Source organism: Beta vulgaris, chromosome 6, assembly GCF_026745355.1.
Source record: "Beta vulgaris subsp. vulgaris cultivar EL10 chromosome 6, EL10.2, whole genome shotgun sequence".
NCBI lineage: Eukaryota > Viridiplantae > Streptophyta > Magnoliopsida > Caryophyllales > Amaranthaceae > Beta > Beta vulgaris.
Window position 1 is genome coordinate 46,850,192 of NC_079207.1, and position 72,089 is coordinate 46,922,280.

Below are 72,089 nucleotides of genomic sequence, written 5' to 3' on the forward strand. Positions count from 1 at the left end.
TCATCCTAAAAAAAATGATTACAGAATAAGAACAATGTTATATGATCGATGAACTATTATAAGTTATAACTGACGCTTATGATCGATGTATTGATCATCATGAATGGAATAAGGAACAATAACAATATATGATCGATCATCCTTAAACAAAATGATAATGGAATAAGGAACAACAACAATATATGATCGATAAACTATTATAAGTTACCGCTATGATCAATGTAGTGATCATCATGAATTGAATAAGGAATAATAATATATGATCGATCATCCTTAAACAAAATGATCAAAAAATAAGTACAATGTTATATGATCAATGAACTATTATAACTGACACCTATGATCGATGTATTGATCATCATGAATGAATTAGGAACAACAACAATATATGATCGATAAACTATTATAAGTGACCGTTATGATCAATGTAGTGATCAACATGAATTGAATAAGGAATAATAATATATGATCGATCATCCTTAAACAAGATGATCAAAGAATAACAACGATTTTATATGATCAATAAGCTAATATAACGGGCGCCTATGATCGACGTATTAATCATCATGAATAGAATAAGGAATAATAATAAAATATGCTCGATAATCTATTATAAGTGATGTTGACTTTTAAAAAATGATATAATATATTATGATCATAAACATTTACATTTAAAATAATAATTTTTTACTCTATTGATAAAATTACCATAAACATAAAACATTTATATAATTTTTTAATAAAGATAACTAATACATAACAAACTACCTTTAAAAAAGGTGAAAAAAAAAAGATAAAAGAAAAAAAAGGAAGAAAACGGCACCTACAGTACAACTACAACTTTATGAGTAGTACAACAAACCTTATCCTCCCTATGTTGTACAATTGTATTCATCTTCCCAATTACCACTCCCAAAAAAATTTCATTAAGTCTTCTACAATTTTCTTCCAGACTTCCATTATCATCTTCAACTCTTCGTTTGCCTCTATAATTGTCCTAGCTTAAATTCCTTTCTCTCTCAACTATAAATATGAAGCTCATGTATCTCCCAATTCTCACACCACAACCAAATCTTTCTGAGTTTCTTCAGCTTCTAATATCTCCCAATTTCAATGGCTTCACCAAACTCCTCCATGCTCAACCTCCAAAGAAATTCAGCCCCAAAACGACCTAGTCCATCACAGCTTACCTCATATGATGATAAACCACTCTGGAACCATGTTACTGTTGTTCAAAATCTCGGTAGTGGTGGAAATAGAAAATGGACTTGTAACTATTGTAATAAAATGGTTATTGGTTCATACTCCAAAGTGAAAGCCCACCTCCTAAAATTACCAGGGCATGGTGTGCAGCCATGTATGAAGGTGACTGATCAAATTAAAGATCAAATTCAGAAAGAATATGATATGGCAGAGGCTAAAAAGACTAGAGAGTCTTTTGAAGCAAAGAGTAAACTTGATTATGTGACACTCCCTCCCGAATCTGACTTGTTGCAACAAAAAAGAAACAAGGGTACAATAGAAGCATGTTTCAATGTTGTAGAAAGAGATGACTTAGATATGGAATGTGCTCGGATGTTTTATTCCGCTGCTTTTCCATTTTCACTTGTCAGAAATCTATGCTTTCGTGAGTTTATTCTTAAACTTGCAAATAGTAGGTGTCCTGGGTATGTTCCACCAACTTACAATAGGTTAAGGCTCACTTTATAGCAACAAGAGAAAACACATGTGAACACTTTACTCCAACCTTTTAGGAACTCTTGGAAGAAGAAAGGAGTGTCCTTATGCTCAGATGGGTGGACTGATCGGCAAAAGAGGCCCCTCATCAATGTCATGGCTGCATCAGGAGGAAGTTCTATCTTTCTCAAAGCTTTTGACACAAGTGGAAATTTGAAGGATGCTGACTATGTTGCAAGTCTGTTTCAAGAGGTTATCGATAAAGAAGGGGCTGATAACATTGTTCAGATTATCACGGATAATGCAGGGAATTTCAAAGCAGCAGGTTTGAGTATTGAAGCCAAATATTCCCACATTTTCTGGATACCTTGTGTTGTGCACACTTTGAATTTGGCGCTCAAAGCTATCTGTGAACCCCCCAACAACTTAAGCCAATATGATGAATGTAAGTGGATCTCTTCCTTAATATCTGAATGTGATGTTGTTGTCACTTTTGTTCTGAATCATGGGAAAGCCCTTACTATTTTTAAGAATTATTCCAAACACATGCTTATTAAGGTAGCAGAAACTCGCTTTGCCTCTCATGTTATTATGGCAGAACGCTTGTTCAAAGTAAAAAATGCTCTTGAAAAAATGGTATTAGATGTTCAGTGGAAAACCTTTAGGAAGACACATTTAGAGACCAAAGCTGATGGAGTAAAAGAATGTGTGATTTCTGATAGATGGTTGGACAAAGTAGAATATTTTCTGAATTTCACAACACCTATTTATAATATGATAAGGAAAGCTGATCTTGATACTCCTTGTTTGCATTTAATATATGATTGGTGGGACACTATGATTGAAGCACTAGTAGAATAAATGCTATTTGCTGCGCTGATATTGTTGCGGTTTTACATATACGCAGCAATATAACACGCAAAAAGAAAAAAAAATTGAAAATGACAATGTTGTTGCGGTTTCCCGCCAAAAACCGCAGCAATATTATTCAACGGACAAATTTTGAAAAACATGTGGGCCCATAGCAGCAAATATTGCTGGCAAGCAAAAAAAAAAAAGGAGGCGGGTTTAATTTGTCGAATTTCTCACTCTCTCACAATCTCTCAAACTCTCTCAGTCTCTCACACTCTCGACCCTCTCATACACTCTCTCTCTCTCCTCTGGCGAAACATTCGTTCTTCTGGCGACGTCCGCAACAACTTTCCGGCGTTCCCCCCTTCGTTTTCCGGCGATTCCCTCCTTCGTTTTTCGGCGAGTTCGAATTCCTCCGCTTCTCTCCTTCGTTGCTCCAACGAATCGACCTCCGCTTCTATTTCACCGGCGCCACTTCAAATTTTCCGGTGCTTCTCCTCCGGCGCCTCTCCTCAGAATTTCCGGTGCATTCAAGCTATTTCCTCGCCATTTTGTCATCTTAGGTTAGTTTTTTTGTAAATTTTTCTTAATTAGTGTTTTAATAATTTTTGGCCTAAATTGTAGTTTAAAATGATTAGTATAAAGTATATATATGCTTAGTTATAAGATTTGAGTATTAAAAACTGATTTTGTGATAATTTTGCTTTAGTTTTTGTATGCCCTAATATGTTATACGAGATTGTTTATGCTTAAGTTATTGTGATGATTTTGTAATTCTTTGTTTAAAGTGATATGCATGCAATGCCTTTATATTGATAGACTTACCAATGGAAGGGGAAGGGAAATCTAAGGAATGGTTTGGTACTTGTTGTTTGATGATAACTTGAAATCGCTTGAATGCGATTGTTTTTATGTACATCATATTGCCTAGATACTCATTCAAGACTTACTCATTAGGAGTAAGTCTTGAATAGTCCCCGTTTTGGGACTGTTATTAAACGTCACATCTCACTTAGGTGGTGAATGTGTGTTGATTCTTTGATTCTAAGTGAAATACGGTTAGTCATTTCCCTAATTTGTTCTCCGGGTACATATAAGATAAACAATTATCTTTATCGTGTACTTGGAGAACTGAAAGGAAATGCTGTCGAATTTTACTTAGAATCAAATATGATACATGCATTCACTAGTGGGATTGGACGTTTAAGGATGGGTTAGGTTGGAGTGATAAGGACCCAATGGAAGCATGCATTGAATATTAGTTTGTTGTATGTGTTGGAGTTATGTGAATTTTAAATTGATAATAATTTGTATGTATGTGTTGGGTTTTTAGAAATGGATCGAAGTTGGATGTATGGAAAGCGGAATATGTTGGAGTTCGTAGAAGGTGTGAATGAGTTTTGTAAACGTGCTGTAGAACATCAATAACTTACTTGCGAGGCTGAGATTTATTGTCCATGTGTTGATTGCTACAACGTGAATATGATTTCTGATATTAGGACCATAAGGGATTATCTTATCCGTCGTGGATTTAGGGCTGAGTATTATATTTGGTTATGGCATGGTGAGTAGGGAAAATATACTCAGGATAGGGTTAATGTTGATGTTGGCACTAGTAATTCATTAGAGATTGATATGTCGAATGTCGGGTTGAGAATGAAGTTGTGATAGAAGATCATGTTAGGATTGAAGGTGATGATGTAGTAGGTGATGAAAATGACAACGGAGATAATAGTGACACTGAGGATGAAGAGTTTGGTGATCGAATAGGTGAGATGTTGGAAGGGGCTCGTGACCATTTTAATGAGCGGCCACGAGTGTTTGACAGTTTGTCTAAAGCTGCTGGGAAACCCCTTTATCCAGGGTGTACAAAGTACACTCAATTGAGTGGGGTTTTAACTCTTTTCAACATAAAAGCGAAACATAATTTGACTAATGTAGGCTTCACAGAACTCTTAGAAGCTTTACATGATATGTTGCCTGAGGGTAATTTGTTACCAAAATCTACCTACTATGCCAAAAAATTAATGTGTCCTTTGGGTTTGGAATATGAGCGCATCGATGCATGTCCGAATGATTGCATGTTGTATCGAAATGAGTATGCGGACCTTTATGAATGCCCGAGGTGTGGTAAGTCCCGCTACAATTTGCCGGATGGGGTTGTGCTCGGACCGGGCAATAATGGGCCTTCTGCGAAAGTGTTGTGGTATCTTCCTGTAATAGCCCTGTTTTTAAGAACCTTTATTTAAAAGCTAAAAGTGGATAAGACTATCATTCTTAATGGTTAAGAAATCTTGTGGATAAGCATCATCATTCTTAAAGGTTAAGAAAGCTTGTGGATAAGCATTATCATTCTTAATGGTTAAGAAAGCTTGTGGATAAGCATCATCATTCTTAATGGTTAAGAAAGCTTGTGGATAAGCATCATCATTCTTAATGGTTAAGAAAGCTTGTGGATAAACATCATCATTCTTATGGTTAAGAAAGCTTGTGGATAAGCATTATCATTCTTATGGTTAAGAAAGTTGTGGATAAGACTAACATTCTTAGTGGTTAAGAAAGTTGTGATAAGCATACATTCTTAGTGGTTAAGAAAGCTTGTGGATAAGACACTATCTTTCTTAATGGTTAAGAAAGGTCAAAGAGGATAAGAACCATCATTATTATTGGCTAAGAAGACTTTGGAAACCAATAGATAAGTTGAAAAGTCCTTGAGAGCCTTAAACATTAAGATTTGAAAATCGTTTGGAGATTGTTTTATCGGGAACGATGAACTTCCAGTTAAAGAGCCTTTCGGGATTGAATCCGAGCTCAGAACCTAACCAAACTTGATATATGACATGCTTGGATGTCTTAAGGTTAAAATGGTCAATTTAGCCCAAGAATTACGTGGCTTAATAAGGTAAATTGCTTACATAGTAAAACCTGGCCAGCTGAAATTACAGCTCAGACCTATCCTCAAAGAAAGCTGCTTAGCAGCTACTTAAGTGTCGATCTCTCAAGCCTTTTATGCATGAAAGCCAACACCTAGGCTAACACCTCAAGCAAGAATCACCCAAAAACTCCAAGAAACCGACCTTGCCCAGAAATTTCCCTCCTCCTGGGTACCGCCAGAACAGCTATAAAAGCTGTTCTGGTTTTCTGTCCTTTTCTCATATTTTCTCCTCTTTGACACCCACTTTTCTTTACATAGAACTCCTATAGACATCCATACAAAGTATTTAAAGCTTTGGTTCCAATCTTTAGACCTTAAACTCATATAGAAAACCTTGCTGAAAGATCACATAAGTTGCTGTAAGTTCAACAGTTTACACCTCTTGTATTTAAGCTTAGTTTTTCATATCTATAAGCTTGTTGAAACTAATCTTTAGCATTTTATACATTCAGGGGAAGCTGTAGGAGTAGTTAACCAAGTGGATTAAGGAATTTCGTGGCTTTAAGCATCCTTAGTTAAGGTACACACTTAGTTTGGTTTTACCCTAGAGATTTCCATACCTATAGTTAGGTGATTGTTTCTTTCTAGTGTAAAGCATGTCTATGAAATGAATTTACTTATGATGTGTATTTTATTATGTGTATATTGAGTATATTACATGAGTATAACATGCTAAGGTTCATTAGAGATGTTTCATTTGACCTAAACAACACTTATACACTAAGTCATTACGATTATGATTCTTAATGGAAGTGTTTAGTACATGGACTTGTGGAGTAATTATGATGATTAAGGTGGAGTTGTTATGTTATTGTTGTTGTGAGTTGTTGTGGTGGTTGTGGTGAAGTTGTTGTGGAGTTGCTATTGTTGTTGTTGCTCTGTTGTAGTAGTGTTGTTGGGTTATTGTTGTTCTGTCATTGTGGTTGTGGTGGAGTTGCTGTGAAGCTGTTGCCTATTGTTGTTGTTGTATCGTTTTTATTGGATAGTCGTTGTTGATGATGCGAGGGAAGTCCTAATCTTAGAATTGGGAAACTGTTATAATTATTGTAGTTGGAGTTGATATGTATGAAGTCGAGTTATGAGTTATGGGAATGACTTCATTAATTTCTATTTGCGGGATTCAGTTTTATTAGCATAATGGTTGCGTTAGAAGAAGATAATTAGAATAGTTAAGATTGGTTGTTGATTATTGTTATTGTTATGAGGTGATTATTGGAGGATGATTTTGGAATGGAGTATCATTCGGAATTATGAAGGAGATTATAATGTTGGAATTGATATATTGGTTAAGGATTTGAGTGCAACATAGAAATCAGTTTATTGAGGTTTATTTACGAGTCGAGCTAGCTTTATATTCTCAATATAATTGTTGTAGCACAATTAGGTGCTTGATTTAGGTACAGTTGTGAGTTATGTTTAGTTTGTTTAGTTATATAATTTGGAATTATGATTATGAATTGGGATGCAAGTCGATGTAGCTAATATCATCGAAGTTATAGATATTAATTAAGGATTAAGGAAATTAGAATGTTAAAGGTTGATAATTTGTGAATTGGGAATTAGTTTAAGTTTGGTTATTGATTATTGATGTTATCGTGAGTGGTTTGGGAGATGGCTATGTAGACGTATAAATTCAAGATGATATGGGAAATCAAGTTATGATGTTGGAGGTTTCGTATAATTGTTATAGAGTTGAGGTAACCTTTGGTTCAGCAAAATATATTAAATGCTCCCGTGGGCGTTATATTGAATTTTGAATATATATCGTTTGTTATGGACCATGATTATGATACATCTCTGTGAGTTAGTTGTGAATTGCTATTGGATTGTTATAAAAGTATCTTTTTGTTCATCGAAATCGTTCGAAAATACTATATTTCTCAAAATATGATTTGGTATGATAATGAGGAAATGATTCAAATATGAGTTAAGACCAGATAAGGTCGAATATGGTGTTATGTTATGAGTATTGAGGATTCAAGTATGAATCATTAATTATTCTTATTTTATAAATATGAAAGTGAGGCATGAATAGGCACCCCGAGTTAGGGCGGGTAGAGTCCCTAGCTGTTGCCTTCCAGGAGGGCGAATTCCTGGCGTTATAGGACATGTCCGGGTAAGTCTTGCAAGCATAACAATAAAAGGCTGGGTGACGACCCTCACTAGTTTGGAGACAGCTGGTACTGCGTGGTACCCCTCTCCACTCGCGTTCATGCCAAACGATTTGATTTTGTGAAACTATAACAACTGATGAATGTGATTATCTGTTATATAACTATGTGTTAGTTTTCAAAATACACCTAAACTTGTATTTTCTATTACACAGTGTGTACTCAGCTTTGCTGATGTGTTGTCATTTTGTGGCCTGTCACTTGGTGGGTGGCAGAGTAAATATTGTTGCAGGTTTGTGTTGTGAGCTCAGGATTCTGAAGTGAAGCAAGATAAAGATGTCGTCGTAGCTTATGGATTGAGTTTGTATTTTAGATAGTCAATTAAGGAATAGTTTCTAATATATTTTGTTGTATACAATATTTGGGAATATTAGTCGAGATATCAGTGTAATTGAAGTCTTATATAAAGGATTTGTTTTGTGGGCCAATAACACACAGGTCCAGGATCGTTTTCTAGGTTATGTTTCCGTTGCGAGTAAATGTTTAATTCGAGGCTTATTAAGCTTTAATTGTGATTAGTGAATCTTAAGTGTGTTTACCTAGCAGCTCGGGAAAACGGGCTGTTACACTTCCAGTTGTGCCAAGGTTTAGGAGGCTCTTTTCTATCAAAGAAGATGCACAAAACCTAAGATGGGATGCTGATCGCAGAAAGAAAGATGGGATGCTTAGGCATCCAGCAGATTCTCCTCAATGGAAAGCTATCGCTTCCAGATATAGAGACTTTGGTCAGGAAGCTAGGAACTTGAGACTTGCATTGTGTACGGACGGAATGAATCCTTACGGTACTTTGAGTAGTCAACATAGCACTTGGCCTGTTCTTTTAGTGATATACAATCTTCCTCCATGGTTGTGCATGAAGCGAAAGTATATTATGTTGTCTCTTTTAATTTCTGGGCCTAAGCAGCCGGGAAATGATATAGACATATATCTTGCACCTCTCATCGAAGATCTCAAAAAGATGTGGGACGAAGGTGTTATGGTGTTTGATGCGTATTCTAATGAAGATTTCAGGCTTCGTGCTATGCTATTCTGTACTATAAATGATTATCCTGTTTATGGGAATTTATCGGGGTATAAGGTCAAAGGGAAAAAGGCATGTCCCATTTGTGAGAATGGCATGGAGGCTACACATTTGCCACATTGTGGGAAACATGTCTATATCATTAATAGGCAATTCCTACATAGTTCTCATCCATATCGAAAGAAAAAAGCACCATTTAACGGGTTTGTTGAAAATGGTCCAGCTCCTAGACTGTTAACTGGAAAAGAAGTTTATAATCGTGTTAAGGGGATGGGAACAATATTTGGTAAGGGGGTTAATCCTTCGGAAGACGATGGTGTCATTTGGAAAAAAGAGTCTATATTCTGGAGACTTCCTTATTGGAAATACTTACCAGTTAGACATTGTCTAGACGTAATGCATATTGAAAAAAATGTTTGTGATGCAATTATCGGTACTCTGTTGAATATGCCAGGAAAGACTAAGGATGGTCTTAAGGTTCGTAGAGATATGGAGAAATTGAATATTCGGCCTAATTTATGGCCAAAGGTTAAGGAAAAGGCTAAGAAAGGAAAGGGAACAACAACGTATTTGCCTCCAGCTTGCTATACATTGTCTAGGAAAGAGAAACGATTGTTCTGTGAGTGTTTGTAGGGTATTAAGGTTCCCACTGGATACTCATCTAACATGAGAAGATTTGTTTCAATGACTGATCTGAAATTAATTGGGTTGAAATCTCATTACTGTCATGTGATGATGCAAGTGTTTTTGCCGATTGCAATACGCAGGATTCTTCCAAAACATGTCAGACTTGCTATCACGAGGTTGTGTTCATTTTTCAATACCATATGCAACAAGGTACTTGATCCTGATATCTTGGGCCATCTCCTGGGCCACCTCTTGGGCCACCTCCTGGGCCATCTCCTGGGCCATCTCCTGAGGTAGTTGCTTCACAGCCCACTCAGCTACGTACTCCATTATCTAGATCAGACACTCATTCTCCTCAGCTGAAGGTACATATAATTATTATATATACATGTGCTTTATACAAAAAATTATCTTATATACATGTCCTTTATACAAATAATTATCATATTTACATGTGTGTTTTATTCAAATAATATCAATATTACGTGTTGCTGTTAGGACGAGGTTCCATGTCGATTGTATTTGGTAGATCCAACTAGTGGAGAGACTTGTCTAGTGGCAGATGCATATTCTTATGCTTTTGATGAGACCACTACAGTTCATGGGTCTAGAATGATGAATGATCACCTGAAAGTGAAAATTCATCGAATTATAGAGAAATATGGTCATTTGCCACTACCTGTTCCCGTCCCTGCATATGAGATCCACACTACATCTACTGCTTTGGGTACTTGGGTGCAATGGCCAAAAAAATCTAGCACAAAAAATGTTAAGTGATGAGGTAATTGTTCAAATAGGCCTCCAATTTTGTAAAAATAATAGCTTTCAATTTAAAATTTTCATAATCTTATGCGCCTTTTGAAAAATAATTATTAGGTTACACCGACACCTAAAAAACAAAAAGGGATTTCAGGGGAGGCTGTTAGATCTTCTAGCCAGTTGCATTCATCAGCCGGTTCGGCTTCTCAGTTTAGTCCAGTTATCGACAATCGATCGTTCTTGGACTCCCTTACTGAGGACTGCAGGGAGTTAGCAGATACGCTTGCCCTTGCTGTCGCAGACGATGATGCTGTTGGTGTTACCTTGCCGAGATCCTTGTTCCATTATTTGAGAGATGATGGCACCGCTTTTCTGACCAAGGAGGATATTGGTCAGTTTTTGAGAGGAGAAATGATTAATATTTCTATTATCCAAGTGTACATGAGGTAACAATAATCAAAGTTATGATTTTTTTCTAACATTTAATTATATGGTAGTTCTATTTTTCACATATAGTTTACTTTTGCCAATTTTTAGGGCTACGCAGTCGGACTTGGATGGATTTGGGGATGCTATTGGACGTGTTTGTTGGATGTGTCTGCAAAGCACCGTTATGGAGTCGCATTCATCATCGGAGGAGGTAACAAAGTACATTGTGCATGCTATGGTTGGATGCGTCGATGTAGATGCTAGTATCATGTTTGCTCCAATCTTTCAAGAGTAATATTCTTTCTTAATATCTACAAATATTTATTGTTGCATGATATGTGATTTTTCAAGTAATTATTGTTGTTTAATCTTTCAATAGCCAACATTGGATGTTCCTTGTCATATGTCCCTTGCCCGGGATAGTTTATATCTTCGATTCTGCCAGCTATTACAAACAGCGGAAGTTAAAGCTTAAATTGCCTATGATAGCGTAAGTTGATATATGTTTGATATACTTTATATGAATTGAGATGGTAACATTCCACAATTAAGGACTAAATCAAACAATTGCCTAGGAGGTTTCGGATGAGCGGCCACAGAGTTCGTCGAGAGAAGCTTTTGTGGAAATATGTTGAGGTATGTATTGATCGAATTGCTTGATTCAATTTAAAACTTACTTTATTCTCATTATGCGGTAAATTTTCTCATTTTCTTATAACTTTTGATAAAGTGCCCGCAACAACAAGGAGGCACGGAGTGCGGTTATTTTGTGATGCGGTACATTTTTGACGTACTCGCTTCATATTTTGGTTCGTTGGATATGGACAAAGTAAGTTTATATAATTATTCATTTCATATTTAATATATTTTACGGTTATTTCACCAAATACCCCCGACAAATCAAAAAATTCACAATATACCCTCAATGTTTCAACAATTCACCATATACCCCTGACTTTTCATTTTTGTGCACCAAATACCCTTTTTTTAACTGCCGTTAACTCCCTGTTAACTTTATTTACCATTTTGCCACAATTAACTCCTAACCCTAAAAATCTAAACCTAAGCCCTAACCCTAATCTAATTACTAACCCTAAAATCTAAACCCTAACCCTTAATCCTAAGCCCAGCCCAGCCCAACCCAGCCCCCTCCCCCTCCACTATCCCTCCACCATCCCCCCACCCACCCTCCCTCTGCCGCAACCTCCCCCCTCCCCGCCGCAGCCCCCAACCCCTCCCCCTCCCTCCGTCGCAACTCCCACCCCCTCCCCCTCCTCCCGTCGCAATCTCCCACCCCCGTTGATTTGTCTCTCACTTTCGCTCCTGCTCACTGGCGTTGTACAATAAAACAGAGGGTTCAAAGGTTCGTCGCTCATGAAACAATTTCGATTTTTCGAAGGTCGCCGGCGTTCGAAGGGGAGGGGAATGGGTTTGGCGTTCGAGGGGGAGGGGTGGGGGGTTTGGCGTTTGAGGGGGAAGGGTTGGGGTTTGGTGTTCGAAGGGTTGTGAAGTCGGGGCTAGGAATTCGGCGGGGCTGGTAAGTCGGAGGCTGGGAAATCGGCGGCTGGGAAATCAGCGGCTGGGAAATCGGCGGCTGGTAAATCGGCGACTAGGAAATCGGCGGCTGCCAAAAGAGTTAGGGTTAGGGTTTAGGGGTAGGATTAGAGTAAGGGTTAGGATTGGATTAGGGTTAGGGTTAGGTTAGATTAGGGTTTAGGGTTAATGATGGCAAAATTGTAAATAAAGCTAACTGTGGGTTAACGGCAGTTAGGCAAAAGGGTATCTGGTGCACGTTTCCGAAAACTCAAGGATATACGGTGCATTTCTGAAACATTGAGGGTATATTGTGAATTTTTTGATTTGTCGGGGGTATTTGGTGAAAAAAACGTATATTTTAACTATTTGATGCTAACTTTGGTAAATTATTTTCAGGTTGCTCAAACCTTTACCAAAGATCCTTATACGGAGGATCAAATCAATGAGGTGAAGAATAAGTGGGCAAGATACTTTGTTGATGAGTGCATTGCATAGGTTAGTTAGTTTATGTTAATATTGTTTTTTTTGTTCTAACTTTAGACGAACATATACATTATTGCAACTTGTACCAACCAACTTTGTAGTGATGGATTATCATGATATATATATGTTGGATTGCGCTAAATATTTTTGTTGGATTATTATGGAATTGTATTTATGATGTTGGTTGGGTTGAATATGATGTTGGTTGTTGGCTTGAATATTGGATGATGTATGTTGGAGATCATGGTGGTTGTTTGATAGATTTTGGATTTTCTTGGATGGTGGATTCGGAGATGTTATTGGTTGTTGTACAGGTTAATTAAGTCCCTATTATGGGTTTATCCAATTTACAAACGGAGCTCTGCCGAAATTTATGCAGAAATTTTATTAGCATATTGCTGCATAGCTTCATCAAGGTTGCATATATAGCTTCCTCATCACTAATATATAACAAAAAAAATTAAAAAAAAAGGTAACATTGCTGCGGTTCTGGGCCAGAAACTGCAGCAATATTACTTTTTTGTACAAAAAAAGTAATATTGCTGCGGTTCCGGGCCCAGAAACCGCAGCAATATTACCTGTCAACAACCACATATTTCACCACAAATTTTAATATTGCTGCGGTTTGGCCTTTAAAACCGCAGCAATATTTGTTATATTGCTGCGGTTTAAAACCGCAGCAATAAGGCACTTTGTAACCGCAGCAAGTAGCATTTATTCTACTAGTGAAGAAGTTAGGGATAAAATTTTTGAGCATGAAAGTTTGGATGCAATTACTGGCCATTCATCTTTTTTTAATGTGATTCATGGTGTACTTGAAGCAAGGTGGAACAAAAGTAATACACCTCTTCACTGTATGGCACATTCACTTGTTCCGAAATACTATAGTGAGTCATGGTTACAAGGAGGGAATCCATTGGTTCCAAGGGTAGCACCTAACGAGGATGAAGAAGTGTCTCACAATAGAGATAAATGCTTCAAAAAAATGTTTACAACCTCTGATGATCTTCGAAATGTTTATGATGAGTATGGACAATTCTCGGGTACTTTGGGCTTTTTTAGTGAAGCTCATGTAATGGAAGCTAGGGCACATGAAGATCCCTTGAGTTGGTGGGCCAGTTATGGTTCATCCACACCAATATTACAAGCTCTTGCATTCAAGTTACTTTCCCAGCCTTCTTCTTCATGTTGTGGAAGAAACTGGAGTGATTTCTCCAACATTCAAAGTATCAAGAGAAATAGGCTAGCTTCTAGCAGGACAGAAGATCTAGTTTATGTTCACTCTAATTTGCGTGTGTTATCCAGAAAGAAGGAAGAGTATACTGCTGGTCCATCAAGCTTTTGGGATGTTGGTAAGTTTTTAGTTTTTGAACTTAATAAACAACAAGTTTCATGCATTTTTTATTCAATTTTCTGACTATTTGATTACTGACTTAGACTATTTTGATTACTAATTCTTTAAAGGTGGAGATTCAGTTTTTGTTGATGAAGATTACATTGAAGGTTTTGGAAATATCTTTCTTGAGGAGCAGGACATTGAAGGCATCAATGATGAAGTTGAAGATGATGCATGAAGGTTGAAGTTGTTTTGTTGTGTTAGTTTATTTTGGTTTTTTCTAATTCAGACTTAGAAGTTTTTGGAAGTTCATGTCAGCGATTTTATGTTAGCTAAAGCTGATATTATGTTTTTTTTTTACTCTTTTTTGTGTTATTTGGAACTTGGAAGCTTGTTGTGATGATTTAATATTAATATGAAGTACTTTGAATGAAAGTTCTATTATTAAGTTACTGTTTTCTATACATAATTTTTTTTACATATCAATTTTAATTTTAGATTTAAATTATATACCTCTGTCACGTGTCCCCGAGTCCATATCCAAATTTTGGACTCTTCAAAAACGAGTCCCCGAATCCTTAAAATTACATTTTGAAGGGTCCAACACTTGGACACGTATCCGAGTCCGATACTCGTACCCGAGTCCGAGCATCCTAGATTTAAAGTTAATAATCATGATTAGTATTAAAATAAAGCATAAAAGCATGATCTTTAATGGAAACTTGAGAAAGAAGAAAAGAAATTAACCACAAATCAAAGCACAAAGAACAAGGAAGGCGCCGGAAATTATAAGGACATGTTGCAGCAGTGGCGCGCTTGAGAAAGTTGTGATTACGGAGGTGTGGTGACGTTTCTTGTCGAAGAAGAAATGTTACTTGAAGAAGAAGAAAACTTGAGAGAATAAGAAAAACCGAAAAAACGTGAGGAGATAGAGAACAAGGAAGGCCGGCTGTTTGAGTGTGAGGAGAGAGAAAAATAAATCTTGTATGGTAAAGTAATTGGGTATTAAGGTATTTATAAAGATGCTTTTCCTTGGGCTTAGGAAAAGGAGATTGGGTTCAAATAGAGTTAGATGATGGATAGGATAAATGAATTAAAACTCCCAACATTAATATAAATTATTTTCCTAATATATTTAGAATTTTGAGTTCCTCAAGTCCATTTAGACTTATTTTCCAAATCAAATTAGTATTTCAAACCTTTTTCCAAAGCATGCCTAACTAAAATATTTTTAACTTCCTTAAATCCTTAAAATAATTTCTGTGACTTTCAAAATAGTCAACCTTCTTTAAATAAATAAATCCTTTCAAACTAAGTTATGTTTAAATATAAATATAGAAATACTAAAATATATTTATAAAATCCATAAAATTACGGGGGATTACAGTCTACCCCTCTTAAAAGAAGTTTCGTTCCGAAACTTGGCACGGAAAACTCACACATTTTCAAAAGTTTGAAACTCATCTTTCCTTTGAAAAAATATTGTGCCACTTATGTGCACACTCTTAGTAACTTAAAACACTTGTGTTACTTATGAACACGTTTTCTTATGCGGTGAATCTACTTCTTTTGCACCAATATGTGCAAATTGCCCACAATAGGCATATAATTCTCGTAAAAATAGACAACAAGTGCGAAATTTATCGTATTCTATCCCCCTTAAAGAAAACGAGTTACGCCCTTGTAACTCACCTCAAGGAACAAGTCTAGATACTTCTTTTTCATCTCATCTTCGGCTTCCCACGTTGCCTCTTCAGACTCGTGGTTAGACTAAAGTACTTTCACGATGTGGACGTTTTCATTGCGTGTACTACGCACTTTCCTGTCGAGAATCTTGATATCGATCTAACTCCGTTCAGGCTCTAGGACATGACGATCATCACGGATATAGAGTTTGAGTTGGGAGATATGGAACATATCATGCATCTTCTCAAACTCCATTGGCAATGCCAATCTATATGCTACTTTCCCAATTCGCTCCAGAACCTCATATGGGCCTACATACTTAGCACTTAATTTGCACTTTTTCCCAAATCTCATGTCACCCTTAGTGGGTGATACCTTCAAGAACACCTTACCACCTATGGCAAACTCATGCTCGTGTCGTTTCAAGTCAGCGTAACTCTTCTGCCTATCTTGCGCAACTTGAATTCTAGCTGAATCAGTCTGACATTCTTGACGGTTTCCTCAATAAACTCTATCCCCAAGACTATATTTTCACTAAAGTCATTCCAACAAATGAGACTTCTACACTTTCGTCCATATAATGCCTTAAAGGGTGCCATATTAATACTTGCATGATAGCTATTGTTATAAGAAAACTCAATCAGGTCTAATTGTGTAATCCCCCATAATTTTAAAGGATTTTATAAATACATTTTAGCATTTATATTTATATTTAAATATAATTTAGTTTTAAATGATTTGATTATTTAAAGAAGGTTTACTAATGAAATTATTTTAAGGATTTAAGATAGTTAAAAATATTTTAATTAAGCATGCTTTGATAAATGTTTTAAATACTAATTTATATTGGAAAAGAAGTCTAAGTGGACTTGACGAACCCAATGTTAAGTAGATTAGGAAAAAGGAGTTATATTAATGTTAGGAGTTCTAATTTATTTATCCAATTCATCATCAATTTTAATTAAACCTAATCTCCTTTTCCTATGCCCAAAAGGAAGCCTTTCTTATAAATATCTTAATACCTAATTATTTTACACCACACAAAGAATATTTTCTCTCTCCTCTTTCTCAAACCACACGACAGTTTTCTTTCTCTCTCTTCTCACTTTTTTATTTTGGTTTTCTTCTTCCAAGTTTTCTTCTTCTTCAAGTAACATTTCTTCTTCAACAAGAAACGTCACACAACCTTCAAATCCTCACGTGGGGCGTCGTTGCTGTTGTTGTGTGGCCTGTTTTCTGGCGCCTTCTTTCATTCTTTTCTTGGTTCTTTGTTTTGTTGGTTAATTTCTTTTCTTCTTCCTCAAGTTTCTATTAAAGACTATGTTTTTATACTTTATTTTAATGTTAATCATGATTATTGCATTTAAATTTACTGTTTTAATAAATAATCTTGAATCATATATATTATATATTATAAGAATAAAAATTCAAATTTATTTATTATTGTTAGATTGAAGTTTTAATCATTAAAGCATGTATTTTTAGGGTGTTAATTACTAGAAAATCATAGTAGCATGTTGTATACTATGAGATTGGTTTAGATTATGAATTTAAACATGTTTACATATGTTTAAAGAGGGTTTTATGATTTTATAAGTTGCTGGAATTTCAGAAAAGATTTTATTTATGGAGTTGTAAGAATTTTAATTACTAGTATGATAGTACTATGCTAAGAATTAAAAGTAATTGAATTTTTGATAGTCTAATCAACTTTTGAATATGATTAAAGGGGATTCTAAATATTTTAAAGTTGTTGTATTTTTATTTAAGAGTATTGATTTCAGTTTATATTGATTTCTAGACAGGGAATATTCTGCAGGAGACTTTTAAAGAGTTAAAAGCGGCCTGCTGACTAGTTTACACAAGGTATGTACATACTTGTGTGCTATGTGATTAGTATAATGATTCAAGGAGAAAAGGTTGTAGTATCATGTATAGGAACTTTATAAGTTCATATGTGATTTCTAGTATGATTGATTTCTACGTGTTTTATGTCTGTGTGCAAGCATGTTAATTATGAGATTTATTATCAGCTAAAGATTTGTCATGTTTGTATGGATTTATTGATGCAAGCATGAGGACGGGAACTTTATTTATTAATTCACATGGGGTAATTAATATATTATTAATATTGATTCATGTTATCCACGTGTTCTCTTACAAGTATTATTTTCACTACTTTATGAGGACTGTGGGCCTTATTCGGTAAGTTGACAAGTTATGCCTTTTTAAAGGTAAGTTTGATTGTTGGCTAGGTTCAACAAATAAGAAAGTTTGAGATTAAAAGAAAGTAAGTCTTGGATTGTAAGTTGTGATCACTTATTAAATCCTAAGATAAAAAAAGTTCAGTTGTGCATGTTTGCTTTGTATTTCTTGTTGCTTGTATGTGTGTCATAACAAGTAATAACTTGTAAAGAATGTAAAGTGTAACGAGTATAGTTATAGACTTTAGACTGGTGCACATCTAGAGTTGGGCATTAGGAGTTGCGGTAGTGAACGAGCCATGGCTTTTCACAGGAGATGGATTGATCACCATCCCTATTACAAGTTAGCAAAGGTTCTTCGATATCGCAAGTCATTTCTGGAATACTTGGTAGCTCCCTTATTTCATCTTCCTAGTGAAGACATTAGTAGATAAGACAACTCAGGTCCAATAGCTATTCCATTTGAGTAATAAAAAGATGTTTAGAGTTTAGTTCAGTTAAAGTTGTATGCATAATGTTATATGATTATATTATTATATATATCCCTGCATGTTATATATTTAGTATCACGCTAGGAATGCTTCTATTTTAGTATGTAGTACTCAGCTTTGCTGATTACGTGCTTTATTTGTGATTATGATCATGGCTTTGCCTTATTGATCCTGTGATGACCCATTTCGATGAGCAGATTCTTAAAAGCATTGACATTACAGGTTCTCAGATATGCAACATTAGGAATCTAGAATTGAGAGAATGTGTAAACTAGTATATTTTATTTTCTGCATTAATAGGAACGTAATTTATAAAGTTTGTTTGAGTAGATTCATTTAGATTGTTTGATTTCTAAATACTTATTTATTTATTTATAATACAGTTTAAAGGTTAGTTATTTGTTTTCCGCTGCAAAATTCTGAATAAGCCGATACGTTATCACACAGGCGATAATGCTTGGGTAATTCTCTAAGTTTTATATTATAAAGGTATTTCTGAAAAGAGAGAATTATTGGGGTGTTACAAATTGGTCCTCCCAACTACCTTGAAAGTTAATAGCACATGCTCTTAACATATCCTCCATAGTCGGATTAGTCCTCTCAGTCTGACCATCAGTCGCAGGGTGAAAGGTTGTACTCGTCTTCAATGTTGTTCCAAGGTTTAATTGGACCTTTTTCCAAAATTTCAAAAAAACCTAGAATCTCAGTCAGAAATGATATCCTTTGGAACTCCAAGTAGTCTCACCACATGCCTAATGTATGTCTTAGCAAGGTGCTTCTTTTTCCATGTCTCCTTAATGGGTATAAACACAACAGATTTGGTCAACCTATCCACAATAACCCAAATAGTGTCATTACCACTCCTCGTTTTAGGCAAAGCGGTCACAAAGTCCATAGAAATAGAATCCGATTTCCATCCAGGAACTTCTAAGGATTGAACCTTTCCCATGGGTCTCTTATGATCTATCTTCACCTTCTAACAGGTCAGCACTTAGGCACATACTCAGCTACCTCTCACTTCATATTTGGCCACCAATAAACACCCTTAAGTTCTTTATACAACTTATCACCCTCAGGGTGCACAGAATATGGAGTATTATGCCCCTCATCTATAAGACGTCTCTTAAGGTCATTACATTTCTATGGTACACACCACCTCCCTTTAAACCTTAAAATCTCATCATCATGAATCTTAAAGTCTGCTTTCTTACCTTGCTTCATTTTTTCCTTGATCTTCTCTAGGTGCTCATCCCCAACTTGACCCCCTTTGATCTCGTCGAAAACTTACAACCCTAAAGATAAGACGCTCAATCTTGCCTCACTTTCCCCATGATTTAATATTTCTAGGCTCAGCCTTTGCATATCTCGACACAACTCCTCAGGGATTATCAAGGCACTCAAGCTATTACTCGTTTTTATACTCAAGGCATCAACGACCACATTGGCTTTCCCCTCATGATACTAGATATCTAGGTCATAATCCTTAATCAACTACAACAATCTTGTTTGCCTCATATTCAGGTCTTTGTAGGTGAAAATGTACTTCAAGCTCTTGTGGTATGTGAATATCTTACAAGTCGCTCCATAGAGATAATGTCTCCAAATCTTCAATGCAAACACTATGGCAGCTAACTCTAGATCATGGTAGGGTAATTAGCCTCATAAGGTTTCAATTGACGCAATGGATATGCAATTACCTTGCCATTCTGCTGTAGCACACATCCTAAACCATTCTTCGAAGCATCACTATACACCTCAAACCCCTCATTCCCATCACGTAGGGTCAAAACAGGTGCAGAGGTGAAACGATCTTTCAAAATCTGAAAGGCTTCTTCACACTTTTCATTCCACTCAAATTTCGACTCCTTTTTCATCAAGTTGGTCATAGGCCTCGTTATTTTTTAAAAATCTCTCACAAATCTCCTATAATAACCAACTAGACCTAGGAAACTTCTGATATCTGCCACGTTCTTTGGAGTTGGCCACTCACTCACAGCTTGAATCTTAGCAGGATCTACTGAGACTCCGTCCTTAGACACTTAGTGACCCAAAAATGCTACCATCTCCAAACGGAACTCACACTTAGAGAACTTGACATACAATTGTTTTTCCTTAATGTCTCCAAAATGATCCTCAAGTGCTCATCATGCTCAGCCTCGTTCCTCGAATATATCAATATGTCATCAATGAAAACCACCACAAACTTATCTAGAAAATCATAGAAAATCCTACTCATTAAGTCCATAAATATAGCAGGAGAATTGGTTAACCCAAATGGCATTACAGTGAATTCATAGAGACCATAAGACGTTCGAAAGATAGTCTTAGGTACATCCTTATCAGCTACCCTCAATTGGTGATATCTTGAACGCAAGTCAATTTTCGAGAACACGCTCGCTCCATTCAACAGATCGAATAGGTCATCTATTCTAGGCAAATGGTACTTGTTCGTGATGGTTACGTTGTTCAGCTCCCTATAATCAATACACATCCTCATGATACCATCCTTTTTCTTCACAAACAACACAGGAGCTCCCCAAGGTGATGCACTAGGCCTAATATAACCTTTATCCAATAGTTCTTGCAATTGCATTTTCAGCTCGCTCATCTCAGGAGGTGCCATTCTATAGGGTGCCTTAGATATAGGTGCAGTTCCAGGAACTAAGTCTATGGTGAACTCAACGGCTCTCGCACGTGGCATACCTGAATTCGAAACACATCCATAAACTCGTTCACAATTGGGACATCCTCAAGCTTCACTTCAACTTCCTTACTCACATCTTGCACACTACAGAAGAATAACTCACACCCCTTTTTCATCAACTTCACACTTGAATAGCAGAGATAACTCCAAACTTCTTAGGTTTCCCAAAACGTCTATAGGAGGTCAATTTTACCAAACGGTTTCTCAACACTACCTTATGAATCTCACGGTCGATATTAGCCTTGTAAAGACTTAACCAGTTCATTCCAAGAATCACATCCAGGTCTCCCAAATTAAATTCTATTAAGTCAGATGGAAAGACATAGTCTCCTATCTTTAAAGGCAAATTTCTAAACAACTTGGTACACCTTATGATATCCCCAGTAGGAATATTGATAGAAAAGTCAATTTCTTCATAATCTACTAAATCCTAGACTCTGTAGGACAGATGACGATATAAAAGAATAAGTTGCCCCCGAATCAAATAATGTTTTAACAAGGAATGAGTTAATAGAAAAATTACCAGAAATTACGTCGACAGATTTCTCAGATTCCTTCCGACTCATCACGTACAATTTACCTGTAGGCTTATTCTGGTCGGGATTCTCACTTCCAGGCTTACTATAGTTCCCCTGGTTGTTATGTTATCCTACAGACTTAGGACCTTGGTTTCCTGACAGATTGAACCCTGATATAACCTGATTACCACTCCCGTGGCCATTCTGCTCCGTACCTTGCTTAGAGTAGCACTCGTACTCCCTATGACCCTTCTTTTGGCCGTAGTTACAAGTCACTAATTTTCCCTTATAGTTTTTTCCAGGATGGTTTTTGTCACAGCTTTTGCAGTGATGAACTCTTTCAGGTCTACCCTTATTGCGGTTATCCTGGTTGTTTCTCCCTTGAATATTCTCATTACCATTCCAGTTTTTCTTGAGATTCCCTTGGTTTCCCCCAGCATTAAAGTCTTTTCTCTTCTCACCTACTACAACATTATTCTTGTCCCTCCTTGACTATAATCCATAAATATGGACTGCTCTCCCATACACAACGTCTAGGGACGTAAAGGTCTCACCTCCTAATCCCAACTATATCTCATCAGTCAAGCCTTGCTCAAACCTTTGAGCCTTCAGTTCTTCAGTGGCTATAACTTCAGAAAATCTGGACAGTGCTATGAATTCGCCGTAGTAATCAGAGATGGTCATACTACCCATCTTAAGGTTAATGAATTCTTGGGTCTTTTGCTTCCTCATAAAGACGGGGTCAAATTTCCCTCTCAAGGCAATCACAAAGGCATTCCAATCGAATCCCTCCACAACACTCAATCTAGCTCCACCCTCCCTCCACCATATAAATCGGCCTCATCCTCTAGGTACAACACAACCTGACCCACTTTCATATGCTCAGGGTAGTTCATAGTCTCAAAATGTTTCTCAAACTCCCTAATCTAGTTTTCTAGGAAGGTTGGGTTAGCTTACTCCTTATAATATGGTGGCTTAACCTTATCTAGCCTTTCAAACATTTCCCCAGCAATCTCAGAACGCTCAGCTCTCTCCTGAGTCAGTTTTTCTGCCAAGAGGCGAATAGCAGCAACTAGGTCGTTGTTGTTAGCCATCCTACTTCGTGACCTGAAAGTAATATAACTCTACTTTATGTTCTAGTATAACTTATATGCCCATCTAAGAAGGAAACATTTTATTTGATCATTCAAGATCGCATCAACAAACAATTTTCTAAACAGTTCCAAGTTTAACATAGAATGTTCTCTAGTAACCACATAATCATCCATGAGAAATATTCACATCAAAACACACAAGTAGACTCAAGCAAGAATTCAATCACATGATAATAATTTAAATAATAAAAAGATTCCCATCATGTGCAAAGAATTAATTCTTGCTCACTCATATAAGTAAATAATAACTTTTATTCCTCCAAATAGGGTATTAAGAAAATAATTTTTACTATAACGTTATATTTTCCTAAAATAATGGTACTATGAAACTTTTCTATCCCTGTTGGCCAACTATCCAATATTATTATATTAATATACTATATTGTTTCTCTAATTATAGATATATAAATAATAATCTAAGGTACCACATTATCAACTTTGTCCTTAGATTCCTGATATTGATCAGGCATGAAGATCTCATCTTTAGTCTCATCCACATCCTTCTCATAGTAATCGACATATCTCTTTTGTCATTTTGATCTCCTTGTGGGTTGAGGCTCTTCATCTTCGGACTCAGTCTTAGTCTCATATCTGAAAAGTGCACGGTAAATATCCTGCCTGGTTTGGCCCCTAGCATGGTCGAACTCCACAATGAGCTCATCGTCGCTGGTCAAACCTGATCTCAATACTCTACGCATGGTCCATTCTAAACTGGTATATTCTTTATCATTAATATGTACAACATCCTCATCAACTTCATCATCACTTATAACAATGGGGTTGTATTAACTTCCTACTCTGGCAGACATGTTTAAGGATCTACAACAATAGATATATTCCATAATATTTTAGTACTCTCCCTGTACACATTCCCAACAATAATAATAAAAGTTGCCAATAACATCATAGACACAAGAATGTAACACTTAGCAGGGAAGAAAGATATAAACAGTTAGCAAGGAAGAAAAATCACTAGTGGAAAAATGAAGAAGGGATGCGCTGAAAAAGGTTTGTAGGGCTGCGCTTTTTGACAGCAGCCCTTTCAGTAGCAGCCCTTTCAGTAGCAGCCCTTCACTTTTTAAGTAGGGCTGCGCTAGTTAGGAAAAAGCGCAGCCCTTCTAGCTTAGAAGGGCTGCTGTAGTTAGGAAAAAGCGCAGCCCTTCTGAGCTAGAAGGGCTGCGCTTTTTCCTAACTAGCGCAGCCCTTCCTACCAAAAAAAAATTAAAAAAAAAATTTTTTTTTTGACATTTTTTTCCTCATAATCTCACATTTTCTGAAATTAAACAGAAGAGAAGAGAAACGAAAATGAAAATACTAAACCCAAAACAAAAAAAAAAGAATGAAACGAAAATGAAAAAAAGGAACATTAATCAAAACAAAGATGAAAATACAAGAACATTAATCAAAACAAAGAGAAGTATACAAGAACATTAATCAAAACAAAGAGAAGTATACAAGAACATTAATCAAAATAAACAAAGAGAAGTATGCAAGAACATTAATCAAAATAAAGAGAAGTATACAAGAACATTAGTCAAAATATATAAACAAAGAGAAGTATACAAGACCATTATAGATCTGAAAATACAAGAACTACCTCCAAACATTAACCTAATAATGTTTAAATACATAAAACAAAACCCTAATACATAATTTAAGGGAAAAAAAATTCGGAAAAACTTAAAATGGCTATTTGGAGGCTTAAACGAACTCAGATGGCTTAAAAAGCCTAAACGTCACGGCGTAGCGGTGTGTTTGACTCGTTGGCCCGTTCCGCTTCCGAAAAGGTATCACAATAGGCAATCGGACTTCGTCGGCATGTTTAGTACAAATCATTTCAGGGTTTTTGTCGCAAACGTTTATGGGAGTTTTTGAGAGAGAAGAGAGGATGAGAGAGAAGAGAGGATGAGAGAGAAGGAGGAAAGGAATAATGAGGGACGTGAGAGAGGAGAAAGAATGAGGGATAATATATCTGAATCCCCGCTCAATATTTCAAAGCCCGCGGTATCGAAATTTCAAAATTTTTCAGGAAGGGCTGCGCTAGTTTTAAAAAAGCGCAGCCCTACCTTGAGAAGGGCTGCGCTTTTATCAAAAGCGCAGCCCTTCTTGCGCAGCCCTTCTGTTTTTTTCCCCTAGTGAATAATCATGAATAGTTAGCAGGGAAGAAAAATAATAACATGCTGAACTAACTATTTAATGAATGCATATAATATTTCTAACTTATATGTCGTTCATATACTACCCATTCTAACAATGCAACAAGTAAAACTTTAAAGACAATAAAAATAATGCAGACACTCCTTGCAAAATAATAATAATTAAGTTTCGAACTAAAAAAAATTTCGACTACGAAAAAAATCCGGACATCATAAAATTTTCGAACCACATATAATTCGATAAAAAACAACTTCGACGCTTAAAAAAAAAATTCCGGCTAACGTTTTTCAAAACGAATAAGTAGGAGCAATTCTAAGAGTTTATTCAAATAACTACTAAGTTAGTTAGGCGTCTAAAAGTTTTGAAAATAACTTAAAGCTCATATACCACTTTGTAACACCCCAATAATTCTCCCTTTTCAGAAATACCTTTTCAATATAAAACATAGAGAATTACCAAAGCATTATTGTCCGTGAGATAACGTATCGGCTTATTCAGAATTTTGCAGCGGAAAACATGTATAACTAAACTTCATACTTTGATATAATAAATAAATAAGTAAATAGTACTTAAAACCAAACACTCTATAAATGTCTACTTAAATCAAACTTATTATAACATGTTCCTACTAAGGCGGAAATTATAATAATAGGTTACACAAGCTCTCCGTTCCCAGATTCCCAATTATGCAACATCTGCCAACCTGTAAATGTCAATGCTCTAAAGAATCTGCTCACCAAAATGGGTCATCACAAGATCAATAAGGCAAAACCATGATCAACAATCACAAAATAAGCACGTAATCAGCAAAGCTGAGCACTACATAGTATTACATAAACATTCCTGACATGATACTAATAAATAATATACAGGGATAAATAATAATGTAACAATATAACATTCTGTAGATAACTTCTACTGAACTAAACTCTAAACATCTTTTTATTGCTTTACATGGATAGTTATTGGACCTGAGTTGTCTTATCTAAACTTGTCTTCACCTACGAAGACGAAATACGGTCGCAAATCCGTATTTCAGAATGACCAGCGATATATATCGAGGAACCTTTTGAAAATAATAGGGATGGTGATCAATCCATCTCCCAGAAAAAACCATGGGCTACAACCATGTACTCCAACTTCTGATTGTCCAACTCTAGACGTGCACCAATCTAAATTCTATTACTATCCAAGTTATACTTTACATGATTTATAATTTATTACTTGTTATGACACACACACACACAAGTAACACAGAAATATCAAATCAAATTCACAATTGAACTTCTCTTTTATCTTAGGATTTAATAAGTGATCACACAACTTACAGTCAAAGATTACTTTCTTTAATTTCAATCTTTCTTAATTGTTGAACCTAGCCAACAATCAATCTTACCTTTCAAAGGCATAACCTGTCAACTTATCAAATAAGGCCCACGATTCTTATAAAGTAGTGAAAATAATACTGTAAGGGAACACATGATAAAACATGATTCAATCTCAATAATATATATTAATTCCCTCATGTGAACTAATAGTTAAACTTCACATCCACATGTTTGCAACAAAAATTCCATACAAACATGATAATCTTTAACTCATAATCAATCTCACAATTAACATGTTTGCACACAGGCATAAAACATGTAAAATCCAATCATATATACTAGAAATCACATATGAACTTATAAAGTTCCTGTACATGATACTATAGCTTTTTCTTCTTAAATCATGATACTATATCACATAACACATAGATATGTACGTACCTTGTGTAAACCATTTGATAGGCCACCTTTAATTCCTTAAAAGTCACCTACTGAATATTCTCCACCTAAAATAATCAATATAAACAAAAATCAATACTCTAAATAAAATACAGCAACTTTAAAATACTTTAAACCCCCTTTAAAATATTCAAAAGTTATTTTTACTATTAAAACTTCAATTACTTTTAATATTTAGCATAGTACTACCATACTAGTAATTAAAATCCTTAAAACTCCATTATTAAACCCCTTTCTAAAATTCCAGCAACTTATAAAATTGTAAATCTCTCTTTAAACATACATAAACATGCTTAAATCCATAATTTAAAACAATCTCATGGTTTATAACATGATACTATGATTTTCCAATAATTAGCTAGCACCCTAAAAATCCATGCTTTGATAATTAAAAACTAAATCTAAAAATAATAAACAAATGTGAAATTTTATTCTTTTAATACATAATATATATGAATAAGATTAATCATTAGAACATTAATTTAAAGTTAATAATCATGATTAGTATTAAAATAAAGCATAAAAACATGATCTTTAATGGAAACTTGAGGAAGAAGAAAAGAAATTAACCAACAAATCAAAGCACAAAGAACAAGGAAGGCGCCGGAAATTATAAGGACACGCTGCAGCAGTGGCGCTCTTGAGAAAGTTGTGATTATGGAGGTATGGTCACTAGAGATGGCAGTGGATCCCGGACCCGGCCCGGACCAGTGGACCCGGATCCGTTTTTTCAGATCTGGATCCTAAAATTATGGACCCGTTGGATCCGGGTCCACTTGTCAGATCTTGAATTCGGGTCCAGATCTGTACAATAGACCCAGACCCAGATCCGCAGATCTGTTTTTTTTTTTTAAATAAAAAAACATTGGCTTGGGCGGCTGGTTGGGCGCCTGGGCCTCCCTCCATTTTACTTCTAAAGTTCTAAGTCCTAAACTCCTAACTCCTAATTTTCTAATCTAACTTCTCATGCGGTCCTGCAAACTACTTCTAAACCCTAACTCGCATTTCCTCTCACTTGTACAGTCGTCTGTCATTCCGGCCAGTTCCGCCCGCCTCCAGTCTCCAGCAGTTCCGGCCATCGGTTCCTGCGCACGTTTCTCCACCAGTTCCGGCATTCCTGTGCACGTTTCTCCACCGCGGTTCCCTCCTCCTGTCTCTCCGTACGTCTTTTTCTCTATTCCGGTTTACAATTCGAAATTTGATGTTTTTCTTGTTATCTTATTTGATATTGATGATTTTCTAGGGTTTTTTTTTTTTGTTAAAATGTAAGCTTTTATTACCAAAATCCCAATACAGTGCCGCCACAAAGCCAAGCAACATACAAGCATCCCACACAAACTACCAAAACAGATAGCAGCAGGAGAAGCCACTAAACTAATTACAGTCTAATGATAATTGATCTAGCCACATTCTATCAGCATTAGACCATTTCTCACACAATACTTCAATTTATTACAGATAGACTTCTTAATATCCTTGATGACTTTCTCAGGTCTTCTCACAGCCTCATACCATAGTGCATGATTCCTGCATTCCCAGATGTAGTACACCAGCGCAGCTAACACAGCATAGCTGGCTTTTTGTTTGTTTTTGGTTCTAAACTTCCTTCCCCACTTCTTCCATGAAGTACAAATAATTTCCTGCTGGCTCATATTCATCCCCATCCATTGCAAGATACCTTGGCAAATAGACCTACTGCAGGGGCATCTAACACTAGTGGAAAAATAAGGAAGGGCTGCGCTAAAAAAGGCCCTTAGGGCTGCGCTTTTTGACAGCATCCCTTTTAATAGCAGCCCTTCACTTTTTAAGTAGGGTTGCGCTTTACAAGCGCAGCCCTTCACAACGAAGGGTTGCGCTTTTACCTAAAAAGCGCAACCCTTTAAGCTTAAAAGGGCTGCGCTTTTACCTAAAAAGCGCAGCCCTTTTAAGCATGAAGGGCTGCGTTTTTTTGTTAAAAGCGCAGCCTTTTTGATCCAAAAAAAAAAAAAAAATTTTTTTTTTGCATTTTTTATGTCAAATATCAATTCCAAACTGATAAAATTATAACAAAATCACAAAAACAGATATTCAACCAGATATATATTATCGCAAAAATAGATGAATATATTATGAACAGTAAATATTATAATTAAACAAATAAATTACAAAAAGAAAAATTAAGAAATGATATGAACGAAGCCAGATCTAAGAAAAATTAAAAATTAAATTACAACAACAATAAATCTGGTTCATAATTGCAGAACGAAAATGAAAAAAAAAAACAAAAACTAAAACTAAAATACATAAGAACGAAAATTAACAAAAAGAACAAAAACTAAAACTAAAATACAGAAGAACGAAAATGAAAAAAATAAAACAAAAACTAAAATAATTCCTCCTTTTCTTGTTCATCATCGTTCTTGGGCACAAAAAGTCGCTGAAACAACAGGGAAATTCAGACTTACCATTCTTGGGCACAAACAGTCGGAATCCAAAACCGAAAAGTCACTGAAGCCGGTGAACCGTTAAACCACCGCTTAAAGATAAAGAAAATTGAAGCCCACTGAAACGCCACAAAGCCGGTGAACCGTTAAACCACCGCTGAACCGCTGAGCTACTGAACCACCGCTGAGCCATAAAGCTACTAAACCACCGCAAACAAGCAACAACGAGATTTAACCCGTAATTTTTGCAAACAAGCAACAACGATTTCAAAGATGTATCTCGAACAAATTAAAAGAATTAGATCTAAAAGTTTTCATAAAAATAAATACGATTTCTAGATCTAAAAAAGTTTTCATAAAATTAAAACGTAATTTTTGCGAGTTGATTTCGCTTTGGATTCCGACGAGATTTAACCCGTAATTTTTGCGGGTTGATTTCGCTTTGGATTCCGACGAGATTTAACCTGTAATTTTTGAGCTTTTGTTTGTCTGGGAGGTTGAGAGAGAAGAGAGAGAAGAGGGAGGCGTGAGAGAGAGAGAGGCATGTGAGAGAGAAGTGAGAGAAGAGGGAGGCGTGTGAGAGAGAAGATGGTTGCATAATTATTATTTTTAAAAAAAGCCCATAGAAGGGCTGCGCTTTTTAAAAAAGCGCATCCCTTTTGTAAGAGTAGGGCTGCGCTTTTTTAAAAAGCGCAGCCCTTTTGTAACAGTAGGGCTGCGCTTTTTAAACAAGCGCAACCCTTTACAAAACAGGGCTGCGCTTTTCTATTAAAACGCAGCCTACTTTAACGAAGGGTTGCGTTTTATTTAAAAGCGCAGCCCTACTGTATAGAAGGGCTGCGTAATGAAGAAAGCGCAGCCCTTCCCGCGCAGCCCTTTCTTTTTTTCCCCTAGTGTAAAGAAGAGATGCTGACATGTCTCCTCCTCATTAGAGCACATAGGACACCAACCCTCTTGTATAACACCTGCACTTTTAAGCTTATCTCTAGTCTTCAATTTGCCTAACATCACAATCCAAGCAATAAAGGAATGCTTTGGTATATTAAAGCTTCTCCACACCCAATTATGCCATCCCACCTTCATTTGTGGTCCTTTTAGCCATTCATAACCAAGCTTAACAGTGTAGTATTTATCTGAATTTAACCACTTGTTATTCTACAAATCACCTTCCACACCCAACTTGCAGCAGTATGAGCCTTATACTCCCACCAGTTAGCTCCTTTGATATACTCACTATGCACCCACTTAATCCAAAGGACATCTTCTTTTTGAGACACCTGCCAAATATACTTCCCTATAGCTGATGTGTTCCATGTTAGACAATCATGAGTTCCAAGACCTCCATATATTTTGGGCCTACAAACCCACTCCCAAGCAACTGGAGGACTTTTAGTTAGGAAAACTTTCCCTTCCCACAAAAAAGCTCTACATATTTGCACTATCCTTTTTAGCACACTCTTTGGTAGCATGAACACCTGAGCCCAGTATGTGTGGATGCTCAACAGAATAGAGTGAACTAGAACTGATCTTCCTGCATAAGATAGATGTCTGGAACTCCAACACATCACTCTATGAAGAATCCTATCTATTAATACATCACAATCAGCTACAGCTAGCCTTTTGGATGTAATAGGCACTCCGAGGTATCTAAAAGGAAATTGTCCTTTTTGATACCCAGTGAGTTGAACAATCCTATCTTGAATTTCCTCTTTAACATTCCCAAAATATATTGCAGTCTTGGAAGGATTAGCATGTAAACCTGAGACTTGAGCAAAAGCCTTGAGAGTTCTCACCATGAGCACTACTGACTGCACATTACCTTTACTAAACATCATCAAATCATCAGCAAAGATAAGATGGTTTAGTCGAAGCCTTTGGCATCTGGGATGGAAGTCAAATTCATCTTTCTTACCCATTTTCTTCATTAACCTGGTAAGATATTCCATGGCAATTACAAACAGTAAGGGAGAGATGGGGTCTCCTTGCCTGAGCCCTCTCTTACCCTTGAAAAAACCACATGTTTCCCCATTAATGCAGAGAGAGTAACTTGGGCTAGTCATACATTCCATGACCCAAGTAATGAATCTTGTTGGGAAGTTAAGCCCCTCCAATAACTCTCTAATGAACTCCCAGTTTAAGGAGTCATAGGCCTTCCTTAAATCAATTTTCAGAGTACATCTAGGAGGTTGAGAAGTCCTTTGTACTGTTTTAACATATCCTGGCAGATTAAAATGTTGTGCATAATCTTCCTTCCAGCAACAAAGGCACTTTGTACTTCATCAATTAGACTTGGAAGAATTTGAGAGAGCCTATTACTCATCAGTTTAGAGATGATCTTGTAGAGTACATTGCAGCAAGCAATAGGACGAAATTGAGTAACATCAATAAGCTGATCTACCTTTGGTATAAGGCATAGATTAGTAGCATTTACTTGCTTCAACAATATTCCAGTATGAAAAAAATTCTTCACTGCATTGCACACTTTAGGGCCTACACAAGTCCAGGCTTTCTTAAAGAAACAGCTGCTATACCCATCAAGCCCAAGAGCCTTGTTTTCTTCAATTGACCACATGGCCTCCTTGATTTCTTCATTGGTGAAAATGGCACATAAAGCTTCTTGCTGCTCTCTTGTAACCACATTACCTTCTTGGATAATGGTTTTGCTAACATGAGCCTGCACTGGAACAGTTGTGCCTAGTAGCTCCTGATAATACTCCATGAAAGCATCTTCAATTCCCCTCTTCTCTTCTCCTCAGACCCCCTGTTTGTCTTGTATTCTGCTGATTTGATTTTGCATCATCCGCTTCTTCAAACAAGCATGGAAGCAGTGTGTATTCAGATCCCCTTTACTCAACCATTCTTGTTTTGCCTTCTGTTGCAAAAAACTACACCTAGCTTTGTGTAGAGCATTATATCTCACTCTTGCTTCTGATTCCTCCTTATGCAACCTCACATTAGTAGGCTCCTGCTGTAAACTTTCCTGCAATGTGAGCATTCTTTGCTTTGCTGCATCTGCTGTAATCTCAATATTATCATATTTTCGTTTGTTTAAATCCTTCAACACTCTTTTTAACTTCTTTAACTTCACTACCACCTTGTACATGGGCACCCCTGAGATATTCTCACTCCACACTCCTTGCACCCTAGACAAAAATTCATCATCAACAGCCCACATATTAAAGAATCTGAATGCCTTAGGCCTCACAGCCTCAACCTGTTCAAGATAAATTACACATGGGCAATGATCTGAAACACTCTCAGGTAAAAATTTAGCAACAGCATTAGGCCACTTAATATCCCATTCATCATTTGCAATGATTCTATCAATTCTAGACCAAACTCTCCCTTCCCCCTCCTACTTATTACTCCATGTGAAAAAAGGCCCCTCAGTTTGATGCTCATTAAGATCACAGACTCTCATACATTCTCTAAAGCTATTCACTTCAGCCAATGTAACTGCAGATCCCAGTCTTTCATTTAAGTGTAACACATTATTAAAATCACCAACCAGCACCCAAGCCTCCTTTACCATACAACTAACAATAGAAAGCCTATTCCACAACTCCTCTCTATCCTGGGCATCATTCATACCATACACAAAAGTAATACAAAATGTCTTATTAGATGATCTGTGCTCCACCCTACAATGTATGAACTGAGCATGACACTCAATGACATTCAAGTGAAACATATTTGGTAACCATATTACCCATATTCTACCTCCTCTATGCTGCTGATAATTAGTCACTACACTCCACCCTTCACACACTCTAGAGTATACTTTAGGAAAATTATCACTCTTCACCCTAGTTTCCAGAAGCCCACACAACCCTATTTTATTCTGTTTAAGAAACCATCTAAAATCACTATGTTTCAGTGGGTTGTTGAGACCTCTGGTATTCCAGAACCCCAATCTATCCATTAGGAGGTATGGACTTCCCTTCTTCCTGCCTTACATTAGTATCATCAGCATTCTTCTTTACCTGCCCTTCTGGGCTCACCTGACCTTGGACCTCCTATTCTTCAATGTTCCCTTCACAAGGACCTCTGCTATTGTAGCTAAGCAAGAGAACCCATTGCTAGTTCCCACCTGAGGTATAGGACTCTCCTTAGCTCCACCTGCCTCAATAGCTTTCTCTACTACCACTTTCTTTGGAACCCAGATTTTCTTAGGCAAATTAGCCCTTTTTGCCACTTCAATCTTCTTTTGCCTACACTCCTCCTAAGTGTGCCCTATTCCCCTACACTCCAGACAAGTGATAGGTTTGCATTCATAGTGTACAGGTTGTAAAGCTACAATCCCTTTCTCATTCACATATGAGATTTCCTTAGGAAAATTTGATCCACTCTGACCTCCACAAGAACTCTTGTATACTCCAATATATCCTTGTGAGCTGTTTCCCGATCAGTTTTAATAGGTTTCCCAACCTTACTCACCAGTTTATGTAAGGTTTGTTGGCCCCAGTATTTTAATGGCAGATTTAACAACCGAATCCAAGTCGGAACCACCTTAACATCCTCCTTCCTAAGGTCCACATCTGGTGCCCAATGCTTCATAATAACTGGCTTTCTATCAAACAGTATAGGGCCATTCTCCAAAGCTCTATTCTTATCCTCCATATTATGAAATCGAACCACAAAAACACCATTTTCTCCCATTGCAACCTTATCCACTCCAAATTTCCCCCACACTCTTCTAATAAACCCATCAATGATTCTGAAAGGTGGTTTAACCCCCATGATGTAACATATTGGTGCAGTCCTCCAATACTCTACCTCCGATTGTATGTCTTCCTCTGTAATCCTTACTAACTCTTCCTCATTAGGACTAACTTCAGCATTCCCCCCATGATTTAAGTCTATGCCATCTTCTCTATTACTAACCAAAGAGCTCCAAGTCTTAGAGTTACCTGGGTTACTAGCCAACTGCTGCATAGGATGTGGAGAAGGTTGCACAGCTCCACCACCTGATGGTCTAATTGGTGTTCTCACTGATGCTACCCAGTCTGCTACCAGACTTCTTCTAGCTTCAAAACTAGCTCGATCCTGCTCCGAAGCCGCCATCTCAATCAAAGCATGAGACTCAATCTCACCTTCCTCTAATGTCCAACTTAAAGCATTAACATCTTGGATTTCATTAACACTTCTCTTCTTCCTTGCATCCCAGATTGAGGAATACCCACCACTTTACCCTTCTGTATTTGAATCTCCTTATTCTTACTAGAATGATGATTCTCCTTACTGTTATTACCCTTCTTAGAACCTTTCGCCATCGTCCAGCAAAAACGCTGAGGTTCAATGGAACAGTAATTTCAGTATTCAAAACCTAGAGAGAAGGTAGAGTTTCTCTCTCATCATTTCTAACTAATTAGCGGATATTTGTTAACTAATTGTATTAGTTGATTGATTTTCTAGGGTTTTGATTTGGTATGATATGTTTAAGGTTTAGGGTTTCGGTTTTTGATTGAATCGACTTTGTTGTTGAAAGTTATTGTTTGTTGTGGTTGTATTGTGGTGTTTAAGATGTTGTTTTCGGTTGTTAGGGTTGAATTCGAGTGAATTTGATTTGTTTAGGGTTGAATTTAAAGAAATTGCATGAAATGAGTAGGATCCGTTTTGGACCCGGATCTGCAAGATCCGTCGGATATGGATCGGGTCCAATTTCCTTAGACCCGATGGATCCGGGTCGGATCTGGATCCAGGGTCTGAAAACATATCTGAATCCGGGTCCACCTGGACCCGGTCCAGATCTGACCCGTTGTCATCCGTAGTGGTGACACTTCTTGTCGAAGAAGAAACGTTACTTGAAGAAGAAGAAAACTTGAGAGAATAAGAAAAACCGAAAAAACATGAGGAGAGACAGAACAAGGAAGGCCGACTTTTTGAGTGTGAGGAGAGAGAAAAATAAATCTTGTGTGGTAAAATAATTGGGTATTAAGGTATTTATAAAGAGGTTTTTCCTTCTGGGATTAGGAAAAGGAGATTGGGTTCAAATAGAATTTGAAGATGAATAGGATAAATGAATTAAAACTCCTAACATCAATATAAATCATTTTCCTAATCTACTTATAATTTTGGGTTCCTCAAGTCCATTTAGACTTTTTTTCCAAATCAAATTAGTATTTCAAACTTTTTTTTCCTAAGCATGCCTAAATAAAATATTTTTAACTTCCTTAAATCCTTAAAATAATTTCTTTGACTTTCAAAATAGTCAACCTTCTTTAAATAAATAAATCCTTTCAAACTAAATTATGTTTAAATATAAATATATAAATACTAAAATATAATTATAAAATCCATAAAATTACGGGGATTACAGTTTCCATGTGGTAACCATTTGTTTTGAGTTTTACCTGAATATAATGCGTTGTTTATAGTGATGTGTGTTCCCTTTGGTAACACTATGCATGCCTTTCATAAGCCCTCAACCATCTTTGCAGTGCCTGCAATGATGTTGGGGTCGCCCTTTTGTGGCTTGAGTTGAGTAAAGTATGACTTGTTACTCAGGATGGTGTGTGTAGTGGCACTATCAATCAGGCATTGTTGAGCGCCTTTGTTTGTCATTATCTTCATAAAAATATAACTTTGTCAGAACATGACACACAAATTTATTCATGTAGATAGGTGCATTACATGGTACGATATCATGAAATCAGAAAATAAAATACAAGGGACATTCAAGGAAAAGTAAGAGAGGATTACATAAAATAAAGTGATAAAATAACATCTTAGGTTAGTCTAGGGGGAATATGAGGGCTAGACATTAGAAACATCTTCCATGAGGTAATCAACTACATTAAGGTCAGGGAGCGAAGTAGTTTCAGTGACAAAATTTGTTTCACCACGTCTCCCTTGACCCCTAGTAGAGGCCACGTACAGATCCACAAGATTTTTGGTTGTGCGGCATTCATTGCTCAATGCCTTGAATGCCACATTTAAAACATTTCTCTTGTGGCCTTTGTTGGGAGTTTCTTCCTCCGCGTCCTCTATTGGGGTGCCAGTTTTGGCGTCCTTGTTCTCTTCCTCTGCCACATTCATTTCTTTCTCCATTACCCCTATTTTTAAACTGGCCATTATGATTTGAGTTACCTCCCCACTTATTCCAGCGTTGCCACCTCTAGTTGCATTTGTTTTAACTGCTGGTGCGCTGGTACCTGCTAGCCTTTGATTATGAATTGAGAGCAGGATTTGGTTGTTCTGTTCTGCGACCAAAAGGATGGCAATTAAGTCGTAAAATTTTTCGTGGCATCTTTCACGGTATTGTTCTTATTGAACAACATTATTTGCGTGCATAGTGGAGAGGGGTTTTCTCAATCATGGCTCGTTCATATATATACAGGTTCTCTACACAACTTTAGTTGTGAGGTAATGCGAAGTACCGCAGAGTTGTACTCGCGTACTGATGCAAAGTCCTAGAAGCTGAGCACGGACCATTCATGTTGGGCCTTTGGAGCAATAATTCTTTGTAAATGCTCAAATTGATCCTTTAGGTTATCCCATAATTCTTTGGGATCTTCCACAATAATATATTCAGATTTGATCTCTTCATGTATATGGTGTTTAAGGTACACTAGTGCTTTTGCTTGCTCTAAAGGGGTAGGGTACCACCTTCGACGATGGTATGGTCGAGGCTAAGCGACTTTAGATAAGCTTTTGCATCCACCCTCCATTCTAGATAGATTTGGCCCGAAGCTTCAAGGATCTCAAAGTCTCGGTTTGCAAGTTTAACCATTTCTGAGTTCATGTGATGTTTTAACAGCATTAGTAGAAAATTAATGCATAAAAAAATCATACTGGAATGGAAGCCATAGTGGTCCGAAAATCCTTAACCGTTCAAGAGGTTAGGGGTTTGAAACATGATTATAACATGAAAGGTGAACACTAAATATACATAAAAGGCTACAATTTGTTTTTCGAGATTATGACAATGTTTGATTAGAATGTGACTATCATGTCCGTAAAAAAGAGAATCACATTCATTAGTGGCATATTAAATAAAAAAAATTACATAATTAAGCATTATAATTGCGTTTTACAATATGAAAAAATAAAATTATGATAATCCCTACTAAAACTGTTATAAGTATCATTCTCCAGTAAAACATTCAACTATCTGAAAGATTGCAGGAGATCTGGTGTATTGTTTTTCGGGCGGCGGTCTTTGCCATTGTACATGGTGGTCGAAAATGATGGAGATGAAGTTGTGAAATTTGATGAGAGAGAAAATTTTATGTGGTAGAAGTGAGTAAGGGAGACAGATGAAAAAAAATGGGAAGGGTTAAAGTCCCTTTTATAATGGTGTAAAAACACTAAACATATTTAATAGGTAAAATATATACTAGTAAGTAATACGTAAATTTTAAGTAACATTTTGACAAAAACCAAAAAAAAAAAATAGAGTATATGTAATAATTCACCATAAGAATTACAATTATAGGTTATAACTAATGGTTTGAGATATATAAAGCTAGTCACATTTCTACTCCCTTTTTTTTTGGTTCTTGTTTTTTTTTTTTTTTTTTTGTTTTCATAAAAATAGACTTAGAAGTAACTAGAATATAGTGCATGCATGTGATACATCAGTATGTGTATGCAGTAGAAGACAAAAAAAAAACAATTTTTTTTTTATGTATGACTGATTTTAATATTTTGTGTAATACGCTTGATTATGGCATATTGACTAAATTGTGTTACTGATTATATAATAATAACAAGTAGGGAATAACACAAAAAATGATGATAATATAATTATGTCAAAGAAAAGACAGTGTATGAGCGTAACGCTGAATGCAAAAGAACTAGTATTTAGGCCCGGACGATGCCCCAGATTTTCTCTTTGCTATAATTTATTAGTAGTTAAATAAGTATTCTCATCCTCATTTAAAAAAGTCATCTTATTCATTATATGTATTTCAAACGCTTTCCATTCATATGTCATCATTAATTTTGATTACAAAATCAATAATGATATGGTGGAGTAATGGTTGGATTTCTTACTCTCATACTTGAGGTTGTGGGTTCGAATCTTTACATAAACAATGCTTCTTTTTTTTACTATATATATGAGAAAGACGTAAATAGAATATTATTGGATGAGGAAGGGTGACACGTGGCACATATACATTCTTAGGAACGCCTTTTAATATATCTTTATTATATAAGTGAAGGGGGGAGGCATGGTGTCCTCATTTGAAAATACAAAAATACCCTTAAGAAAAAGAAATATTAGGAAAGAAAGAAGATATAAGCTATTTCCATATTAAACGACAAGTTGAGATTAAAACAAATAATTACCTAATTAAGACACAAGTAAAAAAAAATGAATTTGATTGAAAAGCTTTACACACAAAAATTTCAAGACCATTGATAATATGAGAATCTTCAAGTCAAAAATGGTTAACAAATTGATAATAATAACATTATATTTTCACCGCATATTATATATTTTACAGAATATCAAACTTATGCAACTCATAAAATACTGCTTATTGCCTACTATTTACAATTTCTATCATATAAGGAATGGTAATTAAGGTAGTGACAATAGTTATAAAACATTAGCACTCTACTCTTTAAACATATTAATTTCACTATAATTTTGTTTTAAAGAACACAGTAGTTCAAAATCTACGGTTTTACATGTAAAAACATGTCAATTCAAAAATGAAATTTTTTGTTCCACGCACATTATGTTGCGTATAAAATTGTAATTAAGCATAAGTGAATGATTATGCATGCCCAAAATAAATGCTAAAATCTATGCAGAAATGCTAGTTAGTATAGATGTATGAATTGAGATGTATATTATAGTGAATGTTGCTGATATGTTGTCATGATTGTAACTTAATGTGATAATATTATATGTACTGTGTAATGTGTTAATATCATGTTAATGCTACTTATAAGGTGTTTTCGGTGCAACAAAGGAGTTTAGCTACTTCTTCTACCATTTTCTTGTACATAGTCACAAAAGTTTTCTTCCCACCCTTTTTTTTTTGTTTTACAAAAAAAACATGATTTCTATGGGGAAAAAAATAGCAAAGAAAATAAATAGCAGGTAGTTCCACCATTATAGTTATTTTCGGCCAAAAATTCTTCCTTTTTGTAGTGTTAGCCATCCATCCATGCGGCGGAACCCGTCCATTTAGGCGGCAAGTTCAACAGAATAGCCCCTCCATATAGTCCGTCCATATAGGCGGCTTTAAAATGCAAGGTCTTTGCCCTCCATGAAGGTGGCGCGACTTGCTTGGCGGCGGTCGAGCCGGTACACGCCAGTTAATTACTTTGTCGTCGTTTGCTGCTGACGGAAGGACCTGTCTCGTTCCTACTCCTTTTATTATTGTTAGGAGTTTGTCGGATTTTAGTTGATGGTTTCGGAGGAGGGTTATCATTGAGGTTCGGGACGGTTGTTTGCCGACATTCGCCGACATGGCTATTAACGTGAGTATTGTGGCGTTGGGGGTGTACTACCACTTCCTCCTGCCGGGTTTGTGGTGCAAGGTACACTATTACGTTCTACAATAAAATATATACTACAAAGAAATACATAAATTAGAATAGTATTGATCCCATTACATTGGTGATCCATTTTTTTTTTTTAAAAAAATATTAGCAGTTAAGAAGAACTACCTTTTGATAGTAGAGCGAATTCATGGTGATAACATGTTGTAATTTAGAGAGATTTTAAGCAAGGTTGAGAGAGAATGCTATCTGTAGTTATGTATCATTTTCTCCTGCAAATTGCGGTATATATAGTGTCGGGTGAATAATTCACCCGGTGATACAACATATCACTGCTGTAGGCAGTAAAACGTCTTATCTTAAGCAGCAAAAATACAGCGCCGTATTTATCCCTTCAGTGTTTACCTACAATATTACAACAAAAGTAACCATTTTTTTTTCCTATTATACACTTAGACATGCTAGCCAATAAATAATGTCACATGCTCACTTCGAGTTTAAATTTCTTATTTCTTTTCTTTTTCTTGATTTCTCCCTCAAAATATTTTCGAATTTTTTCCTTGAATAATGCAAAAGTGGGTTTTTATTCCAGAAATATGGCCAAAAAAAAAAATGTCTGCGTACCGTCCACGTAGGATGGCACGCGAGAAACTGTTTTTTTTTTTGTTTTTGCCCACGTAAACCGCTACTCACAGTAGCGATTTATACACATAAATCGCTATCTCAAGTAGCGGTTTACCTGGGCAAAATATTGCAAGCACATATGTACAAAAAAATGTTTCAAGCACATATCATAATGAACCGCTACTTGAAGTAGCGGTTTATATCACTCAGCGCCAAGCTATGGACTGGGGGGTTCAGGGACCAATAACCGCTACTTTGAGTAGCGGCTTATAAGACTAAACTGCTATTCGAAGTAGCGGCTTATAAGACTAAACCGCTATTCGTAGTAGCGGTTTTACTTAAGTAGAAAAAAAAAATTCTCGTGCATCGTCCTACATGAACGGTACGTAGGGAATTTTTGTTTTTGGCATATTTCTGAAATTAAAACCCACTTTTGCATTATTAAAAAAAATTCAAATATTTTCGGACAAGAGATTTTTGGACTAAACCGCTATTCGTAGTAGCGGCTTATAAGACTAAACCGCTATTCGTAGTAGCGGTTTATAAGACTAAACCGCTATTCGTAGTAGCGGTTTTACTTAAGTAGAAAAAAAAATTCTCGTGCACCGTCCTACCTGAACGGTTCATTGGGAATTTTTTTTTTTGACATATTTCTGAAATTAAAACCCACTTTTACATTATTAAAAAAAATTCAAATATTTTCGGACAAGACATTTTTGGACCCCGTTCATTATAAATCTAAGGTTGGCGTGTCAATGTCTTACGACATCTACTGAAGATCGAATAGCCAGAAGTGAGAAGCTAATTGAGCAACGATCCGTTGACGATGGAATCATCGTGAATTTGTTGCAGTGCCGCTGCGGAAATGTAAATCTTTGCTTAAGGTGAATTTTAGTTTCTCTTTCTCAGCAATAGCATGTTCTTGAAATTTTGATCGAATGTAGTGTATTTTTGAGTTTAACAATGACTTCTCATTATGAATTCTATCACCTGAACTTGCTTTAGACTCTTGAGATGATTGTTAATCTCTAAACTTCAATTTTTACCCCTCACTAAGCTACCGCAACTGCTTTTTTTCTTTTGTGGTGTTGTTGTCATGCTGCATGGATGTTGCTTCTCCTTTTTTATTCTTATTTTAGTTGCATCAGTTTATATGGAGTTCATTTTGTTCATTTTGATTTTGACAACTTAATTAGTTTATGAATTGAAACTCGTTTTGCAACTTCCTTCTATGTTGAGTTTTAATTTCTGTTTTGTTTGTGATGTGAATCTAGTTGCCTAAATTCGGATTTTGAAGGCAATTTATCAAAACTAAGTTTAAGTGATAAAACTAATTGAAAAGTAACAGGGATGGGTTTTGAGAAGAAACACATAGGTCAGAGTTATGTGGTTTATTCAATAACTAAGAAAACAATAGCAAGGCTCATCTAAAACAATTCAATACTCTTAATTTATCCAAAATCTCTGACTTTTATTCTAATGCAACCAAGTATAAGTGGAGAATTCAATCCTTAATTACGTTAGACTTTTGTTACCCTCAAAGTTCCATTATAAGATGGATTCTTTACAAAAGCAGACTAAAACACTAAGAAATGTATAATTCTAAAAAAACTATGACTCCTAACAAAACTAAAAAATTTCCAAGAATCTTCAAGCACTTTCCAAAATCTCCACGAATACCTCCAAGCTTGCTTTCGTATCATTTTGCAAAAATCAGCTTATGTCTTGGTATTAATATAGAAAAAAATGGGTTGTAAGCATGTAGATGGGATGGTTATTCAATTTTTTAGGTTTAAAATGGATATTAACTATCTAGTTTATCTTGGTTTCTAGTTAGGGGAGTTAGATTAGTGAGAATTTATGTTGATGTAAGATCGTTGAATTAGTTTCTACATTTGGAATTTGTTGACAAGTATATTAATTATTATTGTTGTTGTGGAAGTGACCCATGGAGAATAATTATGGTGCTTAAGCTATGTTTGTGATCAAGACTATTATTGTGGAGGAAAATTATGGGGCTAAGTCTCCTTTGGTTGTCAAGAATAATGGAGAAAGTTGGATTGTTGAGGAAGGAATTAGCATTATGAGTTTAACTTTTAGGTTGAGTAAACCATTTATTGATGCCTATGTGTTTTGAGTTAGTAAAATTGACTTGTAGTTATGGCAATGAATATGAATGTGTTGATTATGAATTGCTCTTGAATGATTCTATGAAAGTGATTTCATTTGAGTATTGGACTTGTGCCGTTGTGCGAAAACATAATTGTTTAGAGAAACAACCTTTGAGACTGCTATTGTGATATGAATAAGTATTCGTTTTGTTGACTTAGTTTATGAACTGAATATAAGAGATGGGCAACGTAAAGATGGAGGATGGTTACTCATAATAAGACCAGATATGTTCGTTCAGCTATGCTCCATAATGAACTTTTGCGGTAGTGTTGGTCCTCATAAGGAACCTTCGGGATAGCATTTAGTCCAAATCCTATACTTGCCAAAGATTTGTTGAAGAGAATGAGCTACACCAGACATGGTCTTTAAAAGAAACGAACTCGTTTTCCAAACAATTCCCAGTGTTGATTAATTAATTTATTGTGAAATGAAATGACTTGGAATAAATGTTTTGACGGGCTGAAGTAAATGCTACGAATTCTTCACTCATTTTGTTTTTTTATTTGTTCTAGTCTCCTTCGTATTTGTAGCTTTTGGTATTGAGAGCTCGTAATCAGAAGTGGAGTGAGATTGTGATTTTAGTTGTGTATTGTGGATTGAGTTTGTAGTTAGATAGTTTAATCAAGAATACAGGCTTCTGATATTGAATTGTATCAAATTTTAGGAATTTAGTCAAAGTCATTATGCAGTTTACCGTTGTTAAGTGTGTTTTATTATCAGCTCTGGAAGCTTGGTTGTTATATATAGTTATCAGTTTATGCTACATGAATTAAAGGTCTGTTCAATTTGATGAACTTTGATCAATTTGTTTTCTGATTACATTATCACTTATTCTCTACTCTATGCTTGACGAGTGAGATCAGCATAATCTTACTTCTTTTTAGATTTTTATGTGGTATTGTACCGTTTCATGTGTACAATTATAATCTTACTTTTTGTTGCTGTTCTGCTCTTGATATGCAAATTTGTAGATTGGCCTTTATAATTGACATGAAAAGGTTATTAGCATTTCGTTTATTCTTGGCTTGTTTATTTGATGTGACAAATTAAAAAACCATTGTCTGATGTGCTGTTCAAGATGTAGCCGGGCCTTCATTTTAGCATTTTATTTGTTTATATTCTTGGCTGATATGGTAAATCTGTGACTCATATAAGAAGCCATCGTATGGTTTAGCTTCTACCAATCTGGAACAATATCAATTCCACTCATTTTATGGCAGTCTGCTCAGAGGAGGATATGTTATTGAGGACCAGGGGTTAGTCATCTTAGTTCTGCAGTAGACCATGCTCAGAAGAGTAAATAAATCAGTCATTCCATGCCGATCTGCTGAGAGCTGGCATTTACCTAATATTGCTGCTGTTTTGGGGTTAGTCATCTTTGTCACTTTGCTATTTGCTTTATGCAGTAGGGAAAGTTTAAATATAGATGAAAGTACATATTCTCATGCATCACAAAGGTTTGAAATGCAAGTGCTTCCCGGCCCAACTGTGGAATCTATAAAAGAAGCAGAAGTAATTTGGCAAATACCATTTAATCCTGAGGCAGTTCTTTTTATAGCTCATGGGTGTGGTGGCAGTGCCCTTAACTTTTGGGATAGAAGTCCTGGGTGTCCAAACTGTGTGGGGTTGCCTGAAGAAAAGCGGATTGTCCTTGATGCTCTAGCTCAGAAATTTGCTGTTATTGTCATAACAAGCACTGATGTTTGTTGGTCATATGGAAAAGAAGGATCTAGGGTCAAACACATTATAAGATGGTGGTTAGAAAAACATGATTTAGTGGAATCTCCATTGGTTGGTTTAGGGGCTTCTTCTGGTGGCTATTTTCTTTCCATTCTCGCCACGAAGGTAAAATTTAGGGGTATTGTTCTTATGATTGCTTCCGGACTGTTTGACCAGATGGTTAACATCCCAGATGACTACCCTGCTACCCTCTTTGTGCACATGCCTAAGGATGTTGATAGGAGAAGGAAGATTGATCGACATGTCGAGATGTTGAGAAAAAAGAGAATTGAAGTTCAGGAGATCAAGTGTATGGAATTTCCAATCACACCAAATTGGCTAGCTGATAGAGTTTCGGGCGTAGATCAAACCACATCTACCAAGTTGTTCGAATTGTTCCATGACAAAGGTTTTACAGATGCCAACGGTTATATGAAAAATGATGGGCGAGGGACTCCTTGGAGAGAAGCGCTCAAGCAAAGCAACATTCTTTTGCCATATGGATCTAAATTAGTGCATCACATTCAAGAGGAGCTGAATCTTGCGTACGCATATCATGAAATGACGAGCTTGCAGTCGGATCATATTTTTGAATGGCTAAAATCTCGCCTTTAGATTAAAATCATGATGAAGATTCTACTTGTGTTTACTCATTTCTCCTTTCTATTTCCTCTTGGGTTGAAATATTAAAGCTTTCTGCTGGAGCTGTTTACAGTGCAGAAAGCAATTTATTTGAAGTAGTCACTGAAGAAAAGTGTGACAAACAGTGGATGCATGTCAAATGTGACATATTCTGGTTAAGAAAATTGCAAAATTTTCCTGTACCAGTATCTGCACGGTGCCCTTACGTTTAATAGTGCAAATAGTTTCACTAATGCAAGCGAAGTTGCAATTTAGAACTGAAACTTTTAGGTGTTTCAGAATCATACTAAACGCAATTTTCATACAAATGTTGATGGGGTTAACTTTCCATCAATTAGGAAACGTGTAAATGCAAAAACTTCGGCAATTATCAATAAATTTGCTTCGAATTCTAATGTATCGTTTTCAAGTGTCATATTAAGGAGGTCAGGTGATTATGAAGGGGATGAAATCCTGATAAAGAGGATGAGCTAGTATTGATAAGAAGAAAGAGGTTGAACGGGGAAATTTTTTTTTAAAAAAAGAAACAAAAAATGAATTCTAATATCATGCAACCACCCCCAATTGCAGATTTAAAAAATTCAAAAAATCCTCTTCAATGTCATGATTAATGTACTTTCATATATGCGCATAATATTGAATTTATCTTGCTTCATCCATCTACAGAAACATCCAGAATACGGAGCATTTAATACAATTTCATTTGCACAAAGTGCTCAACTCACATATATCGTCACTAGCAAAATGCGTAAAACCCAACAGTGAATCTATATATGCACAGTTTTTAACTTTACTTACAATATGGCCCTATTTTGGGTAGAACATTACAGCCTTTCCACATTCTACAAAATCAAATCTGACAGCGCAAAAGCAGGAAGTTAAATATAACACCTCAAACAGATGGATGTTCATCCCTTTCACAAAGTTTTCTCTGCACAAGCTGCTTAAGTATGCTCCACATTTGCGCGACATATATCTTCTACTGAACAAGTATTAATCATAGGGAATTTGGATGTAAGCAGTGTCACATACAAAAGGTACATAAGCATATATCCCAGCAAGGGCCCGTCTAATAAACTCCAGCACCGTGAACAGGTAGGTAACCAAATGCCACAACTGTCCAGAAGTGCATGCTAAACTTACCCCAGTATACAACAAAGGGCATCCAACGGCTTACAGTACCAACTACCTGAAATGCAACCTCAAGCAACATTCCGATCACAACATGAAACCTGAAGAAGTGGGGGCACTCCTTTTTCCTCACGATTCCCCAGTAGGCAATAAAGAAGTACGCCATGAAAAACCGATTTGGCAAGCTCCCAATGCCTCCAAGGAAAGGGTACGTCAGAACCTCAAGGTCTTCAAGAAACGAATGATTTTTTATAAGCCGTTTCTGCATACATCCAGGTCTTATATAATACTTATTTTCACTAATGTTAGAAGTGAATTACATATATCCTTCACATACCAGAAATTTTACGCCATGCGTAAGATTTTATGAAAAAGAATGAGCATCTTTAGAAGCAAACTTTCTGCAAAAGAATCTTTCATTTCCCATATCAATCTGCAGTAGCAATAAATTCTAGTAAATTTGGCTGATCAGATGCAACAACAGATGAGTCAAATCCTCACAGGACAAGAGATGAGAAAAGAAAGCTTACTTTTCCAGTGTTCAGACTTCAGATCCAATCCCTTGACTCAAAGCATATATAACTCGACGGTTATGGTTTTCACCCTTTTGGCTGAGAGGTGGAAGGGCTTTTTATCCTTACACCGGAAAGGGAGGTGGAATGTGAGAGAATAGCATCTTGATTTGTATGTCATTTATTCCTCACTCCATTGTCTTTCCAACAGTGCAATCCCTCTAACAATTGCCATCAACTACCACCCAGCATGTGGTCACTGAAACCAGAGAGATTGAGAATCTTGACTCCAAATGTACAGAGAGATTGAGAATCTTGGTTCCAAATATATGGCCTTGGGTACTTGTTACAATTTACCAATAGTATCAAATGTCAGGACAGCAAATTTTATATTCACAATCTCTAGAAGTTGCTACTGTGAAGGTACCAAGAGTACAAGACACCTAGCGCAGACCTACATTAACGCTCGTCAGGGTTGAACTTGCTCCAAGCTTCCTGTACATAGAAAAAACCAGAGTGAGACATCGTTAAATCTGACCCTTTCAGAAATGTGTTGAACCTTTCAGCAAACAGAGCATTCAATAAAGCAAAAGAAAGATCATCTAGTATCCTGTGACTGAAAGTTTCCCATCAGACTCATTTCTAGTGCAAGAATCCAGATGCCTGATTCCAGTCCGTACAGTTTGCATAATGTATCCGACTTACAGTTCCTGGAGTTGGCCTAACAAAGAACTTGTGTTGTGGCATTTGGTAGTGATTCAAAGTTCTTGTAATGAGCTTCTTTACCTAATTTTAACCTATCCCATCTCTTTAAACAAGTATAATATGAGATGATGTTGGATAACAAAGCAAACAAGATCACATAATTAAGACGCACCTTTAGAAGATCGAAAACCTTTTCACATATGTACTTTTGCTGGATGGTTGCACCTCGTTGTTGCAGTTTATCAGGATGAACACAAAGAGTGGCTTTCTTATAGGCTTTTCTGACCGCAGTAGCTGCCACCAAATCATTAAGGGAAATTGGCTCCCACCCACTATCAGGACCCAGAATCTGTATGTTAAGAGCATCAGATGAACTGTCGTCAAAGTTATCTAGGTAGGAGAAGTTTCATGTTAGATTGAAATTAGGAAGACATATAGGAATCCCAGAGACCTGGACAAGGGGGGGGGGGGGAGGAGAGAGAATAAGTGGAACAAAAAATCACATAAAAATGTGCAACACATGCTTCTATTAATTCTCATTTGAAAGATTTGAGGCAAATCCTTCATAAAATTTTAACAGGGCTCGAGGTAAACTGTTTATTACTATAATTGGAATTCAAGTAGAAGTGCAGAAGATAGGCAGACAGGACATGAATACATGATGCCTATCAGGCTACCAATGGTCATTAGGTAACGATTGATTGAGGAAAACATATACCAAATAGCCACAGTATAATCCTGAACCATCATATCGGAGGAAAAGGAAGAGTATCACATCAAAAGGTATGATTTAAACCAAGAGGAGCACCCGTTTATGCATAAGATACTAATGTAACTCTATGGAGAAGGATAGCCTTAAGGGCTATGTGTAAGAGGCTTGAAGTACAAAAATTTAGCATTAATAACAATTACCAACTCATCCGCAGTTCGGCACGTGATTTTGTCATGAATTCTGAAGTTAATACTATCTTGAGAAACGTATTTAATGTTTGTAGGTTTCCTTGGGGATAAGGGATACATATAGCAAAACAAAAATTTATTATGCATTATCGTTGAAAATTCGCCAGAGGGAGTAAAGCAGATCACGAGATTCATGACTACTATGCGCAGACAGAAATATGAGAAATTGAGCAGTACGGACTTGCTAATTGTTACATGATCAACACATTCAACCACATTGTTCAAAATTCTGCTTACATATTGAAGGGTTGAAAGCATAGAACGCAGGTTGCCTTCCTTTCCACTGGACCACCTTTTGACCTCAGCATGCAGAGAATCTGCCAGCATCTGCAATTGAAAGTTGAATCATGAATTCAAGATACTTTGAATAGACTCAAAAGCAACTAACCTGAGTTCCCAAATCCCCAAACGGTGCACTATCTACCATTACCTTTAATGAGGCTACTACCTAAGGCCATTTTATTTTGGGGGGGGAGGGTGAGGGGGCAGGGGGAGTATGAGCAAGTTATATGCAGGCTGCAGCTGCAATTGCAGATATAAGAAATAGAGAACAGTTTACTGAGTAACTTAGTTTGGACCATTGCCATTGTAAGCAAATAGATAGCCCGACTGGAGAAATGCCTTACATTTTTTGCAGCTTCCTCCTTCTGAGCTAGAAGATCACGCATATTTTTCTCTTCAAGAGCATTAGCCTGATAAAGAAAGAATATAAGCTCGTAGAAGGATATATTTATGCATCTAGGTATCTTTTTTAATGATTAGAAAAGGAGCAGAACTTACTGCTCGTTCCACAGTTCGCTTCTGCCTTTCCAATCTGGCTTTACGCCTCTGAGATGATTCCACATCATCTCCATCAAATTTCTCTGCAATATAGGGGACTCCACAGATTGAATGACATATGTTGCTTATTGAGCACAAGGCAATACTAAACATGATAGAGTTAAAAATACCAGAACACATACCGCTGTTATTTGAAGAATCTGAACTTCTTGAGCTCTGATGTTTTGGCTCCTGCATTGAAACCAGAGATCAGCAAATAACTACATAGAGCATAGGCACCAATAACAAAGTAAAGCACAGATTAATTGATTACCAGCGACGAATTCTTCTCAGAAGATCTTCCGACCTGTTCTCTTGATCTGTGAGAAGCCTTCTCTGTTAAAGCCTTTTGCAAAGCACGCTCCCGAGCCTCGGCTGTCGCTCTTTCAACAGCAGCACGCTCTGCTTTAAGTTTTGCTTCCATTGAGGCCTTGTCGATAGAGGAAAATGCCTCAGAAGAAACCTTCCCCAGCTTTTCTTGAACTCCAGCAACTACTCTCGGACGTGCCTCCACATTTGGTCTCTCTGCTGCATCTCTTCTAGCCCTTCCCCTGGCTTCGGCAAAAGCCCTTTCTCGAGCTTCACGGATTGCCCTCTCAACTGCTAGTTTTTCTTTTTCTTTCTCCTTTTCCCTCCTGTTCAATTCATCCAGGTCACTGTGGAGTTCCTTTACTGGCTCCATTTTATTGTGTACAGCATCCTTCTCTGGTGGAATGGACATGCTACCAATTTTTCCATGTTTCTCTGTATCCTCCTTTGCTTTGGTATCCTGATCAACCTCCACAGTCAACCCAACATCTTCATTAATTCTTACTTTCTGACCTGATCCTACTCTCTCTCCACTCTCAAACCACCTTCTCCTTCTCGGAACAGCTTCCCCACTCTGCTTGCCTTGTTCCTCGTTAATTAAAACATCAGACTTCACTGTATGCAAAGATTCTTCAGATTTTGTAGCCAACTTATCAATGCGGTTGCTTGAGATATTATGCAGTAGCAACTCATTCATGCTTTCAAGGGGCACCTCCAAGTCTACTTTAATACCTTCAAAAAGAGAGACAGGCTCATGCACTCCCTCTTCCCCTCTATTGACAAACCATTTTCTTCTCGTCGGAGTGGTTTCAACATTAATTCTGCTACTGCCCCCATTGGAAGAAGTATCAGCATCTGTAGCAGTTCTAACCTCTGTAGCACTGTTGTCTAGTTTATCAGCATGGATCTCTACGCTTCCTGCTAATTCAGATTCATCCAAAACCTCCTGATCTATCTCCAGATCAATCTGGTTACCTTCCAGAATACTAGGCCGCTCAGCTGTCATGATGCTCCCACTGTTATCGAACCATCTTCTCCTCCTGTGGACTGCTTCAACACCAGATCTCTCAGCATCTTGGTCAATTTCTGTATCAAACTCCTCTATGTGCAGGTTCTCTCCAGATTCATGCAAATGGTCAGTTTGATTTTCCAAATGATCCTGAGTTTCAGATTTCACCACTTCCGGATCAGTCTTCCTATTCTCAGAGGAAATTTCAGTTCTACTATCAGGTGAAAAGAAATATTCTTGTGGAAGGCTTCCATCGGTGCTATTCAGACCCTCCTTAATCCCATTCCCACCGAGTTCCATGGTACTTTCAGCTAAGACAGATGACAGCACTGACTCTGCCCCAATCAAGTCACTTGCCTTTTGAGCTAATGCAGGATGCAGTTCTGCAACAAACTCACTTGTCTCTTGAGCAAACACTGGACATTCTACATCCATTTCAGGCTCAGAAGAAATATCAGCTATGTCCACCATTCTCTCAATCTCTTCATCGGGAGATACTAGTTCTTCATCCTTGGAACTTTTCTCAACAACTTTACAGCCTTCTCCGGTGTTGCTTGAAATAATATCTTCCATCTCTTTGCATTCCTCTTCATCTGAAGCGATGCAGTTTGCTTCCACAATCTCTTTATATGCAGTTTCCACTGTTTGATCAGTTGGATTCCAAGTCATTGAACAATCTTCCCACTCATATGTTTGTCCAGAAACCTCTTCAATGTGATTGGTTTCTTTTGGAACCCTCTCATTTACCATACATCTATTTACATCCTCAGAGGCTTCAAAATTCTTCCACGTTTCCCCCACCACATCAATTTCTTCTACAGTCTCCACATTCTCATGCTGGTTTCTAGCTTCCTTTAATACCGCATTCTCACCACCATCATCAGTTCTCTCTCTAACGATTTCACACTCATGAGAGTGGTCTACTGACTCCTCTCGAAGATCTTCACTCGGTTTTCTGTCATTGTCCTCTTCATGAACGACATCATTGCTTTCATACCCAGCCTGGATACAACAAGGCTCCTCAACCATCTTATGCCGAGCCAGTGAACATGGCTCCTCAACTATCTTCTCATTTTCTCCATCACAAGAACCTATGTCAATCGTTAACATATCATCTTGCCTCTCACTCTGGCAAGGTACGGTTTCATTGTTCGCCTCATTTACCACCTGCTCTTGTCCACTCTCAATCTCAGATTCTCTGCTTCCTTGGGCTCCCTTCTTCTCATCTACTTCTGGATCAAGAGAATCAGTAAATTTCTGATTCCTAAAAGCAAAGAATTGAAAATTTGCTGATATAGGTCCTTCAGTATATGGAATGAATTTTATTCCGTTTCCAGATTTGTCCTGCTTCACATTAAAGCTCCTAATTGGTTCATCTTCCTCTGGATCCACAACCTCTGATGCAAGTTGTATTTTGTTTACCACATGCATATCGCCACTACTTGTAGCAGTGCCTTGATTCTTTTCGGTTCTTGTCTCATTAAAAAACTCATGATATTTCACATCACTTTCAACTTCTTCAGCTTGCTGCTGAAGCTTCATTATTGCTTCCATTTCCTCTGACTCCTCTTTCTTCTCAGTCTCAGTCTGCCAGGACATAAAGCTAGCTAATTTATTCTTAACTCCACTTAAAAGTTGATTGAAGTGCTTTGCCGCTTCCCACTCTACTTCTTCACACTTGTCATCCCCTCTCATCGAGTTTGAGGCATTGTCACTGTTCCGTTCATAGATTTCGCCGTCCGTGACAAACTTCATTTGGTCTTCATCAACTGGGGCCTCTTGACCAGTTTCTACCACACTGTTTCTTTCTATAGGAGAACAAGGTTTCATTTCACTGTTTATTGGTGGAGAACATTCATTCACCTTCGTTTGTTTAAATTTGTCTATCTCATTCACTAGTACATTCTGCTTTGCTAGTTTTACCTTCAAAGTATCATTAAGCCTAAAGTTACTAGCTTTAATTTCACTGCCTATTGGTGGAGAACATTCATGCACCTTAGTTTCTTTGGATTTGTCTATCTCATTCGCTAGTACATTCTGCTTTGCTACATTCACTTTCAAAGTATCCTTAAACCTCAAGTTACTAGAGCCTTGAGCCTCGCGCTCCAAGAATGCCTTTGCAAAACGAATTCTCATTTCAGCCTCCTCAATTGCCCTCTGCAAGGCAGCTGCAGAAACTGCAGCAGCTGAATTTACATCTAACTCATCAGCAAGGAATCGAGGCAGACTTGATGATAGATCCATTTTATAGGGCTGAACTTTAACACGAGCAGCACAATGATCATGTGAGGCATCAAATGAATATGAACCACCAATACGAGGTTTTCTCTTTAGCCCATCATCACGCTTACGGGAATGTTTATGATCACCGAGATCTAAACTGGTCATCCTGGAATGTCTTCCGGTCTTTTTTACCTCATCGTAACCAATAGAAATCTCAGCATCATCCTTCACCACATTAGATGGCCCTGCTACAAAAGTTGCTTGACATGTTCTCTGAATGGAATTAACTGAAGTTGACTCAGTCAACCCACATGCTTTCGGAAAGTTAGGATCATACTCATCACTTTGTGTGTTAGCACCAAGATCCAAGCTAGTAGTATGTGGATGCTTTCTCTGCTCCTTCCCCAGATTAACATCTATGCCAGGTTTTGTCGCATCGTTGAAGACAGATGCTCTACTAGACAGGGTATTTTGAGTTGGACCAAGTTCATGCAATGTACGATTGGCTTCATGAATTGGTTCAACATCAGCTGCCTTTGTTGCCTCGATAGTCCTGTTAAAGCTCATTTCATTCATATCATACTTGGAATGCTTTGTGTTGCCAAATGACTGGCATAATTCATTTGTTGCTGCACTACTGCTTTGGCATGTGCCTTCTGATGTATCAACCAAGATAGTCCCACTCATGACAGATACTTTCTGAAGGGCAGCATCACAGTTACTATTCTGTTTGTTAGCATCAAGAACCAAACTAGCATGCCTGGCATGCTTTCCTTGCTTCTTCTCGAGATTGGAGCCTGCGTCTAGCCTATCATCTTTGGTCACAGGTGTTTGATCAGGCACAGTCTTCTTAGCAGCACTAACTTCATGTAATGAATAAGCACGGACATGAGCTGCTTTTCTTGGCCCACCAGTAGTGTTCACTGTCACTTTATTGTTCCCAGGCTCAAACTGTTTGTTATTGCTAGATTGAGAAAACCCATTTGTTGGTGAATGCCCGTCAAAAGATTGGCTAGAAATCTCTATGCTGGAAGCTTCCGTCGTTTGTTCTCGGCTCCTGAAACGGTAAAACTTAATGTTCTTGTCACTTTGAATGCAATCAATACATACATATAATCATACATGACAGCAGCACAGAGTATAAGTTTGAGATGTAACAATGTCATAAATGATTTACCACTAAACAACTACCTTTAATAGATTACACCCAAAAGAAGACAAGCCAAGTTACGTTTCTCTTTTCTCCCAAAAAAATCGAAAAAGAAAAAAACAATACCTTGGCAAATTAGGAGGTGATGAAGTCTTCACTTTCTTCTTCAATTGATCAAATAACTCCTCACCATCAGACAGACCAAAAGAGTCACCATTAACAACTCCAAAAACCCCACCATAATCCATCCTCTCTCCTCCTCTTCTATTATCAACCCCTTTTTCTTTTGGAGGAAGGTCAAGGATCGGAATCGATGAATATGGGATATTCCAACAACCATTGTTTGATTTCGAGGACCCGAAAATTTCAGCATAATCATCATCCATGAAAGAAATTGAGGATTCCAGCTTACTTTGAACCGGAGAAGCAAAAACATCATCGTATATGTGTTTGAACGAAGAAGAACTAACACCATTGTTACTGAAACTCGGGGGTTTCTTCTTGGTGGAAAGAGAAAATAACCCATTTTGTTGCTTTACTTCCGCCATTGGTATTTGCTCTGAAAATCATCAGATCTCAAAATAATAAGTACAGCATAACATAATTAATACACTCATTCTATATTTAAAAGGAAACCCAGGATAAACCCGAAAAAGGAAAGTTAAATTAATTGAACCTTTTCACAGCCCCTGAAAATGAGCTTTTGTAGTATTATGATTAAATGCGGTTAAACTCCAAATCTGACAAAAATGTACGGGTTTTTTTCATTAAAAATGAAACAGTGGTGGATCAAAGATTTAAGGCATGGTACAGAAAATATTAAATCAACCACTTGAAGAACATGAAGCCCAATGTGAACATTCAGTTAACCATTTGAATTTGGGAAATTATCAGTGGTAGCCTTCAACTTTGGCTTTTTATCATTGGTAGCCAAAAAAAAGTTTGATTATCAAAAATAGACTCGAGGTTTTGGCTATACTTGAAAATGTGGTATTAACAACCGTTTTCTACCATAAACAATTGTTAAGAAGGTCGTTTTCATCGTAATTAAGGTCTCTAGTGTCAAAAATAACATAAATTATCCTTGACAAACTTTCTTCTTTTCATATCTTTTGTAAAATCGAGTGAAATAAGTTTTTAATAAGACACGAAAGCAAAATAGATTTTATAAAGGAAACCCATATCATTCTAGCTTATGGAACCATACTTAGTTCAAAAACAACCTTTTCAGCAATTGTTTTTAACGAAAAATGGTTGTTTATGCGACATTTTCAAGTATAGCCAAAACGGCGAAACCTCAAGGCTATTTCTAATAATCAAACTTTTTTTTGGCTACCAATGATAAAAATCCAAAGTTGAAGGCTACCACTGACAATTTCCTTTTGATTTTTATAAAATTCATGGGGGCGAAATTACATCGATTTCAAATGAAATATTATTTTTCATCTTCTGTTCCAGCATATAAGACCTACAATTTCCCAGAAATATACATTTCGCGGCATCCCTAGTTCCAATTTCCACAATATCCACAACAATAAACAATTTCAATTCAAACAGAGTAGTGAAATCCTCAATTCATGTTTAAAATTTTAAACAATACCCTCCAACTCTCCCAATATCCTCCAATTCATGGTTAAACAATTTCAATAACTAATAAATATCCCTAATATAAGTTTAATGGGCTAATTTCAATTCAAATACATCAAACCCTCAAATATTTATTAGCTTATGGTTATGTGACACTACATGATATTTTAATTTTAATAAGGAAAAAACAAAACACAAAAATTTAAGTTACTTACTGACTTAGTAACTCGAGAGTTCCAGGCAGCACTCGACAGGGAAAGTGACGTGCAGTGCAGCAACCACCAGGCGATAGGTAGAGCGGCAGCGACTCCAAACTGGTGCGAGCAGCGACTCGTGTTTGTTAATCTGAGGAAGAAGACTAGAAGAGAGGAAATGAGCAATGGCGAATCAGGGATTTCGGATGAGGGGTGGCATAAAATTGCCACCATATCAAATTGAAAAAATGAAGCCCATAAACTAGTAAATTGGAAAAGTTACAAAATCCAAATACAGCTTAAAAGTACTTGAACAAAAGAAAACGTGAATTGTTCAGGATGAGTTTTCATATCTTGAAGCCGATTAGCAATCACATCAAGACTTACATCTAACAAAAAAAAAAAAAATCTTTCTCTAGATAAGTAACTTTATAATTCAACAATTCATCTCCTATGTTATCACGCAATTTGCTTTCTCCAAACCATTCAGGATTGACTAATCACAAATCCACACAATCTACATTCACAAATTATTCAATAAATTTCCACAGTTACATGGTCCATAAATTGACAATCCACAATTTACAATTCTATCAATTCACAATTCAAAAGATCATAATAACCCTATGACCCATTAATCTCTATAATTCCGGTTTACAGTTGCAGTGTTAAACATTTTGAGCTTGAAGTTTCTAGAACTTTAGAATTATTTTTTATTCTATGCAAGTTTAGAAGCCATAGTTTCATTTCTTAAAACACAAACTATAGGAGTAATTAAAAAGTAAGAAAAAGAGTGGTGGAAATTGGAAAAAAAAAGAAAGAAGATCTGAATGCAGTGATACTTGGTAGTTCTTAGGTATCAATGACACCCTCAATTTGAATTGAATTTCAATTAAACAGATAAACAACTTACCGCCGTTGGAGTGAGAAAGATGGAAGCAAAGGCCAAGTAAGGAGGAGAAGAAAAGAATGAATGTGGATGTGTTTTGTAGATTTTGAAAAGTTGGAAGATGATTCAAGTATCGAAGAATGGGGTTTTAGCTTTACAGCCTTTTTGTACAGCTTCCTATCATCATCAAAATGGCTCAGCTTTTACTTTATATTTGATCTGGGACTCTTCCTTTGTTTTTTTAATTTTGTACTGTAAATTGGTCGGTGGCTCAGAGAATAAAAATGGAGTTTTGGGTTTTCAATGAGCTGCAGAGAGGAGAGAGAAAGAGAGAGATGAACTAAATCCTCATATTCAGTGCTTTTTCTAGCCATGAATCATGCTGGATTACCGTCTTAAATTTTCTGACATTAACGATTTTACGACTATTTTTTTCATTACTAGTATAACTAGGTTTAAGACCCATAGAACTTGTATTATCTCTCCTCCCTCCCGGTGTCCCCATTAGTTAATATTCAAAATTACGGTTTTTTCACCAGGTATCCCTGAAATTTTACGAAATACACCAGGTGTCCTCGTTGTTCTAAAAATACACCAGATGTCCTTGTGATTTGCATAAAATACACCAAATACCCTTCATGACTAACGGTGTTAAGTTTTCGTTAGCTTTATTTACAGGGCCGTCTCGTACAATTTAGGGACCATGTGCTCAATTAAATTATGAGGCCCTAAAGGTTGAAAAAAACTATACTAAAATATCACAGGTCAAATTTTCATACCACTAATAGAAGTTGTTTTTTTTTTCCAAACAAAATTCAACATATACTCCATACAAATTCTACTTGAAAATTCAACATATACTACATCCAAATTCATAATCTGGATAATTAAAACATCCCCTAAAAAACAGCAACACCAACAAATTCATAATTAAAATCTAAAATCATCAACGCAACACCTCCAACAATTCAACATATTATACAATAACAGTAAAAATAATTAAATGACAAAATTTTTAAAATTAAGAATTTACCTTCAACGTTCATGTGCTAGAAGAAGCCAAAACTATAAAACATTAGTCAATTTCTTAGAGAACTAGAGAAGACAAAGGAACGAAGAGTTGGGTTTTGGAAACTAGTTGCTCATGGATTAAAAAATCGAATTACTTCAAATTATAATCTGAAAATTCCAACATAATATCAAATTTATCAGGTATTGCAGAAGCATTATGCATGTAAATTGGAGATATTAGAAAAGGTGTAAAATTGGACATCAACTAAGATATGAAAATTGGAGAAGAATGAGAAGAAGTTGTGTTGCCTTAGAATGTTCAAGAATGCGAAATTATTCCCAACTAAAAATGATTTTGTAGAAGCAAATTATGCAGTGATGCACAGATGACTTTATTTTCTCTTTGAAAATTGGAGCTATAATGAAAATTGTGAATATTGAAATTTTTGGGAGGGTACCGAGAACTAAAAGACAGAGGAAATGAAGAGTCAAGAGTTTGGAAATTGGGAGGAATATGTCACGCGTTAAAACATTAAAGTTTTTTTTTACTTTGGGCAAACAAAATACAATTGGACCCTTATATTTTGGGGGGCCTGTGCAGTTGCTCACCCTGCACAGGGCCTTAGGCAGGCCTGTTTATCTACCATTTTGCCATTATTAACCCCTAACCCTAAACCTTAACCCTTAACTCTAACCTAAACTCTAACCCTAAACCCTAAACCATAACCCCAATATTAACCCCCTAACCCTCCCCCACCACCCCACCACCCAACCCTCCTCCCCCACCCCACCACCCAACCCTCCTTCCCCACCCCGTAGCACCCCCTCCTCCCCACCATCCGTAGCAGCCCCCACCTCCCCACCCCGTCGAACTCCCTCCTCCTCCGTCAAAAACACACACGACACAACAGAATTCCTATTCCCCTCGCAGCGGTGGGATCGGTTGGTTGAAATCTACGCGGGTGGGGGGATTCGACGGAAAACGATGCGGATGGGGGGGGATTCGACAGAAATCAACGGGGGTGAAGGAACAGGGGTGGGGGGATTCGACGGAAATTGACGGGGGTGGGGGAGATTCGACGAAAATTGACGGGGGTGGGGGAGATTCGACGAAAATTGACGGGGGTGGGGGGACGGGAGTGGGGTTGCTGCGAGGGGTGGGGGGGAGAATCGACGGGGGAGGGGGGTTGTGTGGGTGGGGCGGGGTGGTGGACTGTTACGGGGGTGTGTGGGGCAAGGTGAGGGAAGTGGTATGGGTGGGGTGGGTGGGGGTGGTGGACTACTACGGGGTGGGGTAAGGGGAGGAGAGATGGTGGTGGTTGGGTGGTAGTGGGATTAGGTGGTGGACTGTTGCGGGGTGGGGTGGGTAGGGGTGGTAGACTGCTGCGAGGTGGGGTAAGGGGAGGGGAGGTGGTGGTGGTTGGATGGTGGTGGGATTAGGGTTTGAAGTTAGGGGGTTAAGGTTAGGTAAGGGTTTGAAATTAAGGGGGTTAGTGTTAGGGTAGGGTTAGAAGTTAGATTTAGTTAGTTAATTAGGAATAATTAAGGTTTAATTAGGATTAAAAGGGATAATTAACCCTAAAAGCTAACGGAAACTTAACATCGTTAGTCACTAAGGATATTTGGTGCATTTTATGCAAATCACAAGGGCATTTGGTGCATTTTTGGAACAACGAGGGTACCTGGTGCATTTCGTGAAACCTCAGGGATACCTGGTGAAAAAATCGAAAAAATATAATATTACGAATTATGTAGCAAAAGCAATATTCAATTTATATAGTTGAATAATTTAGGTTGTTTATTCAAAATCAGAGTGTAATCTTCACTTATTAAAAACACCTTATTTGTATATATATCTAGGTTCAACACAATTTTTACAAAAAAAAATATTAAAGAGAATGACATGTCATGCTTAGGTGGAGCTCTTTATAATATTCTAAGGTTGTTTTTGTAATTAGTGTTGTAACAACAAAATTTTCTTAATAACTTTTGTTGGAATACTAAATTGCTTTGGTTCAGTCGAGTAAGGCTGGTGTTTGGATCCTGTAGAGTTCTACAAATGTACTCCTTGTGTTTTCTAATGATCTTCCATCTTTCCGTTTAAGTGCGTTTCAAAAGATCTTTCCTCTTTCACTATATTCCTTATTTGGAAATATTTTTACCTTTTTTACCCTCTCATGTCCCTATCATAATTATTAATTCAATTTTACTCCATTTCTCTCTCCTACTTTAACCCCTTTTTATTTGTTTATTTATCTTACCCCTTTCTCTTTCCTACTTTACCCACCCTATACCCCACACAAATTGATCCTCCTTGGTACCTGTAGGAACAGTAACAAGGAAGATCTTTAGGAAACGGAGGAAGTAGAGTTCAAGCAATATCAACCATTGAATAAAAAATCAATAGCTCATATATTATCTTTCCAAAACCCACTCTATTTTTTATCATCAAAATCCACACCCTTATTTCCTCCCTTTCACTAATACACGCTCTTGATTTTGAAATGTATGGTTCATATACAACTCAACCTTGTAGAATTTTATTAAAACTCTAGAAGATCCGAACTCGTAAGACTGAGATTTTGATAGGTAATATGTTTAATCATGTAAGTTGAACCTATGATAAAATGTTATAGTCACATACAATACACTATAGTTATAACTATTATTATATTTATCTAAAAGAAAGACTAAATAATTCCTTATCCTTCATCTAGTTAAATATATTTTTTATGAGTTGTAAAACTATATTGTAAATGGGTCTTATTTTGAAGTATATTTCAAGCACTATCAAATGGTGAAAAATTATAATGTTTTGAATTAGGTAGCAAAAATTATATTCAATTTATATAATATAATAATTTAGGTTGTTTTTATTTAAAACGAAACTATAATATTTCGTTATCCAAAACTCATTTTATGTACTTAAATATATGTAGGACTCTATTTTTAAAATATTTAAAATAAAAATTAATGACATGACAATCCTATGTGGCATTCTCTATTTCATAAGTTGTAGAACTAAATTGTAAATGTATCTTATTTTGGAGCAAATTTCAAGTACTATCCAATGGAACAAAAATTATAATATTTCAAATTATGTAGCAAAAGTTATACACAATTTACATAATCTAATAATTTAGGTTGTTCATGCAAAATCAAACTCTAATTTTAGCTTATCTAGAACTTCTTATGTGTATTTAAATCTATGTACAACTCCATTTTAAAAAGTATTTTAAATATTAATGACATGACAATCCTACGTGGTACTCTCTATTCATAAGTTATAAAACTTTATTGTATATAGATCTTATTTCGAAGTATAATTTTAGCACTATCCAATGGTACACAAATTATAATATTCTGAATTACATAGCAAAAGTTATACAATTTACATAATACAATAATTTAGGTTGTTCATGCAAAATCAAACTCTAATTTTAGCTTATCTAAAAATCCTAATAGACCTAAATGAGGTTAGAAGTCAAGCTGAAAAATCAGGAGGTAGGGCTTTTCGTAGTTCCCAATGTCAAGCTCTTAACTTGTTCATGGATGCTGCTTGCCTTGTGGATCTTGGTTTTGATGGAAACCCTTTCACTTGGACTAATGCAAGAGAAGGGACAGCTCTAATCAGGGAGAGATTGGATAGAGCCTTGGCTAATCATACATGGATTTCAGAATTTTCGGGGACTCAGGTAAGTCACCTTCCTAGGACTTATTCGGATCATTGTCCTGTCAATATTAATCTTAACCTTTTCTCTTCTTCCCATCAAAAGTTTTTCCCTTTTAGTTGTAAAGAAGTTTGGTTGGCTCATTTGGAGTTTAAAAAGTTCTTTGTCAATAATTGGATTAATCCTAGTGTGGACTTTTTGGAGGGTCGTGACAAATTTCTTAAAAATATTAAACACTGGGATTGTCATATTTTTGGAGATCTTAAACTTCAGAAAAAACAGATTTACGCTAGGTCAAATGGCATTCAAATTGCTTCAGCTTTTCGTAACTCCCTTTTTCTTTCTAATCTTGAAAAACAATTGATAAATGAACTTAATCAAATTCATCTTGTTGAAAAACGAATTTGGGCTCGGAAAGCGGGTTATGATTGGCGCTGTTTTGCTGATCTTAACACTCGTTATTTTCATATTCTTGCTAAAATAAAGAAATCTAAAGGTAAAATTCATGCGCTTCAGAACTCGAGGGGAGATTAGGTGTATGATGAATTGGTCTTAAAAGATATGGCTCGCACAGCTTTCATAGATATTCTCTCTACTAATCATTCCTTTTGTTTGCTAAAATCCTCTTTTATTTCCTTGGCTGCTCTTTCTACTGAGGAAGCAATGTGTTTAGGCTCTCCTATTTCGCTTGATGAATTGAATCTTGTGATTAAGTCAATGTCTCCTATCAAAAGTTCTGACCCTGATGGTATTCAACCAGTGTTTTATTAACAATGTTGGGCAGAACTTCATGGGTCTATTGTTTCCTTTGTTAATAAATGCCTTGTTGATGGTTTTATTCCGGAAAGTATCAACAAGTCCTATATTTGTTTGCTTCCTAAAAAGAGTGCCCCCATGAGCATCAATGATTTCCGGCCAATTGGTTTATGTAATACTATTTTAAAAATCTTGACAAAAACCATTGCTTCTCGCCTAAGACCTCTTATGATGAATTTGATTAGTCCTCTTCAAACTAGCTTTATAAAAGGCAGAACCATCGATGAAAACATTATAATCTTTAAAGAGGTGGCTCACCTGTTAAAGCGGACTAAGCAGAAAAAGAGTATAATGGCCCTTAAAATTGATCTTACAAAAGGTTTTGATAGTCTTGAATGGTCTTTTATTAGGGATACTCTTGTTGGTTTCAATTTGCCTAAGAAGTTGGTTGATGTTATAATGAGTGTTGTTACCACTCCTTCCATCTCGATCCTTTGGAATGGAGAGATAACCCCTGAATTTAGACCATCGAGAGGCATAAGACAAGGTGATCCGTTGTCTCCATATATTTTTGTTTTATGTATGAAACGTCTTTCCCTACTTATCCAACAAAAATTTGATGTGAAATTGTGGAAGCCTCTTATGATCACTCATGACATAGGCTTAACTCATTTATTTTATGCTGATGATGTCTTCCTGTTTGGGAAAGCCTCTTGGGATAATTTAGAACTAATGATGAATGTTCTTAGTGACTTTGGTAACCAATCAGGGTTGTTTCTTAATAGACTTAAATCCACTATCATTGTCCCCAAAAATATGGACCATAATGTTAGGCAATTCTCTTCTTTTAGTGGTCTTTCTATTTCTTCTGATTTTGGAAAGTATTTAGGTGTCCATATCTCCCCTAATAAGCTTCGGAAATCAGATTATTTAGAATTATTAGATAAGAATACTGATCGAATTAGAGGTTGGCAAGCAAAATTGTTAAATATGGCTGGTAGATGTACCCTAATAAAATCAGTTTTGAACTCCTATCCCTTGCATGTTATGCAGACTAACATCCTGCCAATAAGGGTCCTTAATGACCTTCAGAAAAATGTCAAACGCTTTCTATGGAATAAGGTAGGTTAAAGGCATTATATCTCTAGAACCTCTTGGGACCAGGTGTGTAAACCAATGATGGAAGGGGGTCTTGGTATTAGAGATCTTCGACATTGGAACCTTTGCTTTATGGATAAGTTAGGATGGACATTCTTAACTCAACCTTCGAAACTTTGGGTTAAAATCCTAAAAAACAAATATTGCAAAGGCTCTAACTTTATGGATGTCATTCCTAACGTTTCTCATTCTGCTATCTGGCGGGATATTCTTAAAGGGAGGGAGTTGCCTAGACATGGGATGATTCTAAATGTGGGTAATGGGGAGGATATATCTCTTTGGTTTCACCATTGGGTTGGTAATGAACCTCTCTATAAACACAAGGACATTGTTATTTCGGAATCAATAGCTCATTGGAGAGTGGCTCACATTATTCATAATGGAGCTTGGAATATAAAGCATATAGCTACTTTGCTTCCTAAGGAGATCATTGCGGAAATTAGAGCCATCCCTTTAACCCAATTTGGTTCTGTTCAGGATGGATTAAGATGGATTTTTACCCCTGATGGGGAATTTTCAATAAAATCTGCTTCTCGAAATCTTACTCATATTGACATAATGTCCCCTCAATCTCCCAAATGCTGGTCTAAACTTTGGAGGATTAAAGTTCCTTTTAAATATAAAATGCTCTTCTGGAATGTTGTTCACGAAATTTTACCTACTGCTTCTAATCTTCAAAAAAAGATTCATGCCTTTGATATAACATGTCAATGTTGTGTTCTTGCCTCAGAAACTCATTTACACTTGTTTAGAAACTGTTTTCATGCTAGTATTCTTTGGAAGCGTATTTTTCAAAACTGCCATTTAGCCAAAGTTGTAGATGTCCATCGTTTTTTTTTAATAATGAGTGGGATGATTGTATTACTCTTAACCTCGATCAATCTTTGGATTGGTTAAAAATGTTTGTAATAGCTTTATGGCATATTTGGAAAAACCGAAATAGGGTGGTGTTTGAAGGGGCCATGGCAAGTTCTTCATCTCAATATAATCATTTCCTTCTTGATTACATTCATAATAACAATGCTTTTCGGAATCAGGATAAGATGGCTCCTAAACCACAACATACTATTGTTTGAAAACCACCTGTCCATGGATATCTAAAACTCAACACTGATGGTTCTTGGAAAGCAAATGATAAAGCTAGTGGTGGTGGGGTGATTCGAAGAACTGACGGGTCGTGGTTCATGGGCTTCTCCATCAAGTTTGGTGCCATTAATAATCCAGCTGCAGCAGAACTAATAACCATAAGGGAAGGGCTTTCGCTTGCTAAGGATCATAATATTTCAAGGTTGGAAGTGGAGACTGATGCGCAGGCGCTTAAGATAATGTTAGACAGGGCAGAAAAATATCCACATCATCAGCTGAATGCAATCATATGCGACATTGTAAAATTGTTAAAAACCAACTGGGTAGTTATCTTCCTTCATGCGAAGCGAAATGCTAATATGGTGGCTCATAACCTAGCACGATTTGGGATGGCTATGGATGCTGATAAGATCACTCACACCGCGCAACCACAATGCGTGATGAAAGAGTATATGCAGGAGCTAGTCAATCCTATTGCATAGAAATTATATCTTCGTATGGTAGTAAGTCTGTTTGGATGGGTCTTGGGAAGCAAGCTGTAACTAGAGTTAGGGGTTCCATTTTGCAGTACTATGATGTTTTATGTTGTAACAAACTGATTACTTAAGTTATATATGCCTCCTTTTGCGTTAAAAAAAAATCCTTATGTGTATATATTTAGATCTATGTAGAACTCTATTTTTATAAAAGAGTTATGGTTATCCAAAACTCCTTTTATGTATCTTATATATATATATATATATATATATATATATACATGTAGTACTCTATTTTTTAAAAAAATATTTAAAATAAAAATTAATGGTATGACAATCCTACGTGGCACTCTCTATTTCATAAGTTGTAGAACTATATTGTAAATGGATCTTATTTCGGAGCATATTTTGAGCAATATCCAATGGAACAAAAATTATAATATTTCAAATTACATAGCAACAGTTATACTACCTCCGTTCATTTTAATCTACGCACTTACACTTTCCACGCATGCCAATACAAAACTTGAGGACATATATCTATAGTTTTGTATTTGTAAAAATTATAAAAAGTACATATTAATAAAATACATGTCATGATGAATCTAACAAGATCCCACATGACTATATTTTCATCCGCGTATAAATCACAAATGATGGTCAAAGTGAAATTTGTGAATAGTGTAAAATATCAAAGTGTAACAATTAAAATGAAACGGAGGGAGTACACAATTTACAAAATATAATAATTTAGGTTGTTCATGCAAAATCAAACTCTAATTCTAGCTTCGTTCTTCTTTTTAAGGTAAGAAGAAGACACTTTAATCGGACCGGAACCTCGCACAGGTCAACACGACCCGGGTTCGCAGGCAAGGGCCCTTAAGAGTAGGAACTTCTTATGTGTTTTTAAATCTATGTAGAGCTTTATATATCAAAATATTTAAAATAAAAATTAATGATATGACAATCCTACGTGGCGCACTCTATTTCAAAAGTTGTAGAGCAATATTGTAAATGGATCTTATTTCAGAGCATTTTTCGAGCACTATCTAATGGAACAAAAATATAATATTCCAAATTACGTAGCAAAAGTTATACACAATTTACATAATATAATAATTTAGGTTGTTCGTGCAAAATCAAACTCTAATTTTAGCTGATCTAGAACTCTTTATGTGTATGTATTTAAATCTATGTAGAACTCTATTTTTGTAAAAGATTAAAATAAAATTTGATGACATGGCAATCCTATGTGTCGCGCTCTATGCTCCCAAAAAGTTCCTCCTTTATATATATATGTATATATATATATATATTGATTGGAAAAGAATTCCAGGTCATTCAGATTTCAGGTTCGGGTTCGGGATATAGATAGAATCGAGAGGGCAATAAGTGATACGTATTCCTTTTAGTAAAATATCATAATAAGTGACACATAGATAAAAATGGAAAATTTTTGTTGCTTTTATTACAATATTGCCATTATTAGTTTTCACAAATCAAACTCTTAAATCACCTAACTACAAACCTAACCTAACCTAGCTATATTATAATCGCCTAAACCCACTAGCCACTAGCCACTAGCCACCAACTAATATTATAATTTTATATAGAGTTCCCCCTCTACTTATGTAATACTCCGTATTTTTGGAATTAATTCGTAATAATTAAGAAATATAAAGAAGTTAATAAAAAGGATTTAGTATTATTTACAAGAATAATAAGAATATAATAATATTAATACGAGTCGGTTGTGTTAATTTCGGATTTTTAAAGGTTAAACCGAGTTCACCCGATCTAGGGTTACCACTTTTGGAAGGGTATAAAAAGGGAAAGTAAGAGGAGAAATTTCAGAAAACCCTAAGTTTTCCTTTCTCCTTCTCAGCCGTCACCTCCTTCTTCCCTCTCAATTTCTCTCTCTCTCTGCTGCTCTCCTCTCCCTCCTCTCTCGCTGCTCTCCTCTTCTCTCTCGGATCTCTTGTCTCTCCCTCGTCGTTAGTCTCTTCTTCGTCCCCTCGCTGGGTCCTTGCGGATCCTCGTCGAGGCTGCTGGGCTGCGGAGACGAGCGCACGAGCGAAGGTTGTGCGTCGGTTAAGAGAGCGAGCGAGCTGCGACGTGAAGTGAGCGAGCGGGTTTGTGCGAAGGGAGTTCGTAGATCGAGCGAGGCTGTGTGTGTGTGCGGTGTTCGAGACGACGAAGCTCAGGGCTGTGCGAAGAGTGCAGCGTGTGTGTGCGAGCCTTCGGCGAGGCTCGAGGAGTGCTGTGCGAAGCCTCTTGTTGGAATGTGGTGCGAGGGCTGCGAGTGGCAAGCTGATCCGAGTGCTAGCGCGCGCACGAGGGTGCGCGAGGGTGCTGCTGTCGTTTGTGTTCGAGGGTGGTTGTTGCGCCGTTGCCGGAAATCGGTCGCCGGAATTTGATTTCCGGCGAGCTTAACGGTATAAGACGTTTTATATATTATATTATTATACATTAAATTAAGTTTAATTATAATTTATGTTTTCATAATTATGTTAAATTATAATAAATTATTTAATAATTCAAGTTAATGAGTTCATGTTATTATTTCTGACTATAATTGCGAATAGAACTTTTGGACATAATACTGGATTGGACCTAAGAGTTTTGGACATAAGATTTTGGACATAAAACGTGGTTGGACTTAATTTAATTGGTTTAGTAAAGATAGTGGACTAATGACACTAACTAAAATGAGTATGTTCACTAGCTTTGACTCCTTAAAAGACGTTAAACACTCTATAAGAGAAAAGTAACGAAAATTCATAAACAAGGGGTTTAGTTATCGCTTACTTCGAATTATTAAATCGTATAGTCTTAGTTACGTAGTAGTTGTTAATATTACCAACGACGTAGCACTAAAGCTTTTATTTAACGGTTTAGGTCCCAATTTCATACGCGGAACGTTCGATTAAGACAGCGAAAATTCTCCGTTACAAGGTACGTACGCGTACCAGTTTAATCCCAAATATTAGTATCATGATTAGGTTGCAATCTATGTTATTGGAACCTAGAAGCATGATAGGGAATGTTTGATTGATTGAGATTGTCTGGTTAGACATTTGTAATTGAAATTGATATGTTGCATGGGAATGCGTAATTCTATCGTAGTATTTCAAAGAGCATTTTTAATCTATCCATAGTGTAACAAGGTTGTTACAAGAGATATGATTTGAGCATAAGAGGACAGGTAAATGATTTATCTATCCATAGTGTAACAAGGTTGTTACAAGAGATACGATTTGAGCATTTTAATGAAGAGAACAGGTAATTGATTCTATGTATCCATAGTGTAACAAGAGTGTTACAAGAGATACGATATGTGGTTATGAAATGAATGGTTAATATTAAAATGAATTATGGCAATATCTTGTAGCTGGACTCCCTACAAGTGATGAACAATGGGGGGAGTGTGGGACTTGTCCTACGCTCCTACGCAGGCCTACTGTGACGACAGTAGTGTCCTTATATTTTTGACACTCAAGTAGGCGGAAGGTTCCGTTCGATCTTGGGGGTATGCATACTAAGGTGATGGGTGTGAGACGCTCGAAACCGTATTTGCATTTCATCTAACAGACCTAGTGTCTGTTAAGGATTCAGTAGCCCGTATGATTCTAGTAAGATGACGGTGCCCGTTCGATGCCAATTAAAGATTAAAGATTAAAGGTTAAAGGATGTAACATAGTGTAGCATCATGCTTAAGATTGTTCATGTGTGCATCATTTATGTTTACATGTATTCAATGGTTCATTACGTACTCAGCATAGCTGATTGTGTGTTATTATGTGTTTGATGAACTGCGATGAACCATTGATGCTACAATGGGGAGCAGACTAGGTGTGCTGGTGCTGCTGCATAAACTCGAGCATACGGGGACTAGGCTTGGGTATTTACATTTAAAGCATTTTGAAATAAGTATTATTGGTTTTTCTAAGACTTATATATGGTTTGTGGTTTGAATGAAAGGGGTCATTGATGATTCCCGAGTTGTATTTATATTTTAATTCCGCTGCATTTTAGTTTTCAAGTTAATGTTTTAAGTTATCGTTAACCTTATTATGCCTTGCGTTCCATCGCGGCGGTAACGCCCCCGAGGTCGACGCGACGCAGCAGTGGTAGCGCGCGTGGATTTTGGGGGTGTTACAAAACTGGTATCAGAGCCGAAGGCTCTGAATTTCAAAGACGTTTTAAAAACGATTTCAAAATGGGTAGTATGGGATAGGAGCATATAGAACATATTATGTTATGTGCATTAAGTCATAGGAATGATTGCAAATGTGATTTCGTTTCGTGTCTTGAACTGAATGTGTTGTTTGATTGTTCAATTGAAGTTGCGAACGATTCTTGCAATATTCAATTAGAATATAAGAGGATGTACAAGGATGTTTCAAAAATGTGTTGAATAAAACCTTATTTTTGCGACAAAACTATTTACTTGATTGAAACGATCGTTTTATCTCTTAAATACATATATAACATATTATGAATATGTTCGAAAACCTTTAAGGATACTTTATGATATTCCTTGTTATGGTTGTGACGTCTCATGTGAGATGTTTGTGTTGCAAGTCAATAAAGACTTAATATTTGTTCGTGACAACTGCTTGCTATATGTGCAATGTGTATTGGTTAAGAAAGGACAGGATGATGTGTGTCACTGAGATAGCTATTATGTTATTTTCAGCGTAGAATGGTTCGGGAGGGAGGCACGCCTGAAACCTCTCTGAATATCGAGCAATCGATACGTGACTTGGTGCAAATCACTGCCAACCTAGCCCAAGGTCACAATCGTGAAGGGGATTTATCTGAAAAGGTTGCCCGTAGGAACCCACCAATACTGAATGGGAAAGGGGGACCTGAAGAATTAGAGAACTGGGTTGGGGAATTCGATAAACTTTTCTTCACCTATCCTGCCCTGATGAGAAAACTGTGCCCTTAGCGAGCTACTACCTTCAGGGAGATGCTCATTTCTGGTGGACCCAAGCTAAGAGCAACCTCCTGAGTCAGCCTGGTTTTGGGTGGGAAACTTTCAAAAAGGCCTTAAGGGACAAATATTACCCTCCATACCTTAAGAAGCAGAAAGCCCAAGAATTTATGATGTTGGAACAAGGGACTCTGTCTGTTGAGGAGTACTACCGGAAATTCATCGAGCTGATGAGATTTGCCCCGGAAATAGCACCTACTGAGGAATCTAAAGCCTCACGTTTCGAACTAGGACTTACCCTTGACCTGCAAGGAAGACTAGGGGGAGATACATTCACCTCTTTAGATCATGTGTTTGGCAAAGCTGCTCATCTTTATGCCATCAGGAAGAGAGAGGAAGGGGGTAAGCAGGGTGAGAAACGAAAGGATAATCCAAACCCTGAGGTCCAGAAGTTTGAGAAGAAGCATAATGGGAACCAAAACCATCAAGACCCTCAAAGGAATTTCGGTAAGGGACCCAATAACAACAACCTAATCCCAACAACAATAACCGCAATAACAACACCAATAACCGCAGATCTGAGCGTGTGTATAGGTGTAGAAGTGCCCTAACAACCATCCTGGTAGAGACTGTGAGGGTAACAAGGTGGAATGTCGAGAATGCGGGAAATTGGGACATAGGGCATATGAGTGCTACTCGAAGAACAAACTGATCAACCCTAATGGCCAAAAGAATGGGAATTATGGGGACAAACTCGAAATGGAAATGGAAACGGGAATGGAAATGGGGGAAGTGCTTAGAATTCTAACTACTCCAAGCCTGTAACCAACACCAATAATCAGACATCTAATGGGAACAATGCAACCAATTCCCAAGATAAGGGCAAGGGGAAGCTGTATATGATGTCGACTAGAGAACAAGAGGCTCGAAGGGATGTTGTCTCGGGTACATTTTCTATCAACTCCACTCCTGTTAAAGTATTGTTTGATTCTGGAGCATCATTGTCATTTATTGCCCATTCAACTGTTAGGACTTTAACATTGATCGAGTCTGAGTCGATTTCTATGCCTATAGTCATTCCGTCTGGGAGACTGTTAATTGCTCTAAAAGATTTCTAAAAGTGCCACTGAAAATAGGAGAGAGTTTCTTTCCTTCTGACCTGATAGAGTTTAACTTATCAAACCTAGACATTATTTTGGGGATGGATTGGCTTGGAAAGTACATGGCTAAGATAGACTGCGATGCGCAGAAAGTGGAACTGAGAGATCCTTTGGGAAAAAGAGTGTCATATAGGAGAATACCTCGAGAACCGCGGATTAAGGTGATCAATGCCTTACAACTTAAGAACTATTAGACAAGGGATGGCCTCTATTTATGTGTTCGGTGAGAAGAATTGAGGATGATCCGTTGAGGCCTGAGGATGTGTCAGTAGTCCGAGAGTTCCAGGATGTTTTTCCTGAAGATATACCTGGTATGCCACCAAGGAGAGATGTAGAGTTCACCGTTGACCTAGTACCTGGGACTGGACCAATTTCGAAAGCCCCATATCGAATGGCTCCAGCAGAAATGAACGAGTTGAAAAACCAGTTGGAGGAACTACTTGACAAAGGGTATATTAGACCTAGCATGTCACCATGGGGAGCACCCGTCTTATTTGTGAAAAAGAAGGATGGTAGTTTGAGGTTGTGTATAGACTATCGAGAGTTGAACAATGTCACTGTGAAAAACAAGTACCCATTGCCTAGGATTGATGACTTGTTCGACCAACTTCAGGGTGCGGGGATGTTCTCCAAAATAGACTTAAGGTCAGGTTACCATCAATTGAGGATTGTTGATCATGATATACCTAAGACTGCTTTCAGGACTAGATATGGCCACTATGAGTTTACGGTAATGCCTTTTGGGTTATCTAATGCACCTGCAGTTTTCATGGATCTTATGAATAGGATCTTTCGACCCTACCTCGACAAATTTGTCGTTGTGTTCATAGACGATATACTGATCTATTCTAGGAGCAAGGAGGACCATGAGGGTCATTTGAGAGTCATTTTGCAGACACTTAGGGACAACCAACTATATGCGAAGTTTTCGAAGTGTGAATTTTGGTTGGAAAGAGTGTCATTTTTGGGTCACTTTGTCTCCAAGGAGGGTGTGTCAGTCGATCCTGCAAAGATCAAAGCCGTGAGTGAATGGCCTACTCCAAAGAATGTCACAGACATAAGAAGTTTTGGGTTTAGCCGGTTACTATAGGAGATTTGTGAAAGACTTCTCCAAAATAGCAAACCCATGACCACTTTGATGAAGAAGGATTGTAGGTTTAACTGGAATGAGGACAGTGAGAAAGCCTTTCAAACGCTCAAAGAAAGGTTAACATCAGCCCCTGTCCTAACCTTGCCTAATGGGAATGAGGGATATGATGTGTATATGGATGCGTCCAAGAATGGGTTGGGTTGTGTTCTTATGCAAAATGGGAAGGTCATAGCTTATGCGTCTCGAGTTGAAGCCGTATGAAGTCAATTACCCAACACAGACTTAGAATTGGCCGCAATAGTGTTTGCCCTAAAAATCTGGAGACACTACCTTTACGGGGTGACTTGTCGAATCTTCACGATCACAAAAGTCTCAAATACATCTTCACCCAGAAAGACCTTAACATGAGACAGCGCAGATGGTTAGAGCTCATCAAGGACTATGACTTAGACATCCAGTACCATGAGGGTAAAGCCAACGTCGTTGCTGATGCTTTAAGTCGCAAGTCTAGCCATAGCCTGAATACATTAGTCGTTGCCGACAAACTTTGTGAGGATTTCTAGACTCCAGTAGAAGTTGTTCATGAAGGGGAGGTAGAAAGATTGCTGAGTGCCTTAACCATCGAGCCCAACTTTCTAGACGAAATAAGAGAATCAACCTGGGGATGTGAAGCTTGAGCGAGTCAA

At 36.9% G+C, this 72,089-nt stretch overlaps 2 protein-coding genes across 10 annotated transcripts; one reads left to right on the plus strand and one right to left on the minus strand.

The window, feature by feature from the left end:
* The first annotated feature begins 40,760 nt into the window (after nucleotides 1–40,760).
* Nucleotides 40,761–44,963, plus strand: LOC104896726 (hypothetical protein). 4 transcript variants are annotated; one of them, XM_010683511.3, is made up of 2 exons: nucleotides 40,761–40,919; nucleotides 43,428–44,963. In XM_010683511.3, exon 2 carries the CDS (start codon nucleotides 43,492–43,494, stop codon nucleotides 44,539–44,541), a length of 1,050 nt encoding a protein of 349 aa, XP_010681813.1. In that variant the 5' UTR covers nucleotides 40,761–40,919; nucleotides 43,428–43,491; the 3' UTR covers nucleotides 44,542–44,963. The 4 variants fall into 4 exon arrangements, with proteins under 4 accessions (XP_010681813.1, XP_010681810.1, XP_010681814.1 ...); XM_010683508.3 differs by having other exon boundaries at nucleotides 40,766–40,919; nucleotides 43,366–44,963; XM_010683512.4 differs by having other exon boundaries at nucleotides 40,768–40,919; nucleotides 43,382–44,963.
* Nucleotides 44,964–45,157: 194 nt separating this feature from the next.
* LOC104896725 (auxilin-like protein 1) lies at nucleotides 45,158–56,501 on the minus strand. 6 transcript variants are annotated; one of them, XM_057395639.1, is made up of 12 exons: nucleotides 56,081–56,501; nucleotides 55,189–55,331; nucleotides 53,513–53,945; nucleotides 48,970–53,293; nucleotides 48,839–48,887; nucleotides 48,657–48,739; nucleotides 48,503–48,568; nucleotides 48,114–48,203; nucleotides 47,089–47,265; nucleotides 46,670–46,706; nucleotides 46,230–46,553; nucleotides 45,158–46,132 (listed from the first exon to the last, which is right to left on the minus strand). In XM_057395639.1, exons 3-10 carry the CDS (start codon nucleotides 53,932–53,934, stop codon nucleotides 46,671–46,673), a joined length of 5,247 nt encoding a protein of 1,748 aa, XP_057251622.1. In that variant the 5' UTR covers nucleotides 53,935–53,945; nucleotides 55,189–55,331; nucleotides 56,081–56,501; the 3' UTR covers nucleotides 45,158–46,132; nucleotides 46,230–46,553; nucleotide 46,670. The 6 variants fall into 6 exon arrangements, with proteins under 6 accessions (XP_057251622.1, XP_010681803.2, XP_057251620.1 ...); XM_010683501.4 differs by having other exon boundaries at nucleotides 45,158–45,961; nucleotides 46,037–46,132; nucleotides 46,230–46,706; XM_057395637.1 differs by adding an exon at nucleotides 54,063–54,126 and having other exon boundaries at nucleotides 46,230–46,706.
* Between the last annotated feature and the right edge of the window lie 15,588 nt (nucleotides 56,502–72,089).

Bases quoted from the DNA above. Each gene is read 5' to 3' on its own strand.
- LOC104896726 (XM_010683511.3), top strand. From the start codon at position 43,492: ATGCTCAGAAGAGTAAATAAATCAGTCATTCCATGCCGATCTGCTGAG.
- LOC104896725 (XM_057395636.1), bottom strand. From the start codon at position 53,934: ATGGCGGAAGTAAAGCAACAAAATGGGTTATTTTCTCTTTCCACCAAG. The intron at 48,888-48,969 runs GTAATCAATTAA...GTTTCAATGCAG, and splicing joins CTGAGAAGAATTCGTCGCTG to GAGCCAAAACATCAGAGCTC. The intron at 46,707-47,088 runs GTGCGTCTTAAT...TTCTATGTACAG, and splicing joins AGGTTTTCGATCTTCTAAAG to GAAGCTTGGAGCAAGTTCAA.